Source organism: Hemitrygon akajei, chromosome 2, assembly GCF_048418815.1.
Source record: "Hemitrygon akajei chromosome 2, sHemAka1.3, whole genome shotgun sequence".
NCBI lineage: Eukaryota > Metazoa > Chordata > Chondrichthyes > Myliobatiformes > Dasyatidae > Hemitrygon > Hemitrygon akajei.
This window is the reverse complement of record NC_133125.1, coordinates 86,912,172-86,984,260: the sequence shown is the minus strand read 5'-3', so window position 1 is coordinate 86,984,260 and position 72,089 is coordinate 86,912,172.

Below are 72,089 nucleotides of genomic sequence, written 5' to 3'. Positions count from 1 at the left end.
TTCCTAAATGCCCGCCTAAAGGTCCCTTATGGGCTAAGTCAAGAATGTCGTCCCGATATACTTTCGGGACTACTATCTGATGTAGCACCGCCCAGTCCTCATCGGCCTGCACCGCAGGGGGTCTCCACTTCCTCATCAACACCCCCTCCTGGAGATAATAACCCTCTGGCTCTGCCTCCAGTTCAGTCTCGGAGAGAACCGACTCTCTCAAGGCTACCAGCTCCTCGTCACCATTCTGTTCCCGTACAAACTCTCTTCTGGCTAAGGACCGGTCTACCTCCTCCCGATTTCCCACTCGTTCCTCCCTACTCTCCGTTTTCCTTTCCTCGGACTCTCGTTGGTACAGAGTCGGTAAAAAAGTTTCGGCCAAATCAAAACTGGCCAGATTCCACCCTCTTTTAAAATTTCGGAACCTTTGTCTATACGCCTCAGGTACTAACTCGTAACCTCGGAGAATGGCCTCCTTTACTTGATCATAATTCCCGTCCCTTTCTGTGGGCAGCGCGGCATATACCCGCTGTGCTTTTCCTCGTAACACACTTTGTAACAACGCCACCCATTGCTCTCTGGGCCACTGCTGATTCCCTGCCACCTTTTCAAAGAGCAAGAAATAACTATCAACATCCGTCTCCTCGAACGGGGGGACCAACCTCAACGCCCGACTAATATCAAACCCCTCCTCTCTCTCTCCCCCTTGAGTTCTTCGCTCTTGCTTTTGCCTGTCCAGCTCCAATTCATGGTTCCTTTGTTTCTCTTTCTCTTCTGCTTCTAGCTGCTTTAGTTTGAACACCTGCTCTCTTTCCCTCTCGGCTCTCTCGGCTTCTCTTTCGGCTCTCTCGGCTTCTCTTGCCCTCTCGGCTCTCTCGGCTTCTCTTGCCCTCTCGGCTCTCTCGGCTTCTCTCGCCCTCTCGGCTCTCTCGGCTTCTCTCTCGGCTTCTTTTGCCCTCTCTGCTCTCTCGGCTCTCTCGGCTTCTTTTTCTGCAGCCTTCTGAGCTGCTTCTACTTCTAGCTGCTTTATTTTAAACTCATGTTCCAGCCTTGCTTTCTCCAACTCTGCCTGATTTGTCCCACTCACTAATCTCCTTTCGGGAATATTTTCCAAATCCTCAGCTGTAAACACCTTCTTCCCAACATAATGCTGTTGTATGACCCTTCGCACTTCCTGCTTTTTCATTGCTGGCTTCACCGCTGTGAGGTCTAATGCCTGTGCCAAACTTACTAAGTCTGATTTTGTAGCTTTCCATAGCGCCCCTACCGTCGGATTTCTCCTAAATTCCTGCACATCCATCTTTGCTGGTTTCTCGTCTGGCTACCTGCGTAACCAGATTTAAGTTTGGACTTACAGCCCGATTCACTGACCCTCCCGTTTGGTTTCAGATCCCGGACGAGCCCCCACTTGTTACGAAAACCCCGTAACCAGGTAACTTACCAGCAAAGATAGATGGATCAGCTGAGTCGGATGCTACTATTTTCAAACGTTTTATTCAACAAGGGCACAAACGTATGGTTAATACAAAACATTCAAATCGTCAAAACTCAATCTAAAACACCGGTGTAACCATAATCAATCAGAAATAAGCTCTACAGTTGTCTAGGGGGGTAATAATGAGTCCAACGGAAGTCTTAAGAGTCACTCAGAAGTTTGCAGGCTTTTTCCTTTATAATTTAGAAAAGATGCACACTTGCCCGTCGTCTTGGCAGAGCAAATCCTTGGAATCAGGGGAGCAGACTTCCCCGTTGTTATTTTAAAAGCAGTCTTTCGTTGGTTTTAGCCACAGATTCAAAGTCGGAATCTAGCGTACGTGGCTTCCTTCAAAATGGCGTCCCGCTCCCACGGGAATCGATCTCGTGTCTGCTGGGTGCATCTGAGGGTCCTCCCCTCAGACCCGCCTTTATACTTCTTCACGGGATCGCAGGTATCAATCAAGTTGCAGGTAATGCGATCTTTCTCTCAACCAGCCCACTTTGCCCGAGGGCTTTTCACGTGGTTTCCATGAGACGATAATCGAAGTCACCGTTATTCTGCTTCTTGAGAGAACGTGGTCTTCCGCACGTCTCTCTTTTGGGTCAGCTGACCCCCCCTTAACTAGAGTTCTTGCGATTTTCACAAAGGAGGGGGCCAACGGCATAACACTACTGAGTTTTGGATGAAAAATCGCGGGTGGAATTTGGTCCTTTTCCTGTACGACTACTCTTCAGTGGAGCAGGATGCCTTCAGCACATCAGAATCAGGTTTATTATTACTGACTTACAGTATGTCATGAAATTTGTTGTTTTGTGACAATAATAAAATGTAAGATATAAAAATATTACTAAATGATAATAATGAATAAATAAATAAATATTGTGAAAGACGAATAGCATGGCAGTGTTTAGAAATTCAGAAATCTGAGGGTAGAGGAAGAGAAGGTGTTCCTAAAATGTGGAGTTTGAGTCTTTAGACTTCTGTACCTCCTGTATAATGACAGTAACATGTCATGTCCTGGGTGCTGATGGTCTTTAATGATGGATGCTGCTTTCTTGAGGCTCCACTTTTGGAAGATGTCCTCGATGATGGAGAGGGTTGTGTCTGTGACGGAACTGGCAGAGTCTACAACCCTCTGCAGTCTCATTCCATCCTGCACTTTTGAGCCTCCATAACAGGTGGTGATGCAACAGTCAGAATGTTCTCCACTGTGTATCTATAGAAACTTGCTACTTGTTGCTGAGTGGCTCGGCGAGCTGGCCTGTTAGTTTGCAGATGTTTCGTTACCCAGCTAGACAACATCATCAGTGCAACTGTGAATGAAACGTTGGTGATCTACTTTGTTCATCTTTTACGTGATTAATCCGTGTGTGTGTGTGTGTGTGTGTGTGTGTGTGTGTGTGTGTGTGTGTGTGTGTGTGTGTGTGTGTGTGTGTGTGTGTGTGTGTGTGTGTGTGTGTGTGTGTGTACATGTACCATTTCTATTGGTTACCGATTATGTAATCCGCAATTGGTTCGCTAAAATTTGATTAGGTGGTAATTGTTGTCCGGGCTGTGTTTGTCATCAATTCGAATGGACCAATGTCACTATCCTAGGCCAAGCCCGCCAACGACTAGCCTGAGAATTCTTAGAGGCTTTGTTCTCCACCCAGAACTCTATCATCAAGCGCGACAAAATGAACCTATTTTACATCCCTCCTCACTGTCAAGTCGTCAGTACTGAACCAAGCACTGATGATGTTACCTAGCTGGGTAACAAAACATCTGCAAGCGAACGAGTCAGATCGGCAAGCCACTCAACAACATCCTCAACCTGAGCTGCAAATCTTTTCCAACACCTTAAATTTGCTACTCTTTGGCAACATGCCAAATCTCCTCATTTATCACATCCATGATATCCAAGCACAGATTCATAAATTTGAAAGATTTTAAATCAGAATTATAATCATCAGAATAAAAGTGGTATAGCAATGCTCTTCAAAGCTACTTCAACCAGATGCATTTGAAAATTGTCAGTGTAGGAAACTCACTGGATTTATGCTAGGGGACAAGAACACGATAATAACCTAGAGCCTTTTGCTAAAATAATGCTCAGTTCATACTCCATAATTAATGCACATATTGTCCAGCATGTCAAGTCAAGGAAGAGAATACATGTGATCTGCTAGTTAATTTATGTGGCTTCATCATAAACCTTGGGAGTTCAGCCTCATCCTTCTTGAAAGTTTTAAGGACTTGTTGAATTTGCAAATTAGAGCAAATGTGTAGCTGAAAGCTGTTGTCAATTGTTAATGGTGCCACCACTTTTAATGAAATAACAGGAAATGCAATGCCAATCAACATAGAAATGGAAGGATATAAGGTAATTGGACTCAGAGATCTATAGAATCACTTTATTAATTTCTGAATTTTAATTTGAATTGTTTAATTTTTTAACTATTCCTTTCTACCTTTATTATTTTCTTTTAAAGACTTTATTACCCTTTCTGTAACACAAGAAATTCGGCGGGAGGTAGAAATCCACGTTAACAGACAGAAAATGCTGGAGGAACTCAGCAGGGTTGGGTAGCATCCATAGAAATGAACAGTGAATATTCTGGACCAAGACACTGAATTCAACTTATTTCCCTCTCCTGACTTTGTTTCTTTCCTAATCTTTAAATTGTCCCTGATTTTGGAGGCAGAATATCAGCCCGAGTATTCTCCATGGTCCCAAATGTCTTCAAAAAATCTGGAGAATGTAATTTAGATATTTAAAAATAAATAATCTGTTGGAGCACTCAACAGTTTAGGCAGCATCTGTGGGGAAAATTGCACCAATGTGACCAATTAAAATTTTAACCTGTGTGTCATTGTAGGAAACTGATGTACCTGGAGGAAATCCACAGAGTCATTTAGAGAATGGTACAAAACTGAGGAGTGTGGTAGGACAAGGGGTCTGGGAATACTGATACACAATTCTATGGAAGTGTCATCAAAGGTAGATGGGTTTGTAAGGAGAACTTTTGGCACATTGGCCTTCATGAAGCAATGTACTGAGTACATGAGTTGGGATGTTATGTTGCATTGGTGAGGCCAAATTTGCAGTATTTTAGCAGTTCTGGTCACCTATCTACAGGAAAAATGTCAATAAGATTGAAAGACCACAGAGAAAATTTACCAAGATGAATCCAGGACTTGAAGACATGAGTAGTAGGGAAAGGTTAAATAGGTTAGGATTTCATTCCCTGGAGTGTATGTGAATGAGGGGTGATTTGATAGAGATTCAAGATTGTTTAAACAAATTTCCAGTACAAAAGTGTAAAGGAGCATGCAATAATTGCTACTCCAGATCCGATGCAGCACCAAAAAAAATCACAATTTTATATATATAAAAGATAGATGGATTGTGTGTCCATAACATGATGGTAGACAGGACTGCCTGTACATAAGGTGACTGGCAGAAAATGATAAAGTAATGGTTGTGTGGTGTTTAGAGCAGCGGGTTAGTGGGTGGAGGCATTAACAGCCTTACTGCTAAGGAAAAATAAGTGTTCTTGAGTCTGGTGGTCCAGGTGTAAATGCTGCCATAAGACATAGGAGCAGAATTAGGCCATTCAGCCCATCTAGTCTGCTCCACCATTCCATCACGGCTGATCCTGGATCACACTCAACCCCATACGCCTGCCTTCTCACCATAACCTTTGGTGCTCTGACAAATCAGGAAACTATCAGTTTTCGCTTTAAATATACTCACGGTCTTGGTCTTCACTGTAGTCTGTGGCAGAGCATTCCACAAATTCGCTACTCTTTGACAAAAAAAAAATCCTCCTTACCTCTGTTCTAAAGCGTTTCCCCTCAATTTTAAGGCTGTGCCCTCTAGTTCTGGATACCCCCACCACAGGAAACATTCTCTCCAAACCCACCCTAACTAGTCCTTTCAACATTTGGTAGGTTTCAATGAGATCACCTCACATTCTTTTAAATTTCAATGAGTACAGGCTCAAATTTGCCAAATGCTCCTCATATATTAACCCCTTCATTCCTGGAATCATCCTCGTATATCTCCTCTGGGCTCTCTCCTTTTTGAGCTATGGGGCCCAAAACTGTTGACAATACTCCAAATGCAGCCTGACTAGGGTCTGATAAAGCCAAAGCATTATCTCCTTGTTTTTGTATTCTATTCCTCTTGAAATAAATGCCAACATTGCATTTGCCTTCTTTATCACAGACTCAACCTATGAATTAACCTTCTGAGAGCATAGCAAGAGGACTCCTAAGTCCCTTTGCACCTCTGATTTTTGAATTTTCTCCCCATTTAGATAATTGTCCACACTATTGCTACACAGAAACATAGAAAACATACAACACAATACAGGCCCTTTGGCCCACAAAGCTATGCTGAACATTTCCTTACACTAGAACTACCTAAGCTTACCCATAGCCCTCTATTTTTCTAAGCTCCATGAAGCTATCCAGATGTCTCTTAAAAGACCCTATCTTTTCCTCCTCCGGCACCGCTGCCGGCTGCCCATTCCACACACTCACCACTCTCTGTATAAAATCTTACCCCTGACATCTCCTCTGTACCTACCTGCTCTGTTCCTTTTACCAAAATGCATTATCACACATCTCCCAACACTATATTCCATCTGCCACTTTTTTACCCATTCTTACAATTTATTTAAATCCTGTTGTAATCGCATTGTTTCCTCAGCACTACCTACCGCTTCAAGCTTTGCCAAAACACCATCAATTCCATTATCCAAATCATTGTCAAACAATGTGAAAAGTAGAGATCCAACTACTGACCCCTGAGTCGCTGGCATTTAATCAGAAAAGGCCCCCTTTATTCCCACTCACTACCTCCTGCCTGTCAGCTGTTCCACTAGCCATGCTGGTATCTTTCCTACGTAGCCTCCTCCCTGATGAGAGTGGGACAAAGAATCCATAGGCACTGTGGGTACCGCTCGGGCACTTTTCTGTATATAGACTATGCACGTCCTTGATGGCTGGCAGACTAGTGCCAGAAATATACTGGGCAGTTTGGATTATCTGTTGTAGAGATTTCCTGTCCACCACAGTGCAGTTTCCAGACCAAACAGTGATGCAGCATGTTATCATGCTGTCTGGTATACAAAATTATGAGTGCTCTGGGCAGGCTTTGTCCATCGAAGTCAGGTGAGGCGAAAGCAGGGTGAGACATATCGGAGGACTGTGAGAGTGTGGAACCAGCTGAAGTGGTGGATGCAGGACCATTTGCAGCATTCAAGAGAAGGATAAGAGAGACCTGGAGGTCTGGGCATGTGCTGCTAGGATTAGACTAGGCAGAAAACCTAGTCAGCCTGTAGATGGGCTAAATGGACTGTAGTATTCTGCATCCCTTTGACACAGTGATTTCAATGGGGATGGTTGGGTAAGTATTCAGGGACAAACACAAAGATAAATTTGCTCTTATATTTTATGTTATTCATTTTACTTCATGAAATTTTAATTAACCTTCATTTTTAACTGAACATAAAAACATATTTAAAAATTTTATAGTGATTACTTTAGTTTCAACAGATGTTCTTAATAAGACCATAAGATACAGAAGCAGAATTAGTCCATTTGGCCCATCGAGTCTGCTCCGCCACATCATCATGGCTAGTCCAATTTTCCACTCAGCCCCAATCTCCTGCCGTCTTCCCATATTTCTTCCTGCCCTGACCAATAAAGAATCAATCAACCTCTACCTTAAATGTACATAAAGATTTGGCCTCCTCAGCTGTGTGTGGCAAAGAATTCCACAGATTAACCACTCTCTGGCTTAAGGAATTCCTCCTCATCTCTGTTCTAAATGGACACCCCTCTATTCTGAGGCTGTGTCCTCTGGTCTTAGACATTCCCACCATAGGAAACATCCTCTCCACATCCACTCTATCCAGACCTTTCACAATTTGATAGGTTTCAATTTAGTCACTCCTCATTCTCCTGAATTCAACTGGTCCAGAGCCATCAGGCGTTCTTCATATGACAAGCCATTCAATCCTGGAATCATTTTCATGAACCTCTTCTGAACCCTCTCCAGTTTCAGCACATCATTTCTAAGGTAAGGGGCCCAAAGCCACTTACAATGTTCCAAGTGAGGCCTCACCAGAGCTTTATAAAGTCTCAACATTACATCCTTGCTTTTTTATTCTAGTCCTCTTGAAATGAATGCAAACATCACATTTGCCTTCCACACCACAGACTCAACCTGCAAATTAACCTTTAGGGAATCCTGCACAAGGATTCCCAGGTCCCTTTGTGCTTCAGGTTTTTGAATTTCCTCTCCATTTAGAAAATAGTCAATCCTTTCATTTCTACTACCAAAGTGTATTACCATACACTTCCTGATACTATATTCCATCTGCCCTTTCTCCTAATCTGTCAAAGTCCTTCTGTAGCCTCTCTACTTCCTCAAAATTACCTGCCCTTCCACCTATCTTCATATGGTCTGCAAACTTTGCAACAAAACCATCAATTCCATCATCCAAATCATTAACATATAATGTAAAAAGAACCGTGCCAACATAGACCCCCATGGAACACCACTAGTCACCTGCAGTCAACTAGAAAGGCTTCTTTTATTCCTATTTTTTGCCCCCTGCTAATCAGCCACTGTTTTATCCATACCAGAATCTTTGCTGTAATCCCATGGGCTCATCGCTCGCTAAGCAGCCTCATGTGTGGTATCTTGTCAAAGGCCTTCTGAAAATCCAAGTACACAACATCATCTGATTCTCCATTCTCTATCCTGCTTGTTATTTCTTCAAAGAATTCCAACAGATTTGGCAGGCAAGATCTTCCCTTGAGGAAACTGTGGTGAACTACATATACCTGTCTGGACACGCCCCCTGATGACTGCTCCTGTGGTTCCTCCCACAGACCCCTGTATAAAGGTGATGGAGGCCTGAGCCCGGCCTCTCAGTCTCCAGGATGTAGTATGGTGGTCACTCACTGCTTGTTCCTTCTTCCAGTCAATAAAAGCCGATACCTCACTTTTACGTCTCAGAGTGAGTTATTGATGGTGCATCAATTTTATTGACTGGAAGTTTTAAAACATTGAAAGCGTTTTACGTCCGGAAAGATTGGATTTGGACCCCCAAGACCCTGAAGCAGCTCTTGCCTTTGAACTCTGGCTTGCATGCTTCCAATCATACTTGGAGGAGGTTAGTGCAACTGAACCCGCTGTTATGCACTGAATTCTCCTCTCGAGGGTCACCCCGAAAGTTTATTCACTTATCAGGGACCTGTCGACCTACGAAGGGGCACTGGACGCCCTCAAAAGACAGTACCTGCGGCCGGTGAACGCCGTCTACGCAAGACATCGTTTAGCTACCCGACGACAGTGGCCTGGAGAATCGAGCGCCCAATTTCTCCGAGCCCTACAGACACTCGTCCGAACTTGTGATTGTAAAACACTCACGGCGGAACAGCATGCGGAGCTGCTAGTACGAGATGCCTTTGTGACAGGAATGAGGTCAGTGTACGTGCGCCAGCGGCTGCTGGAAAATGCCGATCTTACCTTACGCTTGGCGATCGAGACAGCCGACACGCTGGAGGCTGCTCTGCACAACGCTGACGCTGTCCAGTCGCGTGATCCCCCGCCGGTTCCGTGGACACCTCAGACCCCACTGCTGCCGGTTCCCGCGAGCGAATTCGCCAATGCCGCTGCCAGTCGCGATTCCATGAACTTCCCGAACCCGACCACGGCTGCGGCCAGGCGAAAGCCTGAGCTGTGTTATTTCTGCGGGCTCGAAAATCACCCCCGAAAACGTTGCCCGGCTCGAGAAGTGACCTGCTCCAGCTGCGGGAAGATGGGCCATTTCGCCAAGATCTGTAAGTCTAAACTACGAGTGGGGTTGGGCAGCGCGGCGTGTGAGACCTGGGGGCCGCCATCTTGCATGCACGGATGTGGGCGGCCATCTTTGTCGGCGTCAACATGCCCTGCCCCCGACCCATGTGAGTCCTGGGGGCCGCCATCTTGCATGCCCGGATGTGGGCGGCCATCTTTGTCGGCGTCAGCATGCCCCGCCCCCGACCCGCCGGTGTTTACCGGGCACCAAGCCGGCTCAACTCTGGCCACCGAAACCCTCGACCAAAACACCCCCCACCAGCTTGCAAGGTCAATGATGGACATCCTGATGGAGGGGCACAGGACTAGCTGCCTGTTTGACACGGGCAGCACTGAGAGTTTTATTCACCCGGACACAGTGCAACGCTGCGGACTCAAGACACGGCCGGTAAGTCAGAGGGTCACCTTGGCTTCTGGGTCGCATTTCACAGACATCCGGGTGGGTTGTGTAGCGACATTGGTGGTGCAGGGCACAGAATATCGGAACTTTGCGCTCCTGGTCATGCCTCGACTGTGCGCACCTGTGCTATTGGGCTCGACTTCCAGAGCCATCTCGAAAGTGTGACTATGGCATATGACGGGTCCCTCCCACCACTCACTGTCAGGAATCCTCAGTTTGGTGGGACTTCGCCATATACCCCGTTACTGCACACACACACACACTGAACCACACGTCCCGCCCAGCACCATGCCGACAGCTGCGCCACTGACACCACTTGCAGCCTCTCCACCCTCAAGATTCCTCCCCCACCGCTGTTTGCCAACCTGACCCCCGACTGTAAACCAGTGGCAACTAAAAGCAGGAGGTACAGCGTGGGGGACAGGGTCTTCATTCAGTCGGAGGTGCAGCGGCTGCTCGGGGAGGGGATCATCGAGCCAAGCACAAGCCCTTGGCGGTCCCAGGTGGTTGTTGTTCGGACTGGGCAGAAAAATAGGATGGTCGTGGACTATAGCCAGACCATCAATAGGTTCACGCAGCTTGACGCGTACTCCCTACCCCGCATCGCGGATATGGTCAACCAGATAGCTCAGTACAAGGTGTACTCGACAATAGATCTGAAATCCGCTTATCACCAGCTCCCCATCCGCCCAGAGGACCGCCCCTACACCACCTTCGAGGCGGGCGGCAGGCTCTATCACTTCCTGCACATCCCATTTGGTGTCACAAATGGTGTCTCGGTCTTCCAGAGGGAAATGGACCGGATGGTGGACCAGTGCCAACTGAAGGCCACATTTCCCTATCTGGATAACATCACCATCTGTGGTCACGACTGGTCGGATTACGACGCCAACCTCCAACGATTTTTCCAAGTGGCCGAAGCTCTGAACCTTACGTATAACAGGGACAAGTGTGTGTTCGGAACCACCCGGCTCGCTATCCTTGGGTATGTCGTGGAGAACGGGATCATTGGCCCTGATCCCGACCGTATGCGCCCTCTTCCCACCACTCTCAAAGCCCTCCGGCGGTGCCTGGGTTTTTTTCCTATTACGCCCAATGGGTCCCCCATTACGCAGACAAGGCCCGCCCCCTGGTCAAGTCTACCACTTTTCCCCTCTCTGCTGAGGCCTGCTCGGCCTTCAGCTGCATTAAAGGGGACATTATCAAAGCAACGATGCATGTGGTGGACGAGACCATTCCCTTCCAAGTAGAGAGTGACGCCTCCGATTTCGCGCTGGCTGCTACCCTCAATCAGGCAGGCAGGCCAGTAGCATTCTTTTCTCGTACCCTTCAAGGCTCTGAAATTTGGCACTCCGCGATGGAGAAAGAAGCCCAGGCCATAGTGGAAGCTATTAGGCATTGGAGGCACTATCTCACCGGCAAAAGGTTCACCTTGCTGACCGACCAGCGCTCGGTTGCGTTCATGTTCAGCAACCAACAGCAGGGCAAAATCAAAAATGATAAAATTTTGCGGTGGAGAATAGAACTCTCCACCTACAACTATGATATCCTGTACCGGCCTGGCAGACTCAATGAACCCTCTGATGCCCTATCCCGGGGAACGTGTGCTAATGCCCAGCTCGACCAGCTGTATGCCCTTCATGCCCATCTTTGCCATCCGGGGGTCACCCAATGTTACCATTTCGTGAAAGCCCGGAACCTGCCGTACTCCCTGGAGGACATCAGGACGATGGCCAGGGACTGCCAAATCTGCGCTGAGTGCAAACCGCACTTCTACCGTCCTGAAATGGCGCAACTTGTCAAGGCCACCCGCCCTTTTGAGCGACTGAGTGTTGACTTTAAGGGCCCCCTTCCCTCCACCGACCGCAATGTCTATTTTCTCAATATTATTGACGAGTACTCGCGGTTCCCCTTTGCCATTCCCTGCCCCAACACCACTACCACGTCCGTCATAAAAGCCCTGCGCCAGCTCTTCACTCTGTTCGGATATCCCTGCTACATCCACAGTGATAGAGGGTCCTCCTTTATGAGTGACGAGCTGTGCCGGTACCTGCTAGCTAGGGGCATTGCTACTAGTCGGACCACGAGTTATAATCCCCGGGGAAATGGACAGGTGGAGAGGGAGAATGCCACAGTGTGGAAGGCCACACTTTTAGCCCTTAAGTCAAAAGGGTTGCCGGTCTCTTGATGGCAGTAGGTCCTCCCTGAGGCACTGCACTCTATCCGCTCCCTGTTATGTACGTCCACCAATGCCACCCCTCACGAACGCCTACACGAACGCCTATTCTCTTTTCCCAGGAAGTCTGCCACTGGGACCACCCTACCAGTTTGGCTGACGTCCCCAGGGCCAGTGCTGCTCCGGAAACATGTGAGGAGTAATAAATACATGCGAATACCTTCTACATGCGAACTCCCAGTATGCCTACGTGGTCTTGCCTAATGGGCGGGAGGACACGGTCTCCGTCCGCGACCTGGCGCCCGCAGGAGCAGCAGAGCACTACCCTGAACACTCCATGGTAACTAAGAACCCTGTACCCGAGGTGACATGTGCACACCGAGCCCTACACAGTCTCCTCACGACACTCCTATACCGGGCGTCTCGTACGTGGATATACCAGGCGCCTCGCACACGCGTGAGGGATCACTGACGCCTATTGGGCTGACACCTCCAGTTAGGCCGGAACCAGCACAACCTCTGTCTTCGGTGCAATCACCACCTCCGGCATCTGTGCACTCACAGCTGGTGCTACGTAGATCGCAGCGACAGATTCGACCACCTGATAGACTTAACCTGTAAGTATACTTGTCAGGAACTTCGCCATATGGGGACTCTTTTTAAAACAAAGGGGGGGTGAATGTGGTGAACTACATATACCTGTCTTGACACACCCCCTGCTGACTGCTCCTGTGGCTCCTCCCACAGACGCCTGTATAAAGGTGATGGGGGTCTGAGCCCAGCCTCTCAGTCTCCAGGATGTAGTATAGTGGTCACTCACTGCTTGTTCCTTCTTCCAGTCAATAAAAACCGATACCTCGCTTTTACGTCTCAGAGTGAGTTATTGATGGTGCATCAGAAACCATGCTGACTACAGCCTATTTTAACATGTGCTTCCAAATACCCTGAAACCTTAACCTTAATAAACGACTCTCAACATCTTCCCAACCACTGAGCTCAGATTAACTGGCCTATAGTTTCCTTTCTTCTGCCTCTCTCCCTTCTTGAAGAGGGCAGTGACATTTGCAATTTCCAGTCTTCTGGAACCATCCAGAATACAGTATAATGATTCTTGAAAGGTCATTAATTATGCCTCCGCAATCTCTTCAGCCACCTCTTTCAGAAGCCTGGGGTGAACATCATCCAGTCTGATTCAGAATGAGAATCAGGTTTATTTATCTGATTCATATATTTGGCAGGGGATCAGTGCATATAACATGGTTGAGAATAAAAAAATAACTAATGCAAAAGAAGAATAGTGAAGTAGTGTTATTGGACTCATGGACCATTCAGAAATCTGATGGCAGAGATGAAGAAGCTGTCCCTTATACATTGAGTGAGCATCTTTTGCTCCTGTATCTCCTCCCTGATAATAATGATGAGAAGAAGCCATAATCCAGAGGGTGAGGTTCCTTACTGATGAATGCTGCCTTCTTGAGGCACTGCCATTTAAAGATAGCATTGGGGGAGAGGCTAGTGCCCATGCTGGATCTGACTGAGTCTACAACCCTCTGCAGCAGCCTTTAGTCCTGTGCCTCGGAGCCTCCACACCAAGTGATGGTGCAACCAGTCCGAATGCTCTTGAAAGAGCCTCTGGTAACAGACTTCACATGACCAATGGCCACTGGTGTGCTCTCTTCATGATCACATTGATATGTAGAGCCCAGGACAGACCCTCTGTCAGCTAAATTAATCAGCTACTATCGCTATGTTTAAAGGCAAGGCACTAAAGGATATGGACCTAATGATGGCAAACAAGTCTAGTCATAGAATCGTACAGCACAGAAAAAGAACCTTCAACCCATCTTTTCCATGCTGACCACGATTCCCTGCTAAGCCATTTTCATTTGCTCATGTTCGACCATATCATTTTAAACCATTCCTATCCACGTTCAGTCCAAGTACCTTTTAAGCCTACGTGTCACAACCACTTTTACTGGTAGCTTATTCCATAAACTGTCCATCCACCTGTTTGGGCTGCAAAGGTGGTGAGACACAGCAATGCTTTGCAGGCAGCAAGCAAAACTACTAACAATTCTACCAAACATACTTTTTCGGGACTATGATAACTGTAATCTGAGGCCTGTAATTTCCCACTGGGGGTTGTGCTTTTGAACCATCTGTATGACCTAGTGTTTCTGTGGTATCCTGAATTAGACTCTCAAGAATATGAGTACAGCTGTGGCAGTCATTGCTGGGGTGGACCCAGGGCCATATTGATACCTCGGGCAAGATCAAAGCAGTGGCGCTTACCCAAGAGTGGATAACAAAGCCAGATTTAAAAGGTTGTCACTGAGGGTGAGGGTAGAGGATGAACTGCTGTTCAGTTCACTCATCCAGGAGGCTTTTTTCAGTGCTGAACTGAATCTGTAACCATTAGGCTCCTGGACTGTCTGCAGCACTGAACTGACTCAGTGGCTCTAGACTTGCTCTGGGGGACTCTGCAGTTTATGCTCTGTGTGTAACCCTCAGGTTCAGCCAGTGGCGTTAGTCTAGGGAAGACAGTCTCTGGCCCCGCCAAAGGTGTGAAATCTGAGGTGCAAAACCTCCTGATTGTGTCAATGCTGTGTGTTCTGTTCCCCTATTCCAAGTCAGTACCACAAAACAACAGACATTACACCATGTGCAATTAAATGATTTAGCTTTATGATTCTTAATTTGACTAAAGGGTTAGTAAAGAAAAAACAAAATGAAAAGGGCCCATTTTCATGAAACAGTCTAACGTGCACGTTGCAGCTCATGGTTTCCTTCCGCTGGTCCTCCATCGATTTCCCCTGGACGTCATTGGCTCCCAGCTCCACTCCACGTCCACTCCGTCCTGCAGTCTATGACCTCTCCGTTCTGGCATCTTCTCTCTCCATCTTCCGCCAAACAAAAAAAAACCCAGATCACCTTGTTCTCCAGCACACAGCAAGAAATAAACCCTTCACTGGATGGTGCACATTCCAGAGCCCCTGTTAACTCTAGTCATAACTCAAACACTGCTGCTACAGGGAAACCGTTACATCAGCAGTGAAACCTTTCCCAGGCTGTTACATTGTTTGCCTGATTTTTCTTATTGTCTGCACAATTTTCTCTTTCTTTTTCTCACATTGGATCTATGATGTGTACAGATTTCTGTGAATTCTATTGTGTTTCTTCATTTTGTGGCTACCTGCAAGAAGACGAATCTCAAGGCTGTATATGGTATGCATACTTAGATAGTAAAAAGGACCTGTATCTATACAGTATGACTCTCTCACGTATATCCAGCTGAGTCACTTCAGTGTAAGATAGATCGCCATGCCATCCAGCTTATTGTTGTCTGTGGCTCCTGCTTCCTAGTTGCTGTGCTCCCGATGACAGCAGCTGGATGTGTTTTTACCTACTTCCATGCTGGACAAGAGCTGGAGGTTGTGATATAAATGCAAATGTTTCCTTTCGCTGGAGTGAGCCAGCTCTCTATTCACTGGAAGAATTTACTGCACTGACTTTGAACAGATGGTGTACAGACAAGATGCCATTGTGCAATATTTCTCCCTTTGCAGCAACTAGGGTCAGAATGATATTTCTGTAAATCATTTGGGAGTTTGAGCTGATGTTGGTGCCCATGGGAAGTAAAATGTCAGTGAGTAGTGAAAATCATTTCATTTATCCACCACTCGGATGCCTCAGATTGTGTTCCATGGGCTAATTCAGCACAATTAACAGTGTTGTTTGTTTATCGTGTGCTTGTGATTGACACTGGCTTTGTGAAATCCAGGGCAAGATCACGGTAAATAGGTCAAACCAAATACAGCTCTCAGCTGAAAGTCCAGTAAATTATAGTGAAGGTGCCTGATTGTGGTGGGGTGCAGGTAGTAGACATGCCTTAAGGTAGGTTGGAAGAAACAAATTGTTATGCATTCCTGTATATTTTAACCCTTAAGGGTTACTGTACTGAACGTAATGTGAAACGGCATTCTGGGGAGAAGACTTACAAGTAAAATAAACTGCATCATGTTTGTTCCTCATATCTCCGTCTCTTGTTTGTGTTATTAATGGCCTTCTGGCTTCCGTCTACCACAAACATAACAACTGGTGATGACGTGACAAGTCTTCATACACCTTTGGCAAGTTGGTTCCTTGAGGTTGCTACAGCCAGGAGTGTTAGCGGGAAGGAGCTGCCACTACCTATTAAATCCTCTAAATGGCGTGCGTATTAAATAGCCTCTGACAACTAAGTCCAGCTCCTGGCCTTCTCGCGTGGCTTAGCTACTAAACCTGGCAGGACCATTTCTACTGACAGGACAAAGGGTTGCAGAAAGGCACATTACCAGCGCCTTAAAAACAGTTACTTTGGGCAAATGGGACTTGTCAGCTCATGTAGGAACAGAAAATGTTGATGTAAAACCACTGCTGCCTTGCGGCTATAACCACTCACGGGGAAGGCTTCGGGAGTAAACCCCGAGTGAAAAATCAGAAGCTGGAGTCCCTAAGGTAGTCCTACGTTGAGTTCAATGCTGACCGGCAACTCCTATGATGACACTGGTGCCAATTCTATTGGTTTCTGCCATTCTTCAGCTGCTACACAGGCAACAGCTTGCTCTCTGTATTGTACTGCCCTGGCTTGCGTATCACATAGGCAACAGGGAAGCAACATCCATGGTCAACCTGGACCAATGGAGGACCTCCCTTTTCCTAAAATAGTGAGTGGGCAATGCTGGTGGTGTACCGCTGTGTAATGTGGGTGGGCAATGCTGGTGGTGTACCGCTGTGTAATGTGGGTGGGCAATGCTGGCGGTGTACCGCTGTGTAATGTGGGTGGGCAATGCTGGCGGTGTACCGCTGTGTAATGTGGGTGGGCAATGCTGGCGGTGTACTGCTGTGTAATGTGAGTGGGCAATGCTGGTGGTGGACCGCTGTGTAATGTGAGTGGGCAATGCTGGTGGTGTACCGCTGTGTAATGTGAGTGGGCAATGCTGGCGGTGGACCGCTGTGTAATGTGAGTGGGCAATGCTGGTGGTGTACCGCTGTGTAATGTGAGTGGGCAATGCTGGTGGTGTACCGCTGTGTAATGTGGGTGGGCAATGCTGGTGGTGTACCGCTGTATAATGTGAGTGGGCAATGCTGGTGGTGTACCGCTGTGTAATGTGGGTGGGCAATGCTGGTGGTGTACCGCTGTGTAATGTGGGTGGGCAATGCTGGTGGTGTACCGCTGTGTAATGTGAGTGGGCAATGCTGGTGGTGTACCGCTGTGTAATGTGAGTGGGCAATGCTGGTGGTGTACCGCTGTGTAATGTGGGTGGGCAATGCTGGTGGTGTACCGCTGTGTAATGTGAGTGGGCAATGCTGGTGGTGTACCGCTGTGTAATGTGGGTGGGCAATGCTGGTGGTGTACCGCTGTGTAATGTGAGTGGGCAATGCTGGTGGTGTACCGCTGTGTAATGTGGGTGGGCAATGCTGGCGGTGTACCGCTGTGTAATGTGGGTGGGCAATGCTGGCGGTGTACCGCTGTGTAATGTGGGTGGGCAATGCTGGCGGTGTACCGCTGTGTAATGTGGGTGGGCAATGCTGGCGGTGTACCGCTGTGTAATGTGGGTGGGCAATGCTGGTGGTGTACCGCTGTGTAATGTGGGTGGGCAATGCTGGTGGTGTACCGCTGTGTAATGTGGGTGGGCAATGCTGGCGGTGTACCGCTGTGTAATGTGGGTGGGCAATGCTGGTGGTGTACCGCTGTGTAATGTGAGTGGGCAATGCTGGTGGTGTACCGCTGTGTAATGTGAGTGGGCAATGCTGGTGGTGTACCGCTGTGTAATGTGGGTGGGCAATGCTGGTGGTGTACCGCTGTGTAATGTGAGTGGGCAATGCTGGTGGTGTACCGCTGTGTAATGTGGGTGGGCAATGCTGGTGGTGTACCGCTGTGTAATGTGAGTGGGCAATGCTGGCGGTGTACCGCTGTGTAATGTGAGTGGGCAATGCTGGTGGTGTACCGCTGTGTAATGTGAGTGGGCAATGCTGGTGGTGTACCGCTGTGTAATGTGGGCATGCAAAAAGAAAACGGCAGCAGGAAGCTTGGTGAGTGTAGAATCTGAGGGGAGAGGTCGAGTAAAACAAAACAGAGGGAAAGAGAGACTTGTTAATTTTTCTGGAACATGATTGTGTTTGAAAATGGCGACAGAATTTGGAAGTATGGGGCTGTACGACGCAACAATAGAACAATGCAACTTGTACAATGAAAGATTTGACTATTTTGCCCTGGCAAATCAAATTCCAGATGATACTTGTGTTCCATTGTTACGTGATCTACTCATATGTGATCTGTGTAGTGAGGCAATTCAGAAACATTTGTATACAAAAGACAGACCAACATCACAGAAGACAATTGGGATTAGTACACCTATGGAGATTGCAGCTAAAGAAGCACAACTGTTAAGCACATCATCCCAGGGTCTTAAGTTTCTACTGACTTTAAGAGTAAGACTCCTGTTGGCAATCAATGTTACCGTTGCGGCAAAAGAATACTGGCATAAAGATTTGGATTGTCGAAGCTGTGGCAAAGCAAACATATTGAACATGCCTGTGGAAGCAAAAAGACTCTCAACCAGAAACTTTGTAATATAGAAAAATGACTTTTGGAAAAGCAAAAAGAGACATATGAACAGGATGGAGCATATGAAATGAAAGATATCACATGCAGCTACTGCTGGTGGCCAGGACTGAACGCAGCCATCGAAAAGAAGGCCAATGCATGCTCACGTTGTCAACGACTGAGAAATGTTCTTAAATTTGCACTTTTGCATCCATGGGAATGGCCTGAGGAACCGTGGCAGAGGACTCACATAGACTTTGTAGGACATGTAGAAGGCCATATGATCTTGGCTGTAGTGGACACACACAACAAATGGCCCAGGGTTTCCATCATGCAAAACACTGCATCTGAAAAATGTAGTGAGGAGCTTCATTCCATCTTTAGCCATTTAGGGCTTTCTCAACAGCTTGTAAGTGACAATCACCTACAACTCCTGTCTGGAGTTCAAGGGATTTGTGGAAGCAAGCTGTGTTCAACACATCAAGTCAGCATTATTTCTTTCAGCTATTAATGGCCTTGCTAAACAATTTCTACAACAATGAAACAAGTCCTCAAATATTCAATGGGAAATGGATACCTCAGCGAGTGCCTTAGCATTTTCTTGCTGATGTATCACATCACACTGCATGCCACCATCAAAATGGCTCCAGCCACTGCACTGATGTAAAGAGAGCTTTCCACCTGGCTAGACCTGTTTAGACCCCCAAACACAAAACAGATTGTGCTAAATGGACAGAACCACCATGCAGAGAGACATGCCAAACCAAAGAACAGAAGGTTCACAGCAGGAGAGAGAGTACTTGCTCATAATTACATCACTGGAACGAAGTGAATACTGTGACCGTGATGGCACAAACTGGTCCTGTGTCGTACACAGTGGAAACTTGTAACCACAACATCTGGAGAAGGCACGTAGATCAGCTGTTGCCCACTTCTGAGGCTACTGGAAGCCAACACAAACTGACCAATGCAGATCCAGTTGTAAAAATGGGACAGGATTCTGAAACAGCGACTGCAGAACCTCCGCTAAGACCAAATGACACAGCCAGTGATCCACCACCCCCCATCACCTGTGCTTTCTGAGATGCCTTCTACTGACAATGCAGTACCCAAGCCAAGATCGATACATACACCGCCAAGAGATAAAATGAATTTGGCATCATCCCCAGGTTGTTGTTACCCTCACAGGAACGGACGGCCTCCAGACAGATTCAATCTCTAGTTTAGTTAATAAGCCTCAGCACATGGAGCAGAATAATCAACAGGGTTATGTCTGGGAATATAGACAGTCTACCCTCTTTCCCTAGTTTATAAATAAAAATGTTCTTTGTTGTTGGATGAGTCTGAAGATTATTCTATTGAATGTTAATAATTCAGCAGCTGGTCTGTGTTTGGAAAGGGGGAGAAACTTCTAAAAGAAGGCAGGAAGGGTTATGTTGGATCTCTGTTTAATTTCTGACTCTTTGGGCTCTTCCAGGAGTCAAAAATGGTGAGCAGTTTGAATTCCAAGTTTTTAGTTTACTTTAGAGTCCAAACAATAAGCAAACTAAATATAAAGCTGGGAAATGATGCCGAGAAGGGAATTAATGCTAAGATAAAGGAATAAAGATGGTGCTTCTGAAAACTCTATCACTTTTAGATAAGTTAAAAAAAATTATTTGATAGGCATGACTAAGTTAATAGGTTATGTAATTAAAACAATTATATTACATGGGTATTGTACTAATACTTAACCAATGAAAAATGAGAAAAGAGATAAACCTCTTACTATCTTTCCTTTTGGTTAGTCCTGACGAAGGGTCTCGGCCCGAAACATCACAGCGCTTCTCCCTATAGATGCTGCCTGGCCAGCTGTGTTCCACCAGCATTTTGTGTGTGTTGTTGTTTAAAGAGATAAACTGTTAGTTTAGCTGCTATACCACTTTCTGCCAGTGAAAGTGCAAATTTTCTTCAGCAAAGCACAAGTTTGTTAAAAAGTGCAAATTTTATAATACTTTATTAAAACTGTATTTTCCAACAGATATGTTATATATTCATGTATATTTTGACCATTGCAGGATACAGTCAGTCTTCCCTGTGTGCTACGTACTGAATGTAATTGAATTAGGCAGTCTGGGTAGATGATTTACAAGTAAATTAAACAGCTGCACGTTTGTCTCTCACATCTCCGTCTCTCATGTGTGTTATTTGCAGCCACCTGTCTTCCCAGTACCACAAAATAACACAAATGGAAAGGTCAAATCAGTTGTCCAGCTTGAGAGGTGTCAATAAGTCAGAGAGTCATAGAAAAAGACCCTCCAGCCAGTTAATTCACAACAACCATCAACCACACTAATCCTATCGTACATAAATCCAAATGCTCTCATCCCCACTTCTCTTCAGACTTGTGAGAATATTCCCAGGACACACAAGCGTCTGAGTTGTAGGGAGGGACTGAGCAGGGTAGGACATTATTCATAGAATTAAGAACATAGAACAGCACAGCCCTGGAAGAAGGTAATTTGGCCCATGATAAAAGAGGGAGAGAGAGGGAGAGAGGGAGAGAGGGAGAGAAAGAGAGAGAGAGAATCTGCGGAGGGCAAGTACATTTAAGATGTACATTTGGGTTCATTTAAGATAAAGGTTGATAGATTTGCGTTTGGTATAAGTTTGAGGGTTATGAGGAGAAGGTAGAGAAAGGGGTTGAAAATAAATCAGCCATGGTGGAGGAGACAATGTGTCAAATGCCCTAATTTTGCTCCTATATCTCTTCTTATGAAAAAGATAATGAGGTAGAGTTCATGGGTTCATAGACTATTCAGAAATCGAATGTCAGAAAGGAAGACATTCCCTGATCACAGTAATGAGAAAAGGTTATGTCCCACGCAGTAAAGGTCCTTAATAATGGATGCTGTCACCTCTGGGCCATTTGCTGTTGGAATGATTTCAATATTCTCCCCGCAGTTTGTGGGAAATTGATTCATTTGAATTCTTCCCTATTGGATCTCTTGGTAAGCATGTGTGCCTTTACGATAAACTTCTGTCACTGAGGGTAACTTGGAAAGGTTGATAACTGAGGGAAGGTTAATGAGGCATTAATAACGTTCACCAGCCACTTGCCACTGATTACCTACCTTCAGGATGCACTAAATAAAATAAGAAAGCAATAAATTTTTCTGAAATGCTGCATGCTGATCACGTTAAATGGTCAGGAAGGACTCACTATAATTGATCATGTCTTTTGCACTGATATTGGCTACTTTTGTGTCATCTATTTCCATGGTTCATCAAACTGCATGGTGTTATGTTGCTGCTGAAAGCATTAATGTTCTTACAAAATTGTTCTCTGCCTCAAAGCTTTCTTTCTTGGAACAGCAAAGGTCTAGTAGTCAATCTGTCTGTGTGATGTCCCGTTGTACACTCAGTGGCCACTTTTTTAGGTACAGCTGTATAGCTGCTTATTAATGTAATTATCTAATCAGCCAATCATGTGGCAGCAACTCAATGCATAAAAGCAGTGCAGACATGGTCAAGAGATTCAGTTGTTCAGAATGGGGAAGAAGTATTTGAACAGTGGCCAATTACCAATCAGAAGCATGACAAGACGTAGCTCACTCAGGTTCGCTATTATGAGTACAGAAAGCATTGATTCATGGCAGCTTGGCATTTGAACAGTGATCGGGATTGATTAACAATAAAAAATAAAAAATAAGGCAGGGGTAAAGTATTGGCCATTGTTGGAGTATCCTTTGTTGGAGTGGACAGTATTAGATTGGTCATTTCCGGCTTCAGCAAGGATAGGCAAAAAAGTCTGTAGGTAGATGTTTTTTTCCAGTTTCCTTATTGTTTCTGTCTTTATATTTGCAGAGTTAGAACTGTAGAGATCTTGTGGGATTTGGGAAGGCAGGGAGACCCCCAGTGTCCCTGACTACTTCACCTGCAACATGTGCAGCCACCTGAGCAGCAGCTAAGCAGTTAGCAGTCGGAGCTGGAACTGGATGAACTCCGGATCATTCGCGAGGCTGAAGGGGTGATAGTCAGGACATACAGAGAGGTAGTTATACCCAAGGTGCTGGACACAGGAAACTGGGTGGACAGTCAGGAAGGGGAAAGGGGTTAAAGAGACAGAGCAGAGTATCCCTGTGGTCATTCCCCTCAACAACAGGTATATCACTTTGGATACTGTTGGGGGGATGACACAGCAAAAGGAAGTCACAGAAGTTATGTTTCTGACACAGATGTGAGGGAAAAGAAGCGAGTCGTGGTGATCGAGGATTTGTTAGTTAGGGATACAGACAGGAGGTTCTGTGGGCGAGAATGAAATTTCCTGGGTGCCAGGGTCTGGGATATCTCAGACTGAGCCATCAGCATTCTTAAATAGGAGGGTGAAGGGCCAGAAGTTGTGGCCCATGTAGGTACCAATGACGTAGGTAGGTAGGAGGACTGACAAGGTTCTGCAAAGCGAGTTAAGAGAGTTAGGTGCTAAGTTAAATGAGAGGACCTCGAGGGTTATGATCTCAAGATTTCTACCCAGGCCACTTGGTAATGAGGCCAGAAATAAGAAGATAATACAGTTTAACACGTAGCTAAGGAGTTGGTGTAGGAGGGAGGAGATCAGATTGTTGGATCACTGGGTTCTCTTCCAGGGAAGGTGAGAGTTACAGAAGAGACAGTTAGACCTGAACTGGGGGGTGGGGGGGGGTTGCTAATATCCGAGTGGGATGGTTTCTAGTTCTACATGGGGGAGGGGGATAGAACATAGAATAGAATGTAAAACATAGAATAGTACAGCACATTACAGGCTCTTCGGCCCACAATGTTGTGCTGACCCTCAAACCCTGCCTCCTATATGACCCCCCCACCTTAAATTTCTCTATATACCTGTCTAGTAGTCTCTTAAACTTCACTAGTGTATCTGCCTCCACCACTGACTCAGGCAGTGCATTCCATGCACCAACCACTCTCTGAGTGAAAAACATAGGCATCTATTAGTCTCCCCTCTCCATGCCACCGATGTCGTCCAAGGGAAGGGCACTAGGACCCAAGCAGCTTGGCACCGGTGTCGCCGCAGAGCAATGTGTTGTTAAGTGTCTTGCTCAAGGACACAACACATTGCCTCAGTTGAGGCTCAAACCAGCGACCTTCAGATCACTAGACTGATGCCTTATCCACTAGGCCACGCGCCAACACAGTTAGGGCAAGTTTAAACTAGAGTTGCAGAGGTATGATAACCAGAGTGCCAGAACAGATAGTAGAGTCGTTGTGGAGACAAATGTTGTTTAGACCTCAGACAAAGTCCGGAATCAAAACGTTGAGCATGGTGCAACTAGTGCTTTGAACATTGTCTACTTCAATGCAAGAGGTATAATCAGAAAGGCAGATGAGCTCAGGGCATGGATCAACACATGGAATTACGATATTGTAGCTATTACAGTGATCAGGATGGACAGGACTGGGCAGCTCAGTATTCCGAGGTTCCTTTATTTTAGACATGACAGAGCAGGAGGGATTAAAGTGGGACTGGTGGTGTTACTAGTCAGGGAAAATGTCATGGCAGTTCTCCATCAGGACAGACTGGAGAACTTGTCTACTGAGGCTTTATGGGTGGATTTGAGGAATAAGAAAGCCATTACCAGTTTAATGGGACTATATTACAGACCACCCAACAGACCATGGGATGTAGAAAAACAACCTCATAGAGAGATTGCAAACCACTACCAGAAACATGAGGTTGTTATAGTCAGTGATTTTAACTTTCTATCTATTGACTGGGACTCCCAAACTGTAAAGGGACTAGATGGGAGAGAGTTTGTCAAATGTGTTCAGGGAAGTCTCCTTAATCAGTGCGCAGAAGACCCAATGAGAGAGTGTGTGATACTGGATCTCCTATTAGGGAAAGAAACAGGGCAGGTGGCAGAACTTTGTGTAGGGGAACACTTTGCATCTAGTGATCATTATGCCATTAGTTTCAATGTAATAACAGAAAAGGCTAGGTCTGGTCTGCAGGTTGAGATTTTAGAGAAAAAACAATTTTAATATCAAAAGGATCTGGCAAGTGTGGATTGGGACAGGTTGTTTTCTGGCAAAGGTGTACTTGGTAAGTGGGAGGCCTTCAAAAGAGAAATTTTGAGAGTACAAAGCTTGTATGTACCAGTCAGAATGAAAGGTAAAGATAACAAATCTAGGGAACCTTGGTTTTCAAGAGATATTGAGGCCCTGGTTAAGATAGAAAGGAGGTGCATAGCAGGTAAAGGCAGGTAGGAACAAATAAGGTGCTGATGGAGTATAAGAAATGCAAGAGAAAACTTAAGTAAGAAATCAGGAGGGCTAAAAGAAGGCATGAGGTTGTCCTAGCAGACAAGGTGAAGGAGAATTCTACAGATATGTTAAGAGCTAAAGAAACAAAGTTGATCCTTTGGAAGATCAGAATGGTCATCTATGTGTGGAGCCAAAAGAGATATGGGAGTTCTGAAATGGATTTTATTTGAATCTGTATTTACATGGGAGACAAACATGGAGTCTATAGAAGTGAGGGAAAGCAGTGGCAAAGTTATGGACCCAATACAGATTACAGAAGAGGAGATGATTGCTGTCTTGAGGCAAATCAGGATGGGTAAATCCCCAGGGCCTGACAACATGAACCCTTTGGGAGGCAAGTGCAGAAATTGCAGGGGCCCCAGCAGCGATCCTTAGTGACAGGTGAGGTACAGGGTGATTAGAGGTAACACAATGTTGTTCCACTGTTTAAAAAAAGCTCTAATCATAAACCAGGAAATTATAGGCTGGTGAGTCTGACATCAATTGTGGGAAAATTATTGGAAGGTATTCTAAAAGACCGTATATATAAGTATTTGGGTAGACATGGACTGATTGAGGATAGTCAGCATGGTTTTGTGCATGGTAGGTTGTGTCTAACCAATCTCATAGAGTTTGTTGTGAAGTTATCAGGAAAGTAGACAAAAGGATGATAATATGGTAAACTGGATCATCAAGTTTGTGGATGACATGAGAGTTTGGTAGTGTAATGGACAGTGAAGAAGACTATCAGAGCTTGCAGCAGTATCTGGACCACCTGGAAAAAATGGGCTGAAAATGGCAGATGGAATTTAATGCAGACAAGAGTGAGGTGCTGCTCTTCACTAGGACTAACTAGGGAAGATCTTACACAATGAGTGGTAGGATACTGTGGAGTGTGGTAGAACAGAGGGATTTGGGAATATAGGTAGATCAGGTTGGAAAGAAAGTTTTTGGCACATTGGCCTTCATAAATCAATGTATTGAGTACAGGAGATAGGATGTTATGTTGCAGTTGTATAAGACTTTGGTGAGACCTAATTTGGAGCATGATGTGCAGTGTTGGTCATCTACCAACAGGAAGGATGGAAATAAGGTTTGAAAGAGTACAGAGAAAATTTACAAAAATGTTGCCGGGACTGGAGGACATGAGTCATAAGTAAAGGTTGAATAGGTTAGGACTTCATTTCTTGGAATGTGGAATGTTGAGAGGAGATTTGATAGAGGTATACAAAATTATGAGAGGTATCGCTAGGGTAAAAGCAAGCAGGTTTTTTCCACTGAGGTTGAGTGGAACTACAACTAGAGATCATAGGTTAAAGGTGAAAAGTTTAAAGGGAACATGAGGGGAAACTTCTTTCAGAGAGTCATGGGAATGTGGAACAAACTTCCAGTGCAAGTGGTGCATATGAGCTCAATTTCAAATGTTAAGAGACTTTTGGATAGGTACATAGATGTCTTGGGTATGGAGGGCTATGGTCTCGGTGCAGGTCGATGGGAGTAGGCATTTTAAATGGTTTGGCACAGACTAGATGGGCCAAAGGGCCTGCTTCTGTGTTGTACTTTTCTGTGACTCTATGATTTAAGTGACTTTGACCGTGAAATGATTGTTGGTGCCAGAGGGGGCATTTGAGTATCTCAGAAACTGCCAATCGCCTGTGGTTTTCACACTCAACAGTCTCTAAAGTTTACGGGGAATAGTGCGAAAGACATCCAGAGTGCACAGTTTTGTGAGCAAGAACATTTGGTAATGAGAGAGGTCAGAAGAGAGTAGCCAGATTCATTCAAGCTGATAGGAAGGCAACAGTAACACAAGCAACCAGACCATACAACAGTAGTGTGCAGAGGAGCATCTCTGAAAACACAACATGTTGAACCCTGAAGTTGATGAGCTACAGCAGCAGAAGACCATGAACATGCACTCAGTGGCCAGGGTATTAGAAACAGGAGGTATTTGATGCACTAAGTGTATCACCATTGTGGGCCCAATGTGCTTTAAGGAACATAAAACCTAGAACTCTACAGGCCCAGCAGCCCACAGGTTGTAACAAACCTTTTAACCTACTAAGGTCAATCCAACCCTCCATTTCTATCATCTGGGTGTCTATCTTAGAGTTCTTTAAATGTCACTAATGTATAAGCTTCTACCTCCACCGACTCCATACACCCTCCACTCTGTGTAAAAAAAACTTATCTCTATTTTCTCCCGAAACTTTCCTCTGATCACCTTAAAATTATGCCCTCTCATACTAGCCATTTCCTCTCTGAGAAGAAGATTATGACTGCCCACTCAATCTCTGCCTCTTAGTATCTTGTACACCTCTATCAAGTCACCTCTCATCCTCCTTCACTGCAAAGAGAAAAGCTCTAACTCACTCAACCTATCTTTGTCCAGGCAGCATCCTAGTAAACCTCCAATGCACCATCTCCAAAGGACTTTAATTATTCAACAAATGTTTACTAAAACTGCTCTACTCATTTTAAAATCTGAAACAGAGGTACAACATTTCATGCTATGCACATTGTGTATTTTTTTTTTCATGAAGAACATGAAACTATTGTAAAATCTGATCCGTTACATAAGATATAAATCTTGCTGAAAAGTGCTGGAAATTTAAATGCTGCTTAATTCATCAGTCACTACAAGCCTGACCGGACTGTAATGTAATGACACAGAAAAAGAATTAGCATCAACGAGCTTAAATGTACACATGAGATTAACTGCAAATATCTTCAGCCAAATAGACCAAACGCCCATGAAATTAAGTGATGTTTCTAGCACAAGTATTGATGCTGCTTCACTGATTGCCCTTTGGGCTTCTCAGTGCCACTACCTGCCTATTAGTATTCCCCCTTCCCTCTTTCGGTCTCATGGCTTACACTGAGCCAAGCTCTCGCAAGACTGCATGAACTCCTGAGACCACATCACGGACATGGAGTCTCACATTAAGGAGCTAGAGTAGGGTTGACAGCAAGGGATACATGATTAATTTCCTCCATGAAACACAAATCGCACATTGCCGAGAGACTTCATAATTGCATTGCTACATCCATCAGTACATGAGAAATGTATATTAAAAGGATCTGACTGGTTTCACTCAATCTGTCTAAACATCATCACACTGAATAAAACACAAACTCCAATCATAAACCAGAATAGAGAACAAAAGATGAATCTGCAAAGAATAAAGGGAGAATTCTTCAGTATAGACTCCATTATGACAAGACAGATTTGTCTGAAATAGAAAAGCCTAATGCGAGAAGCACTCAGCAGGTTATGCAACAGATGGAGTTCTGTGTGAGAGAGTGAAGTCTCATTAATATTTAAGGTCAATGCTTTTCTTCAGAAATAGCTGAAATGTTACATTACGGCAGAAGATATAGAGGCTAGGGTAGGCTTGGATTGGCTCAACATTCAATGAGACCACGGCTAATTTTATTCCCCAGCAACAAGCAAAAAGATGGAGGAACTCAACTGGTCAGGCAGCATCTGTGGAGGGAAAACCCAAGACGTCAGCAATCCATTTTCCTCCACAAATGCTGCCTGAACCTTCAGTTTCTTGCTTGTTGCTCCAGATTCCAGCATCTTCAGTCTCTTCTATCTTCATACTTTTATGCCTCACGTATTTCCCCTTCTGATTGACTTATCACTTGAGTTCAGAGGGAGAACACCCCCACACACACAAAATTCAGGAGGAAGTCAGCCGAATGGCCTCGTTCTACTGCTAGGGTTTATTGTCTTATAGTCTTCCTTACCAAATAATGACAACTTCCAATGGCACATATTCAGATTGAGCGGACTGTGGTAGCTTTTTGTTAAAGTGTGGTTAGGGTGAACACACATTCATACCCAGAACTTTGCATGTTCAGTGGTTGGTGGGGAGTGTCTGTGAGTGAGAGATAGAATGGGAATAAGAACTTTATGGCAAATTATTGCTGATGCGTTTGTAGGCAGTCGAGGAGAGAGCAAAGAGCTAACCAGAAGAAATGGAAACCAGAGAAGAGTCTTTGTCAGTACGAAGCTAAGGGAATATGTAGAATGGGCTTATGTTGACACTTAAATGTTGTGTTAGAACCAGTGTGGGACACAGCTGCAGTAATTTTCCACATGAGTAACACTCGCAAAATGCTGGAGGAACTCAGCTGGTTGGGCAGCATCTATGGAGGGGAATAAACTGTCAATTTTTTAGGCTGAAAAACTTCATCAGGATTTTCTGCATAAGACAATTTTACATCGCCGTTTCCCTCTACTGTTCCTAATACTAATTGGCACAGGCAATTTTTTAAAATACTGCATTCCAGGTACAGTCCTGCAAAAATTGAAACTCTGATAACTGTCGACAAGGTGGCTAAAGTCATTACAGGAACCAGAAAGATTTTGAAAGTATGAAACAGGTTTGTATATTATATGACTTTAGCCATATAATAAGCAATAAAATCAAAGCTTTGCCTCAAAAGTTTACAAAGAAATGTACAAAAATATGCCTCATGGCATGAAATATTAACTCTGGAAATTCCTTCATGAAGAAATATAATTAACAGGCAAAGTCATTGTCCAGTGCAGTTTGTCATGTGCTGCAAATAATTTAATCTAATTAGCAATACCCTTCAATAAATTTCATTTAGAATTGTCAGATAGCCATAGAGTAACACAGCATGGAATTGAGTGCTTTGGTTCAACTCATCCATTCCAACCATGGTGCCCACCTGAGGCCCCCTATTGGTCAGGGTCAACCAGGGATGTTGCATCCTAGCTGTCATATGTAAGCCTGTAGGCCACCCAGCGCAGTACGATCTGGAGGGCAAGCTGTCGCCCATGCAGCCGATGAATCCAAAGGAACACCAGACACTGATGCAATTTGGCACCAGTGGCATCGCAGAAGTTCATAGTTTGTGTTGAACTCAACATACGACTGCCTCAGTGACTCCAAATCTGGATTTACCCTTGGAGTTTACTGCTGAAGCCTTCTCTATGAGTGGCCGTAGCCGCAAGGCAGCGGAGGTCTGAGATTAGAGTTTTCCTTCTCCTAAATGAGCTGCCAGCCACAGTTGATGAAGCCCATCTGTCCAGTGCAACTGGTTTTGTGGCACCAGGAACCTGCCTTTGACTCTTCTCCAGTCAGTAGAAATGAGTCTGCTGGGATGAGTAGCTAAGACACACGTGAAGGCCAGGAGCTGGACCTGGTTGTCAGAGGCTATTTGAGATGCACGGCATCAGGAGTATTTAAAAGGTAGTGGGAGATTGTCCCCACTACACCTCCCAGCTATGACAACCTTTAGGAACCAAGGTGCATTAAGGTATCAACCAAACAGTGCGTGGGGTCAACAAACTAGCTTTGCTTGATGCAGTTTCTTCACCTTAAAGACAAAATTTCTTGTAGCTCTAATCATCATTTGTGCACCGCCATGAAATAAATGTTAGATGGAGCTGAATTCTGTAGTCTGTGGGCAGAATGGATAAGACTATGTGTTTGATTGGTCCTTTGAGCTCAAAGCTCAAAGCTCAAAGTACAGTGATGGTACCATAATATCAAGTTCAAGTTTAATTGTCATCCAACCATACACATGAATACAAGCAAACAAAACAGCGTTCCTCTGGGGCCAAGGTGCAAAACTTACACACAGAACATGATTAGTACATATAATTATAATAGCAGAAAAAGATAGTTACAAAAAATATTTTTAACTAATAATTTAGCCAAAGTCCCTGGGTCTCATGGCCTGTTGATTGATGGGATATTGTCTGGGAGCCATGTTCCTGCAAGGACAAGCCTGCAGCAGTTCCTCATGTCGTGCAGTGCAGCTGCAGACGAGCACAATCCAGTTTGTCTTCTTGAAAATGAACTCTGGAGGGCAGCACCAATGAGAGGGCACCTTCTCTCGTAACTCAACACAGAATCCAGCGACACATAACTAGCTCTGGTGTCTCCTTCCACGGCGGCCACAATAGGTGACCACTGGATTAAATATCTGGGGACCCGGGTTAAAAATCCAGACCACTTACATACAGTATATCCACATCCCACTATGGCAGGTTGTAAATTACAATTCAGTCTATTAAATAGTTTTGCTTTCCTCAATGACTAAATTCATATTTTTCCTATTTTCTGATGGCATACTCTGCCTATTGAGTCTGTGCTGGCTCACAAAGGAATTCCACTCTTCCACTAGACTTTCCCATGCCCAGTTCTCCCTATATTCAAAAGATAAATATTAACATCTACACCTCCTTGCTACTCCCTCCCCAATGTGTTTGGACAAAGTACGTGGGCAGAAAAGATTTTGAAAGATATAGGCTGAGATGAGCATCTTGGATGGCATGGATGAGATGGGCTGAAGGACCTTTCTCCATGCTGTATAGCTTACTGAATCTATGAAAGAGCCCAGACCAGAGAAGTTAACAGATCCTCTTACTACAGATGCTGCCTGACCTGCTGAGTTTTCCTAGCATTTACTGTTCTTTGTTTACTTCAGATTTCCATCATGTGCCATATTTGTTTTGATTTGCTGTTGGAATTTTGCCTTTTAAAAGATGGTTGTGGTGGTTGAAGGTCAATCATCTCATCCTCAGGACATCACTGTAGGAGTTCCTCAGGGAAGTGTCCCAGAACCAACCATCTTCAGCTGCTTCATCAATGACCTTTCTTCTGTCATAAGGTCAGAAGTGGGGATGTTCACAGATGACTGCACAATGTTCTGCACCATTCCTGACTCCTCAGATCGTGAAGCGGTTCACACCCAAATGCAGCAGGACCTCAGGCTGACAAGTAGCAGGTAACATTCGAGCCACACAAGTGCCAGGCAATGACCGTCTCCAACAAAAGAGGCTCTAACCATTGTCCCTTGACATTCAGTGGTATCACCATCACTGAATCCCCTACTATCAATGTTCTGGGGGTTACCATTGACAGGAAACTAAAACTGGCCTAGCCATATAAACATCATGGCTACCAGAGCAGGACAAAGGCTAGGAATCCTGTAGCATGTAGCTCACCTCTTGGCTCCCCAAAGCCTGTCCACCATCTACAAGGCTCAGGTCAGGAGTGTAATGGAATACTCGCCACTCACCTGGATGAGTGCAGCTCCATCAACACTCGAGAAGCCTGACACCATCCAGTACAAGGCAGCCCACTTGATTGGTACCCCATCCACAAGCATCCAATCCTCCACCATCAATGAACAGTTGCAGCAGTGTGTGTTATCTAGAAAACCCACTGCAACAACACACCGAAGTTCCTGAGGCAGCACCTTCCAGACCCACAACCATTACCATCGAGAGAGACGAGAACAGCAGATACCTGGGAACACCACCACTTAGAAATCCCCTTCCAAGTCACTCACCATCCTGATTTGGAAACATATCACTGTTCCTTCATTATCACTGGGTCAAAATCATGGAATTCCCTCCCTAACAACACTGTGGGTATACCTACACCTCAGGGACTGCAGCGGTTCAAGAAGGCTGCTCATCACCACCTTCTCAAGGGCAACTAGGGATGGGTAATAAATGCTGGCTTAGCTGGTGACGTCCACATCCTGTAGATGAATAAATAAATAAAACTGACAGACAAGGCAAGGACATACACTTACAGTGTTTATTTTCCCAGTCATTACGCTAAGTATAATTATTACAGTGCTCATTTGAAATTTTTGGGCAAGGAAGGAAGAATAAATATATTTATATTTTTATGGTTGTGTTATCTCAAAGTGTCCTGTTTTCAAAGTGGGTTTGCAGGCAAATTCAACAACCTGTTAAAAGAACAGTAAGATTTCCCAGGCACCAAATGATAGTAATGGTCAGTTGAACTGATGGCTTTAGGCAATGGGTTTCTCTATTGGACAATTTGCAGCTCTCAGAACAGACTACTCTTTCCAGCTAGCCCAAAGCCCTTCCTTTTTGTTTGACTGAAAATGCTGGAGTAGTAGAAGATGGAACATAGAAGACGAGAGCACAGCAACAGCTCATACGATGCTGCGCCAAACTACTTATGCTAGCATTTATCAATCTACCTATGAGATACAGACTGGAACAGGCCCTTCTGGACCAATGAGTCGAAATGCCCAGCAACAACCCCCTCACCCCCGCCCAGCCCCATTTATCACTAGCCTAATCACAGGAAGATTTACAATGACCAATTAACCCACTAACCCATATGCCTTTGGGCTGTTTGAGGAAATGGGGGTATCCAGAGGAAACCCACGTGGTCACGGGGAGAGTGTACAAACTCCTTGCAGAGGGCACTGGAGTTGAACTCCGAACTCCAGAACAAACCAAACTGTAATATTGTTGTGCCTATCGCTAATTAAATGCCTAATCTCTGCTGTCAGACAAAGTCTATGTACCTCCATTCTCTGCCTCATAAACACATTTGTCATATTTACCTCAGTGACAACCCCGGCAGCACATTCCACACACTCTCTGTGTAAATTTATGAACTTCCTTTCAGCTCTCCCCTCAGCCGCCAACACTCCTAGTGTACACAAGACTTTAGAGAAGGTCGTGTGGAGTGGGCTGCTCTGGAAGATGAGAACTCAATAGATCCAGGGTAAGCTTGTCAAACACATACAAGATTGCCTTGGAGGAGATGAGACAGACACACAATCACGTTACAGCACCAGCAATCACTCTCTCTAAGGTTTGTATGTTCTCCTCATGACTGTATGGATTTCCTCTGTGTGTTCCAGTTTTCTACCACTTTCCAGAGACATACCGGTTCGGTTTAGTGAGCTATGGGCATGCTATGTTGTGCCGGAAGCCTGGCGACACGCGTGGGCTGCCCTGCACAATCTTTGTTGAATTGATTTGATGCAAATGACGCATTTCGCTGTATGTTTGTAACAAGGTAAATAAATTTATGCTATAAATAGAAATGACTATGCTCTCGTAGCCATTACAGTTGTAAGTGGGAATTAAATGTTGTAGAGTACTTGTATTTTTAAAGAAGGTTTGACAAAGGGAGGTGGAATTTGCACTGATTTTAAAGAATATCTGCAACAGAGAGGAAACAGCTCAGCTCAGAAATGGATGAATCTAACCTTAACAAGGGACAGGAAACGTTGTTGGGCATTCTCACTCAGCTTCCAAACAGTAGCAGAAATGTAGGGCAAAGCACAATCAGAATCAGAATCAGGTTTATTATCACTGCTACATTGTGAAATTTTGTTGTTTTGTGGCAGCAGTACAGTGCAATACATAAAAATATAAGTTACAATAAAAATATAAATAACAAGTAAGTATTGCAAAAAGAGAACAAAAAGTGAGGTAGTATTCACAGGTTTATGGTTCATTCATAAATCTGATAGTGGAGGGGACGAAGTTGTTCCTGAAAAGTTGAATGTGTGTCATCTCCTCCTTGATGTTTGCAATGTCTTGAGTATGGGGGTCTTTAATGATGGATGCTGCCTTTTTGTGGCATCACTTTTTGAAGGTGTCGCCAGGGACGGGGAGGTTAGTGTTCATGATGGAGCTGGCTGAGGTTACGACCCTCTGCAGCTTTTTCCAATCCTGTGCAGTGGCCCCTCCATACAAGACAGTGATGCAACCGGTTAGAGTGCTCTCCACGGTACATCTGTAGAAATTTGAAAGTGTCTTTGGTGACATACAAAATCTCCTAAAACTCCTAATGACGTACAGCCTCTGGGGTGCCTTCTTCATAATTACATCAATATGTTGGGTCCTGGATAGATCTTCAAAAATGTTGCCACCCAGGAAACATGTGATATATGTAGCAGAGTCAAAGCAATAAGCCGCTGGGGCCAGGTAAAAGGGTGGATGGAACCTTTCACAGGGAACTAATCAAACCAAATTAACAGTGAGGAGGAATCTAATAAATGTACAAGACTTTTTTTTCAAGATGAACAGGTGTAGGAACCAGAGAGGGAACATGTCATTTTAGATTAAGCATGTGTAGTAAGAAAAGATTAAGTGATAATCTTGACAGTTGAAGAGTCTTTTGGAAACAATGATAGAATTTTATGGAGTGACTGACTTAGTCCAAATTGAAATCAGGATCTTAGAAATCCAAAGGTATGAAGTGTGAATTGGTTATGCTACTGTAGGGACACTAAATTAAAACATACTGAGTAAAATACACTTAGTGGCTACTTTATTAGGCACACTGGTACGTACACCTGCTCATTAATGCAAATATCTAATCAACCAATTCTCTGACAGCAACCCAAGGCATAAAAGCATGCAGACGTGGTCCAGAGGTTCAGCTGTTGTTCAGACCAAACATCAGAATGGGGGAGAAATGTGATCTAAGTGTAATCTTTGACTGTAGAATGATTGTTGGTGCTAGATGGGGCGGTCTGAGTATCTTAGAAATAATTGATTGGTGGAGTAGACTTGATGGACTGAATAGCCTGATTCCACTTCTATATCTTGCAGCCTTATGGCCTAACTCATCCGCTTTACTCATGTTGATCTATCTGATTAATTTGTTCTTGTAAGGGTTAGTTGATCTGAATGTTATAGGTTAATTGATTTTACTTATACACTCAGTGGCCACTTTATTAGGTACACCTATGCACACCTCATTATGTAAATATCTAATCAGCAAAACATGTGCCAGCAGCTTTTTTTTCATGTCATTGGGCCTTATCATTAACTGAGGGGTCCATGGACCTCAGGTTGGGAACCCCTGACTCTAGAGGTTCAACTGTTGTTCAGGCCAAACATCAGAATGGGAACAAGTGTAATTCTAGTGACTTTGACCATGGAATAATTGTTGGTGCCAGATGGGGTGGTTTGAGTATTTCGTAAACTGCAGATCAGCTGTGATTTTCACACACAACAGTCTCTAGAGTTAGTAGAGAATGACATGAGAAACAAAAAAGTGGGAGGTCAGAGGAGAAAAGCCAGACTGCTACAGGCTGAAGGAGGGTGACAGTTACTCAAAGAACCACGTGTTACAACAGTGACGTGTAGAAGAGCATCTCTGAATACGCAACATATTGAATCTTGAAGTGGATGGGCTGCATTAGAAGAAGACCACAAACATGGACTCCGTGTCCACTTCACTCAGTCCAGGAGGTATCTAATAAAGTGGTCACTGAGTGTATATTGCAGTATTGATAACCTCCAGACTTTTTTTCTATTAAGCAGCGAAGCATAGGTAAGTAGTTAATATAACACTATTATAGCTCAGGGTGTCAGAGTTCAGAATTCAGTCTCAGCATCCTCTGTAAGGAGTTTCTACGTACTCCCCATAGATTGATTGGGCTTTCTCCTAGTCCTCCAGTTTCCTTCCATGGTCCATAGATGTACTGGGTAGGTTAATTGGTTGTTGCAAATTGTCCCCGATTAGGCTTGGCTTAAATCGGGAGAGTCGCTAGTCAGCGAGTCTTGAAGAGCTGAAAGGGGCTATTCCGCACTGTCTCTCTAAATAAAAGGAACTTTAAACAACTTCACGTGACATTTAACTAATGAGCCAATCCTGACATTAAAGGCACTTTCAGAGTTGTCATTCCAATAAACCTGACTGAAACGCAAGCTAGTACTTACCAATTCAGAGAGGCTCCACTGAGGACACACAGGGGAGTGAAAAGCAGATAGCTCAGCAAAGCAAACACTAGAACAGACCTGCAGTTCTTTAATAATAATGAGGAGGACAGAAGGAGTTTTCAAGAGACTTACAGATAGGTTATGTAATTAGGTTTGGTGGTTAAGTCACTGAATTAGCGATCCAGAGCACTTGGCTAACTATCTGGAGAACTGACTTCAAATCGCACAATACAGATGTGGAATTTACAAATCGGAAATTTTAACAAAAACTACTCAGTAGCATTAATGACTACAAAACCACCAAATTATTACAAGAAGCTAATGACTGATACAGTTTATTTATTTCATTTACAGATGCAAGGTGGAACAGGCCCTTCAGGGCTGAGTGGCATTGTCCAGCAACCCACCTATTTCACCATAAACTAATGACCAATTCATCTACAAACCACTACATCCTAGGAATGTGGGAGGAAACCTGAGCAGCTGGAGGAAAGCCATGCACTCATGTGAACAACAAACAACTCCCTTACAGATGACACCAGAATTGGACTCCAGACTCTGATGCCCTGAGCTGTAATACCATTGTGTGAGCCACGATGCTACTGTAGTGCCCATGTTCAGGGAATGGAAAGTGCTGTTGTTTATCCTATCTGCTCTTAAGTGACCTCAGAAGAACAAATTTAATTGATAAAAAGTAGTGGTGTCACCAGCCATTAATGAAAACAACATATTTTACTGTATGTTTCAATGTACACCTAATAAATGAATCTGAATCTACCCAATGTGATATTGTACTCTGGAATAATGAATGATTCCATGGACATTATGTACATTTCTGCATCTCAAGATAAGTGCTAAGCGATACAAAGGAAAGAAAGGGAAATAGCCAAAGTTTCAGGGATTTAGGATTCTCAAATTATGACATTGCTAATGAAGTGCAATTATGATTGTGTAAGTAGGTGAGGTTTAAACTAGAGTTGCAGGGGGATGGGAACCAGAGTGCCAGAACAGATAGTAGAGAGGTTGTGGAGACAGATGTTGTTAAAACCACAGACAAAGTCAGGAATCAAAAGGTTGAACGTGATGTGACTAGAGTCCTGAGCTGCGTATACAGTGTGTATAAGAAGTATTCACCCTCTTTGGAAGTTTTCATGATTTATTGTTTTACAACATTGAATCACAGTCAATTTAATTTAACTTTTTTGTCTCTGATCAATAGGAAAAGACTCTTTTGTGTCAGAGTGAAAACAGATCTCTACAAAGTGATCCTGGAGCTTAGGAGAACAGTGGCGCCTAATGGCAACTCCTTTGCTTGCATCTTCGGAGACAGTTCTATTTCCATCTTTAATATCTCTATTTTTCCCTTTCAGGGTTCTTTTGAAGACCCTGACCTGGAGTTACACACTGACTTCAGTTCTTTGCTGGAATGGGACCTGCTCTCGGGGTCTCATGACTGTCGCTATTCGATGTGCCAAGGACATGGCCTAGAAGACTAATCACATTCAGGATTCCGGGATTCTGTGGCTCTGGAAGCAGGCAGACTAGAGGTTAGTGCTTTCGCAGGAAATCGGTGTGTCGTGGGAGACGGAAGATTGAAAGCAGCAAGCTGGCTGCTGGCTGTGTGCCCAGCGACCCGAGTTCTTTGGGCACAGAGCTCAGAAAAAGTGATGTAACACACTTTTAACATCGTAAATCAACGAGTTGTTTCTTACATCTCCCCTTTTGATGTGTACCGGAGATACCTCTTTATTCCTTATTAGGGAGAGAGAGAGAGAGACTGTAGCATGTCGAATTACCATGTGAACGAGTAGTCTTTGGGGTACTGCAAGTCTGTATCTTTATTGATGCTTAGCTGCGCACTTGAGTGCTCGGTGGGAGGGTATCGTTGCTATGCTACTGCTTATGTATGGGAGGGGTGAGGTGGGCGGGGCTTTGGGGTTCTAATGATTGTCATTCATTCTTTGGGACACTCCTCTATTTTCGTGGAGGTTTACAAAGAGAAAGAGTTTCAGGATGTATATTGTATACATTTCTCTGACGTTACAGCAACCTACTTGTTTCATGATCCCCTTTCCTGCCAAATTAATGTAATATTATGGATTTAAACTTCCCAGCTAACATCTTGGGGATCGAACTTGCTGAATCCATGGCCCAGTAACTTAACCATTGCATCAACATACCAAATCTAGCATAGCAGTGAGGTAAAGCCAGATTTGTTTGTTTGTTAGTGATATTCATTTAAAAGACTTTTCCAGTACGAACATGCATTCCTCTGCTGTGTGTGTGAGGCATTGAGGGCATCTGAATTTTTTTTTCACACAAGTAGTTAATTGGATTGCATTTACTGAAAGAACATTCCTAGACAAAACCAAGATGGTTGAGTAATTTCCCTGCCAATCAAGCATGATGATCTAACTGATCTAAGTGTGAAGGGTTGACTTTATGGACATGAACTGTACAAATGTAAATATCCTCGACTCACTACAGGTTGTTGGATAAGTATTTCTACCTTTGTTGGTAGAAACTTGTTTCATTTCCATCTGTTCTACACTCAATGGACACTTCATGTATGGGGGTAGCTAATCAAGCAGTGTATGTTTGTGGTTTTCTGCTGCTGTAGCCTATTCACTTGTGTTATATATTCAGAGATGCTCTTCTGCACAACACTGTTGTGACACATGGTTATTTAAGTTCCTGTCACTTTCCTGTTAGCTTGAGCCTGTTCTGCCAGTCTCCTCTAACCACTCTCATCAACAAGACATGTTCGTCCACAGAACTGCTCATTTGGATGTTTATTTTTGCTTCTTGTACCATTCTCTTTAAAATCTATAGGCTGCTATGTATGAAAATCCCGGGAGATGAGCAGTTTCTGAGATACTCAAACCACCCTGTCTGGCACCAACAATCACTCCACAGTCAAATCACTTGGATCACATTTCTTTCTCATTCTTATGTTTGCTCTGAACAATAACTGAACCTCTTGACCATGTCTGCATGCTTTGATGGACTGAGTTGCTGCCACATGATTAGCTGATTAGATGTTTACACTAACAAGCAGGTGTACAGGTGTACTTAATAAAGTGACTAGAGGGTTGTTGTGTTCTTTACATGTACTGTGGGTTACTAAAAACAAGCCATATTCTAGAAGAACGTAACTAGAACTTTTATTTGACAGCAAACAGCAACCACGTTTTTCACTATACAAGCTTCTCAATCATTCTGTCAGTTCTGCGCATGCTCCAAGTTCTGTCACGTGACACATGATATCAGCACATCTTCCTTTCCTTAAAAAGAAAAACAATTAGCAACATTGATCAAAACAAATGCATAATTTAAGATGTCTCTATCAGTCTCTCTGGGGGTTTACGAACATGAGTAGACCTTCTAAGTGTTTCACACTGTTCTTGTGTTTCATTGTTACTTTCATGTTTTGTCTGGTGTGCATCAGTTAACTGAAACTCTGAAGTTGGCTCTTTCTTGAGGTCTTTGCAATTTCTTCTTAACACTGCTCCTTCTTCTGTTTGGACCATGTATGATCTGGGTTGTACTTCTCCAAGTACTGTAGCTCTCTGTGTCCATGTGTTCATTTTGTCTTGTATCCTCACTTCATCTCCTTGGTGCAGTTCAGGTAACGGATGAGAACGTCTATCAAAGCATGTTTTCTGCTTTGCTTTGTGTTCATCTTTCCATCTTTTCACTTGTTCACCTCCCTCTGCTCTCAGAATGCTCTCATCTGTTGTCAGATTGGATCTCAAATGGCATCCCATCAAGAGCTGAGCAGGTGAATATCCATATTCAAGTGGAGTACTGTGACAGGCTAACAAAGCTTTATAAAAATCACCTCCACAATCTTTTGCTTTGTAATCAGTTTCTTGATAATTCCTACTGACTTCTCAACTAATCCATTGGACTGAGGGGAAAATGGACTTGATGTTGTATGAACAAAGCCCCATTCCTGAGCAAAATGTCTTATACATTCACCATTGAATTGTGGACCATTGTCTGTGAAAACTTCATCAGGTATACCATGTCTGGAAAAAACTGATTCCATGCAAGTAATTACATTCTCTGCCGTTGTTCTGCCCAAACCACACACTTCAGGATATAAGGAGTATCCTTATTATTAATAGATAATCTTTGTTGTCAGTTACAAACAGATCAGCGCCTCTCTGAGGACTAGGATGTGTATGCAGTGGCTCCTTAGGGTTGCTAGGTTGATATTTAAAGCATATTCGACAAGAAGACACAAATTCTGCAATTTCTTGATACATCCTGGGCCAAAACTTCCCACGCCCTTCTCTTACACTTTTCAATACCCAGGTGGCCTTCATGAATTTTCCCAAGCATTTCTTTTTGGAGACTTTTAGGAATCACAATTCTGCTACCTTTGTACAATATCCCATCCACAACAGAAAGTTCTGATCTGTGGTTCCAATATTCTTGTACTTCTGAGGTACAGTAATTCTTATTATTTGTCCATCCATCCATCACCACTTTTATTACCTAACTGAGAATTTTGTCCTTCTCTGTCTCAAGACGCAGCAGTTCCAACTTTTCGGGAGCAACAGGTACATATGATCATATCAACAAATGCCTGAACACCAACAGCGTCCCTGTGATTGTCTTTTGTTGTTGGATCCACAGCTCTGGAAAGTGCGCCAGCCGTGTACATGAATTTTCCAGATGTGTATGACATGTTCAACGCATATCTTTGCAATTCGATCATCATTCGCTGAATTCGCAAAGGACAGACACTTAAAGGTTTGTGAAACAATGCAATCAGAGGCTTAAGATCGGTTTCAACATCAATAGATTGCCCTGACACAAACTGCTGAAATCTCTCACAAGCAAACATAATGCTGAGCAATTCTTTTTCAATTTGGGCATACCTTGTTACTGGATCCGATAATGAACGAGATGCATATGCCACTGGTAGCCATTCCTTATCATGTTTTTGGAGTAATACTGCCCCTAAGCCTGCCTGAGATGCATCACATGAGATTTTGACGGGTCTCTCAGCATCACAGAATTTCAACACAGGTTTTTTGAAGAGCACTTTCTTGAGATTTTGCCATGCCTTCTCCTGTTCATGACTTCAGCTCCATTCGTTTTTCTTTTCTGTTAGCTGCCTCAATGGGGCAACCTGGGTATGAATTTTCCCAATGTAGTTGATCATTCCCATAAACCTTTGAATATCCTTTTTACGCTGCAGTCTTGTCATGTTCTCAATAGCAGAAACCTTCAATGGATCAGGCCGCACACCCTCTTTGGTGATGATATCACCCACAAAGGGAAGTTTAGTCTCTCCTAGCTGACATTTGTCTTTATTCAACTTCAGGTTTGCCTTGCGTGTTGCCTCAAAGACTTTTCTGAATCTGGTGTCATGCTCTTGTTTAGATGGTCCTCAGACAATAATATCGTCCATGGAAGTATCTACGCCCTCAACGTGCTTGATGCACCATCAATAACTCTCGGAGATGGGAGGTGAACGATAGGCTTTTATTAGCAGCAAAAGAGACCACGACATCTTGGAGACTGAGGGAGGAGCCACAGGAGCAGTCAGCAGAGGGGCGTGTCCAGACAGGTATACATAGTTTACCACAGTGCTCATATAGCATGTGAGTAGTTTTATTGTACACATCAGGAGCTGATGCAATTCCAAATGGAAGCCTAAGAAAATGGTATCTGGCAAAAGAAGTGTTAAAGGTACACAACTTTGAACTCGGTTCATCTAGTTTAAGTTGCCAGAATCTAGAGGATGCATCTAATTTACCAAAGTACTTTGCATTAGCAAACTGTGACATAATTTCTTCATGAGTAGGCAATTTAAAATGCTCTCTTTTAATAGCTTGATTCAAGGCTCTTGGATCTAAGCAAATCCTCAGTTTTCCATTTTTCTTACCAACAATAACAAGCAAATTGACCCATTCAGTCGGTTCATCAATTTTTGTATGACTCCTAACTGTTCCATTCTGTCAAGCTCTGTTTTCAGTTGATGACATAATGCAAAAGGCACTTTTCTGCATGGATGTATTATGGGTGGCACTGTGTTGTCAATTTTAATCGTGTGCTCTCCTGGAAGACAAACAAGCCCTTTGAACAAGTCCTCATACTCTTTCATCAACTCATTGTATTCTGACTCTGAGTCACTGTCCAGGACTAACTCTCTTTTCACCAAATTCAGTCTCTCATAGGCAGATAAACCCAGTATTGACTGTACATTCCTTGGCACCACCACAAATGAAAGCGTGTGCACCATATTTTTGTGTGATACTTTTGTCACACATGTTCCTTTAACTGGAATGTCTGCACCTGAATACCCAGTCATTTTTATATTTGTCTGATGTAACTTTGGTCTTGGCTTTAATACATTAAACTCAGATTCTGCAAGAACATTTACTTGTGCTCCAGTATCCAGTTTAAACAGAATAATGTTTTGGTTCACTTGCAATGGAATAGTACAGTCAATCTTACCTTGTTTTCACAAAGCACATCGATATAAAACTCCTCTCGTTCATTTTCAAGCACTGTATATACATGTTTTATTTTGTTTCTGCTTCTGCAACACTGTGAAAAATGATTGCTCTTACCACAGCTGTTGCACACCTTCCAATATGCTGGACACATTTTAGGTTGGTGCTGCCGCCCACAGCGATCACAAAGGTTTTTTTTTCAGATGACGTCTTGCTCTCCATCGGTTTCATTGTTCCTTAAATATTTTTTCTAATATGTTCATGCTTTACAGCGTCCACGCTGCCATTCTCGATAAAGAGCTCTTTAGCCTGTGACATCACAATCTCCAAAGCTTTGCAGAGTGCCACAGCTTTTTCCAAATTCAAATCTTGTTCTAAGTCTTTCTCTCAAACCATTATCCAGAATGCCACAAACAATCCAGTATTTAATGAGAGAGCCTGTAAGCTCTGCAAACTCTCATCTTTTACTGTGATTTCTCAATTCCATAACAAATTGATGAATCACTTGACCAGCTTTCTGCTTGCATGTAAAGAATTTGTACCATTCATACGTCACATTATGCTTCAGGATACAAAATGCATCAAACTTATCGATTATCACTTTTAAGTTCAAATTATCTCCATTCTCAAAAGTAAAATGGTTATGTACCTCAAATGTGTCATCACCAATCACGTGGAGTAGAATCGCAGCTCTCATTTTTTCTGATTTATTTTCTGCTCCCATTGCCGATACATTTCAAAATGCTGTTTAAATCTTTTCCAGTTTTCAGCTACGTTCCCAGTTAGCTGAAGTGTTTTCGGATGTTGCAAAACTTCCATTCTTAAAGCTGTAAGCAAACAACGAAAAAGTTTGAGCTTTTTTTTGATTATCTTCGCTTCTCCCGTGTTAGCGAAATGAATTATTCTTCCAGGTTGACTTCTGACACCATGTTGTGTCCTTTATATGTACCATGGGTTACTAAGAATAAACCATATTCTGGAAGAACATAACTAGAACTTGTATTTAACAGCAAACAGCAACCACGTTTTTCACTATACAAGCTTCTCCATCATTCTGTCAGTTCTGCGCATGCTCTGAACTCTGTCACGTGACACATGATATCACCACAAGGGTAGTTAATGATATAGTAAAATAGTGGTAATTATTATCTAAAGACCTTGTAGACATGAATTCTGAACCAGAATCAGGTTTATTATCACTGTTTCATATGAGATGATTTTTAATGTGGCAGCAGCACATTGCAAAGTCATCAAATTAACATAAATTACTAAACAAGTAAGCAATGTAAAATAAAAAGAACTAATGAAGCAATGTGCATGAGTTCATGCACCATTCAGATATCTGATGAAGGGGCTTGGGGAAGAAGCCGTTCCTAAAATATTGTGTGTGTGTCTTCAGGCTCTGCTAACTCTGCCCGATTGATACTAATGAAAAGCAGGCATCTGCTTAATGATGGATGACGCCTTCTTGGGACACCGGCTCGATGGTTGTGATCATGATGGAGCTGGCTAGCTGCCTCGGGAAGGAGGTATCCATCACTCAGGATCATCAAATTCCATTTTAACAACTGGAAACTATAAATTCAAGAAATTAAATAAAATCTGAATTAAAAAGTTGTCTCAGTAATAGTGACATTGAATTGATTGGATTATTACAGAAATGTTTATGATTAACTAAATAAAAATCAAAACAGAAGAATTATAGATGATGGAAATCTTAAATAAAAACATGCTGAAATAAAATGCTGAAAAGAAATCTCAGCAGGTCGTGCAGATGACGAAGGATCTTTGTCTGGTAAAAAAAAATTATTTTCCCCTTTCTCTATGTCCCACTCTGACCTTATACTTCACACCTGCCTATTACTTCCCCCTGGGTCCCTTCCTCCTTCCCTTTCCACCATGGTCCACTCTCCCCTCCCATCAGTTTCTTTCTTCTCCAGTCCTTGACCTTTCCCACCCACTTGTCTTCATCTATCATCTTCTAGCTAGCCCCTTTCCCTTCCCCTCAACATTTTATTCTGGCATCTTCCCCCTTTTTTCCAGTCCTGAAGAAAGGTCTTGGCCCAAGATATTGATTGTTTATTCATTTCCATAGATGCTGACTGACCTGCTGAGCCCCTCCACAATTCTGTGGGTGTTGCTCTTGATTTCCAGCATCTGCAGACTTTCTTGTGTTTGTCTTCGACATGAAGTAGTTAACATGATGCTAGCAATTTTCCAGAGGTACTAACAAAATCAAGGACCCGTCCCTCCATTGTCATTTTGTGGCAATGTCAAGACTTTTAATGCAGGTCAGTTTGCTGCACCGCGTCAGTTCACCCAGACCAGTCTTCACAAGCTATCAGCAGATGGCTGAAAGACTCAACGAGAGCTTGGACAAAACTTGGGATGTTTTCTCTGGAGACGTGGAGGCAGAATGGAGATTTGGATAGGGGCTTATAACATTTGAAAGGCATACAGAGTAGACAGACAATATTTTTTCCCCAGGGTTGAAATATCTAATATCAGAGAGCATAAATTTAAGGTGAGAGAGGGGAATTTCAAAGTGGATGTGAGAGGGAAATTTTTACATGGAGAGTGGTGGGTACCTAGAACATGCTGCCTGGGGTGGTGGTCGAAGCAGATACAATTGGGGCTTTTAAGAGGTATTTAGATAGACACATGAGTGTGAGGAAAATGGAAGTGGACATTGTGTAGGCAAAAGAGATTAGCTTAGTTCACCATTTGATTACTAATTTAACTGGTTTGGCACAACGTTGTGGGCTGAAGGACCTGTTCCTGTGTTTTACCGTTCTATGTTTCATGTTCTGTAAAACTACAATACAAGATCTGAAAGGAGAAACAAAGAATGGGTAATTCCCCAGGGTCCTGAGTGCAGATGAAGCAGAAACAAGGACCCATATTTCATTTGACATAATCTGAATCGAATATCATTCTTCCAACATTTCACCCTCCCCCTTCTCCAAGCAGTGGAGTAGTCTCAACTTTGATTACATATTAATTAGCTGAACAGTTTTATTAGAGCTACTGCTATGGCTAATAATTCATAGCAGTTTATGAGATGTTCTAATTAGGATGCGCATGAATACACTTGGCCTTCTGTTGCTGGGTCATGATATTTCTCCCAGCATGCCCTGGGTGCAGTCTTGGGCTGGCTGTACTTACATAATGGCTTTAGTAGCTGGTGAAGCCCAAGCTACAAGTTCACTGGCTGTTAAAACTGTCCCATTTATTAAAATTTTGTCAATATACCAACTAATCCCCTCCATCGCCACACTCCTCTGTCTGGCAGAACTGGTTCTCATCCTCCAAAATGTTTCAGTTGGCTCCTCCCACTTTCTCCAAACTCGAGTGGTAAGCAAGGGCACTTGCATAGGCCCCAGCTATGCATGCCTCTTTGTTGGTTACGTGGAACAGTCTATGTTCAAAGCTTTCTCCAGTTATAACTCTCCATCACTTCCAATGACAACTGCCTTGGAGCTGCTTCCTGCACCCATGCTGAGCTTGTCAATTTTATTGACTTTGCCTCTATCTTCCACCCTGCCCTTAAATTCACTTGGTCCACCTCTGACATTTCCCTCCCCTTTCTCAAGCTCTTTTTCTCCATTTCTGGAGACAAACCGTCAACCGACATCTTTTATAAACTTACTCATTCCCACGGTTACCTCGACCACACCTCCCCACCCTATCTCCTGTAAAAATGCTATTCCCTTTTCCCAGTTTCTTTCCCAGTGCTCCATCTGTTCCCAGGATGTGTCTTTTCATTTCAGAAGATCAGAGGTATCCTCCTTTTTTAAAGAATGGGGTTTCTCTCCCTCCACTATTGATGCTGCCTTCACCTGCATCTCCTCATTTTCTCATATGTCCACGTTCACTCTATCTTCCCACCACCTTAACAGTGATAGAGTCCCTCTTGTCCTCACCTACCATGCCATGAACCTCTGCATCCAACACATCACCCTCTGAAACTTCCACCATCTTCAAAGGGATCCTACCACTAAACATACCTATACACTGTTTTCCACAGGGATCGCTCCCTCTATAATTCCCTCATCTATTCATCCCTCTCCACTAATTTCTGTCCCTAGGTGCTACACCTGCCCATACACCCCCTCCCTCACCTCCAATCAGGACTCCAGCCAGTCCTTCCAGGTGAGGCGACACTTCACCTGGGCTCATCTATTGTGTCCGGAGATCTCGATGTAGAGATGGCCACATTGGTGAGACCCATTATAAATAGGAGGACGGCTTGGCTAAGCACCTCCACACCATCTGCCACAAGCACGACTTCCCTGTGACCAAACATTTTAATTCACATTCCCATTCCCGTTCTGACATGTCAATCCTTGGCCTCCTCTTCTGCCCAGATGAGCCCACCCTAAGGGTGGAGGTGAGATACATTATATTCCATCAAACCTGATGGCATGAATATCAATTTCTTCTTCCAGTAGACAAATTCCTACCCCCCCATTTCCTTCTCTGATCTTTTACCTCTTCTCACCTACCTATTACTTCCCCCTAGGTCCCCTTCTCCTCCCCTTTCTCTTATGGCCCCCACTCTCATCTCCTTTTAGATCCCTACTTCTCCAGTCCTTGGACTTCCCCACCCACCCAGCCTCACCTTGTCACCCTCCAGCTAGACTCCTACCCCTTCCTCCCACCTTTATATTCTGGTATCTTCCCCCTTCCTTCTCAGTCTCGAAGAAGAGTCTTGGCCTGAAACATCAACTGTTTATTCATTTCCACAGGTGCTGCCTGACCTGCTGAGTTTCTCCAGCATTTTGTGGTTGGCAACCGGGAATAGTCCGGTGGCAGCGTGGAGAGAGAGCGGACAGCCAGGAAAGACTGGCACCAGGGCTGTCGGGATTGGCAGTCCAGGCACCAGCTCAGAAGAGCACCCATTTCTTGGAGCTTCTAGTTTACATGGAGAAACATACCCTCGGGGTCTTCCGAGAGGGAGGGAGAATGATGGACCCAACTGGACGGATACAGGGAACGACGACGATCAAGAGCTAGGATAAGAGGCTCTAAGTGTCCAATGTGTTGGTGTGGGAGAGCATTTTCCAGCATTAAAGGTTTACGAGTCCACCAAGCAAAGTTGAAGTGCTTCCCCAATCCATTTCCATCCATCCCAGTGGATGAAGATGAAATTACTTCACCAAGCACAGAAGATGTGGTCTTTTCAACCACTGATACACAAGCCACAGTGATTCGCTCTGGACAGAGTCATCATACTCCAGGTCAGATGAGAGATAACCAGGTCAGGTTGCAGACCACAGTACCCAGGTAGATCCTTCGCCTGATGGCGGTGGTGAGGTGGTAGAGAAGAAGAGGAAGGTCAAGTGGCCAGCAATGGCAGATGAGAAGGCTTGGCGTGTGTTTGATGAGGATATCAGTATGATGCTGGAGAACACTCTCAGGGGAACATCAAAGAGAAAGTTGGAAGTGATGGGCGATATGATTTATAATGTTGGCAAGTACAGGTTTGGTTTTAGTTGAGTTGAAGAAAGCAAAGCTTACACAGACACCAAGCAGGCACCAGAAGGAGATTAGTAGGTTGAGGAGAGAGCTTAGATCTTTGAGACAGAGGTGGAAGGTAGCAACAAGTGAGGGTGACAAGCCAGGGCTTGCTGATTTCTGAGTGCATTTTCGACTAAAGTTAGCATCACTCTGTCGTGCAGAGTCACAACATAAAAAGAGAAAGAAGAGAGAGAAGGCAAGAAAGGCGTTCTTTGAGAACCCTCACCAGTTCACAAAGAAATTGTTTGAACAAAATAAGAGCAGGCAGCTTAACATCTCTCACCAATAACTTGGGGATCACCTGGCAAGCAGGTGAACAGCGGGAGGCTCCTTTGCCTGACATTTCTGGGCTTGTGAAGCCTACTGAGCCAGGAGTGAAGTTCGATCTGTCAGAACCCCAACTGGCAGAAGCCGAGCAGTTCATCAAAAAGACAAGGTCAGGTTCAGTGACAGGACCTAATGGAGTGCCGTATAAGATGTTCAAGAAGTGTGAAGAGCTGAGGAAATACTTGTGGAGATTGTTAAAGGTGGTGTGGAGACAAGGTGTTGTTCCTTTGTCATGGAGTGAGGCTGAAGGAGTACACATCCCGAAGGAAGAGATTTCTATTACATTGAATCAGTTCCGACCAATTTCACTCCTGAATGTAGAGGGGAAGATTATGTTTGGCATTCTAACAGAAAGAATATCTTCATTTTTGATAGAGAATGGATTGGTAAATACATCTGTGCAGAAGGCAGGAATATCAGACTTCCTGGAATGCCTTGAACATACTAGTATGATATGGCATACCATCCAGGAGTCAAAAAGGTTGGGAAGAAATCTGGCTGTAGTTTGGCTTGATCTTGCAAATGTGTATGGTTCCATTCCCCATACCTTGATTGAGTTTGCGATGGAATTCCTGTGGATTCCTGCTAAGGTGAGGAACTTCATTATGCAGTACTACAACGATTTCTGGATGAGATTTTCCACTCAGCAGCTTACAACTAGGTGGCTGAGCTTGGATGTTGGTATCCCAATGGGATTTGCGATTTCACCCATCCTTTTTGTGTTATCCATGGAGGTCATTGTGAGGGCTGCAGAATCAGTGGGACCAGGTGTCGCACTTGATGGCAGAGGGGAGTTACCACCAATACAAACGTTCGTGGACGATCTCACCCTTTTGGGTCCTAGCACTGAGGCAGTGGAAAGTGTACTATCTAGACTCGAGGAGCCAATGGATTGGGGAAGAATGAAGTTCAAGACCAAGAAGTCAAGGGGTCTTGTTCTTAGGAGAGGAAAGCTGGTTGACTTTCATTTCATCCTTTGTGCAGAGGAGATTCCATCCATTCAGGACCAACCAGTTAAGAGCCTCGGGCGATGGTACACAGAGGAGCTGAGAGACACCAAGAGGGTTCAAGAGACAGGAGAACAGATCAGCAGAGGTCTGATGTCTGTTGACAAATGTGGCTTGCCTGGCAAGTTGAAGTTGTGGTGCTTGCAGTACGGACTGATGCCACGGATAATGTGGCCACTAACTGTCTATGAAGTGGCAATGTCCCATGTTGAGGCAATGGAACGGAAGATCAACAAGTATGTGAAGATGTGGCTTGGAGTACCGAGCAGCCTCACTAATATTGCAATCCACAGTAACCAGACAAAGCTTACCATCCCAGTGCAATCCCTTGTTGAAAAAGTCAAGGTAGCCAAGGTAGGATCATTCTTGATGCTTTGAGACTCAAAAGACCCTGTCATCAAGAACATCCAGCCGGATGTGAGATCAGGCAGGAAGTGGTCAGCCCGGGCAGCAGTGGATGAGGCAGAGTCTAGATTGAAGCACAAGGAGACTGTTGGGGCTACCCAGCTAGGCCGCCAGGGACTTGGATGGACAACCCACAAGTGGTGGTCATCTTCTACAGGTAAGGAGCATCGTGAGCTTGTAACACATGAAATACGAGAAGTAGAAGAGGAGAAGAGGTTAGCTAAAGCAGCTGGCCTGACCAAACAAGGGGCTTGGACCTGGTGGGAAAGTGTTGAACAACAATATCTATCTTGGAATGTCCTGTGGCAGATGGAACCGCTCCGCATTTCTTTTCTATATAGAGCAGTGTACGACCTGCTCCCAACACTTGCCAACCTCAGCACCTGGTATGAAGATAAGACAGACAGGTGTGCTGCTTGTGGCGAGAAGGGAACACTTCAGCATATTTTGAGTGCATGCAGAGTCAATCTTTCCAGTGGCATGTACACTTGGAGACATAACAACGTTCTCAGAGTTGTAACAGAAGCGGTTGAGCAGACAGTACCGCAGCACAACATATCTCATGCCCCATGCTGCACAGAGCATCACATATCATTTGTGAAAGAAGGCTCCAAGTCAAGGGTGTACAGCACAGGCCCACGATCAAGCATACTTTCTTCAGCCAATGATTAGTGTGTCAAGGCCAACCTGGATGGGAAAGACAGTTTCCCGGAGCAAATAGTTTTCACCACATTGCGTCCAGATATAATCGCATGGTCTGAAACCAATAGATAAGTGGTTATTGGTGAACTCACAGTCCCCTGGGAAGACAACATCGATGAAGCCCATGAGTGCAAGTTAACCAAGTATGCAGAATTAAGATCAGAGTGCAGAGACAGAGGGTGGAAGGTCTCATGCTATCCATTCGAAGTAGGTTGCCGTGGCTTTATTGCGTTCACTTTCCAGAAGTGGCTGCGTGACCTTGGCTTTACTAGAAGAGAGATCAAGTCAACCAGCAGGGCTGTAGCTGAGGCAACAGAGGCAGGATCATCATGGGTGTGGACCAAGTAGGTCCAGAGGGGCAGATAGTTGGACAGTGTATCCATCTTTTGTAAACCCATCAGTAGTTGTATACACACCTGAAGAGTAGACTATCTGCTGGATGGAAGCGACCAACAACTCTGATAGAAGCAGATGCTACGTTTTTAAGCTCACCAGTGGGAGGCGGTGCTTTAGCACTGCTGGCCCACCACCTCGAGGGAGTCTTGATCATAAGTGGGCTGAAACTCCTGAAGACAGGTGGCAGATCAACTGATGATCCCACTGATGATAGCACAGGACAGTTAACATCTTAGTCCACGTGTATTTTCAATTTAATTCTGTGTTGCTTTGGTATTATGATTCAAATTCTCCCGGGACGACAAAAAGAATCAAAACAACGTGAAAAAACTACAATTTTTTTCTTTACAAGACGAGCATATAAATGCTTAGAAGGAACTATTTTTAAATAACTTGATTAAACAAAGAAAGTTTCTCACAGCTGCCAGTTTCTCTGCTTTAGAGAACAGAGACATTAAAAGCACAGGAACAGGCCCTACGGCCCACCCTTTCTGCACTGACCATGATGCCTATTCAAACTGACCCTTTCTGATATACATGGTCTGTGTCCCTCCTTTTTCCTTCATCTGCCCATCAAAATGCCTCTTAAACATTGCTACCATATCTGCTTCTACCACCCTCCCTAGCAGCACGTGCCTGGCATCTGCCTCTCTCTGTGTACTGAAACATCCTTTGTAAATCTCTTTTAAACTTTCCTCTGCTCATCTGAAAGCTCTAGTATCTGTCATTTCTACACTGTAGAGAGAAATCTAATCTATGTTTCTCATAATTTTATATACCTCCGCCATGTTGCCCCTCAGCCTCTAACATTCCAGAGAAAACAATACACATTTGTCCAACCTCAGCTTGTAGCTAATACTCTCCATTCAGGACAATGTCCTGGCGGAACTCTTCAGTACCTTTTCCAAACTTCCGTGCCCTTCTGGTAATGTGACAACCAGACTGTACACAACACTGTGAATGAGACCTAACTGCAGTTTTATACAACTGAAATGTGACTTCCGAAATTTTATATACCAGGCCATGTCCAGTGAAGGCAAACACTTGAATTCTTTACTTGAACAGATCCCCAGCAGCACCTCTGGGACAGTTGTACTCAACACTGGAGCCCCTCAAATTGTGTCCTCTGCCCCTACTTTACTCCCTGCACACGCACAGCTCTGTTCCATTTCTGCTGTAACTCCATCATCAAGTTCACAGATGACACCACCATTGAGAGCCAGATCTCAAACAACAATGACTCAGGAAGGAGATAGAGAGATTTGTTGCATGCGGCCAAGTCAAGAAGCTTTCCTTCAATGTCAGCAAAACACAAGAGTTGCTTATTGACTTCTGGATGCTGGGCAGAATTCCTTCCTCTGTATGTATTCATGGTCTTGAGGTGGAATTAGCTGAGAGCTTCATGCTCCTAAATATACCAGTAGTTTGTCCTAGTTCAATGGTACAATCAAGGATGCATACCAGGAGACTAAGGAAATTCACTGGTCCCAAATGACCCTCGCTATTTTTTACTAATACACCACTGGGAGCACCCTAAATGGAAAATGCTCTGCCAAAGATCTTAAGAAACTGCAGAGTTGTGAACACAGCCCACTATCTCCCAGAAACCTGCCTCCTCTCCACTGACTCTCTACACTTCCTGAAGTCTTGTGGAGCCATCTAACACATCCAAAGACCCATCCCATTCCAGAGTTCTCTCTTCTCTCTCTCCCATTAGGCAGAAGGTACAATAACCTGAAAGCACCTACCACCCGGTTAATGGAGAATTTTTATCCTGCTGATATAATACTCTTGAATGGATAGCATAGTATGATAGAGCTGTCCTCATGATCTCTCAATCTACGTCACTGGTGTCCTTGCATCTTACTTTGCCAATTTGCATTCTGCTAACTGTGTTTCCCCTTTTACTACATTGGTGTGCTTATGCTTTGAATGATCTGTCTGGACAGCTTGTAAAACGAAGTTCTTCACTACTTCCAATAATAAACGAATATGAGAGTGACTTGACAGAGGTGTACAAGATCTACAGATCAAGTGGATAATCAGAAACTTCTTCCCAGAGCAGAATAGGCAATACAAGGGAGTGTAGTTTTAAAATGATTGGAAGAAGGTATAGGGCAGATGTCAGAGGTAAGTTCTTTACACAGAGAGTGGAAAGTGCATGAAACATCCTGCCAGGAGTGGTGGTAGAGATAAGTTCATTAGGGAATTTGAGAAACTCTATGGGAATTTGAAAGCCTATGAATGATAGAAAAAAAACAGTTTGTTATTTAAAAAGGAGAGGTTAAATTGAACTTTGAGTAGGTTAAAAGATCTGTACTGTGCTGTAATGTTCTAAGTTCTATGTTCTAATATTAACACCAAGTGTAACCCTGTGCAGGTTCAGTTGGCAGATTTCCCACCCTGGGAGTTGAAAGCTGTAAAACTTGGTCCCACCCTATTGGAGTCAAGAGAATGTCTACCAATGATGTGCAGGGACAATGACAGCAAAGGTGGCAGCTCAGAAGATTAACACAAGAGATTCTGCAGTTGCTGGAAAGCCAGAGTAACACATGTGAAATGCTGGAGGAATTCAGCAGGTTAGGCAGCACCTATGGAAAAAAATAAACAGTTAATGGTTCAGGCTAAGGCACTTCATTAGGACTGGAAAGGAAGGGGGAACAAAGCAGACGAAGGTGGTGGAAGGGGAAGGAGTAGACACTTCCAGCTGATACCAGGTTAGGGGAAGGTGAGTGGCTCAGGGAGGGAGATGATGTGAGGAACTGGGATGTGATAGGTGGAAGAGGTAAAGGACTGAAGAAGAAAAATCTGATAAGAGAGGACAGTGGATAATAGGAGAAAGGCTCCAAAGGGCAGGTGAGGAGGAGAGAAGGAGTAAGAGGGGAACCAGAATGGGGAGTGATAAAAGAGAGAAGGGAAAATTACTGGAAGCATTGGAAATTGATGCTCATGCTTTCAGGTTGGAGGCTACCCAGACAGAATATGAGTTGTTGGTCCCCCATCCTGTGGGTCGCCTCATCATAACCAGAGAGGAGGTCATGGACTGGGAATGAAAAGTAGAATTGAAATGGGTGGCCACCGGGAAACCCTGCCTTTTGAGGCGGACATAGCAAAGATGCTTGACTAAGCTGCTCACAATCTCAAGAAAATATATTGTAGTTCAGAAGGTGCTGCTGGTGGATTAAATGAACTCCATTGTTGAACACGGGGATCTTTGCAGAGAAACGTGGCTAAATCCTGGCATCATCACTGCCGTCAACACAAAACAGCCCACTCCTCAAGTTTATAATTTCCCTAGATAGTGAGCTACATTGAAATTCACATTGGTCCACCTAGTGGCAAGTTAAGCTGAGATTTCTCATGATTCTTTGTTAGCATATGGAAGAAAATTGTGGTAATAATTGGTGGAAATGATTATACTAAAGCTGTAGTGCTTCCATATGCTCCTCTTTAACCATGGAAATTAAAGTTTGAAGCTATCATTTAGGCACATTAGACACAGCATGGTTAATAAAATGCAATCATGGACATTATTAATGACTTCAAAACAAAAATGGTGAATTTAAAGGTACAGTAAATATATTGTAGGCCATTGTGAAGGAATAAGAAAGTGGTTTGTGATAGAATAATCAGATTAACCACTACAAAATGCCAGAATTACGACTGAGCCTTGTATACCTAAATTTTTTTGCATAAAATTCAGGTTTGTGCAAACTTGATAAGTTAAGTTCAGGAAAATTCCATTATTACTCTGCTGCTGGGAAAGGAGCTATGTTAATGGACAAAAATTATTTTTGGAATTAACATTAAAATAAGATTGATGATGTTGTACCTAAATTCTATTGGGTAAGGCTCTGGAAAATCTGCACTTCTTCCTTGAAAGATCAGCAGATGACTGTTGAAAAATGAAACTGGATAGGTAGTTATAGGGGACAAAGAAATGGTGGACAAACTTTATGAGTCTTCGCTGTGGAAGACACCAGCAGTATACCAGAAATACAAGAGTGTCAGGGGGCAGAAGCGAGTGTACTTGCTAATAGTTGGGGGGAAGGTGCTTGGGAAGCTGAAAGCTCTGAAGGTGGATAACTCACTGTACTATTCCTGAGGGTTCTGAAAGAGGTGGCTGAAGAGATTGTGGAGGCATTAGTAATGATCTTTCAAGAATCACAAGATTCTGGAATGGTTCTGGAGGATTGGGAAATTACAAATATCACTCCACTTTCTAAGAAGGGAGGGAGGCAGAAGAAGGAAAATTATAGTCCAATTTGCCTGATCTCAGTAGTTGGGAAGATGTTGGAGTTTATTGTTAAGGATGAGGTTTCAGGTTACTTGGGGGCACATGGTTTCCTTAGGAGAAATCTTACCTGACAGATCTGTTGGAATACTTTGACGAAATAACAGGCAGAACAGACAAAGGAGAGACAGTGGGTGTTATTTACTTAGATTTTCAGAAGGCCTTTGACAACATGCCATACATGAAGCTGCTTAACAAGTTAAGAGCCAACGGTATTACAGGAAAAATACTAACAATATGGAAGATTGGCTGCCTGGCAGATGCAAAGAAACAAAAGCTGTTCCACATGGGTCAGTGTTGGGACCACTTCTTTTTGCAGCTACTCTCTGGCAGGAGGCACAGAGGCCTAAAGTCCCACACCACCAGGTTCAAGAATCGTTACTTCTCTTCCAGCGTTGAGTTCTGAACCAACTGGCACAACTCTATACACTAGTATAACAAACCCATGACCACTTTGATCAATGTGCAATGATTGTCCTCATCACTTTGCAGAGTACAATCCAGATGTAAGGTCCGTAATGTCCTGAAACGTTGACTGTTTATTCCCCTCCACAGATGCTGCCTGGCCTGCTGAGTTCCTTCTACATTTTGTGTATTGCTCTGAATTTCCAGCTTCTGCAGGATCTTCTGTTCTTCCAATAATGGACTTCGTGCTTTTGTTCTAATTGTGTTCTTTCTTGAAACAATTGTGTATAATTTATGTTTAATTATGTTTTTCATGTGAATATTGTGCCTGTGATTCTGTTGCAGGTAAGTTTTTTCATTGCACCTGTGCAGACATGTACCTGTGCCATGACAATAAATTTAATTTTGACTTCAACTCAGGAGGTGACAATTCCTGATTTTAACCCGCTCAGATATGCAGACTCCCACCCAAAGTAGGAGAGCTCTCCTCTCTTGTGAAACAAACATCATCATCATCATCATAAGGATGAAAGAGGAAGACAAGGAGAAATATCTATTAAGAAGAGTTGTTAGGAAATAAAATCTTTTATCTGGAGTAGAGCTGGCAGAGAAAGCTTAATAATATTGATAGGGTCATCCTGATGGGCTAACCTATAACATTACTGCTGGGCGCAGAGTCATGTGTTAGAGAATAAGAATTAGATTACTCTTTTGAAGTTAGTTCTTCATATAATTTGTATCTTTTATTTATTAAATTTCAATGCAGCATGAAGTAGTTTTCTGATCAAAAGCATTTATAATTCTTTCAGATGACAAATGTAACACGGCTATTGCAACTATTAACATAACTGTTGCTACAAACTTTTTGTTTAATATTATGCTTAGCTGAAGGGGAAGAGAATAACTACACTCAAAAGTTGAGTCTCGTAATGTAAAGTAACACGCACATACACACATTTTCATGTTGTATGGGAGACTGCTAGGCGCACAGTAAGTGCTCTGTTTCACAGTTGCAGAGACCCGTGTTTGATCCTTGTCTTTTGACAATGTCTTTGTCATATCCATATTTCTTTCAATATCACATATTCATGCAAATATTAATCGGTTTAGGGAACGACGTGGGAAAAGAATCAATGTGCAGTTAATGGGCATGAGGGAGAGAATAAGTTGTTGGGGAATTATACTCTATCTCCCTCACACTCTGACCGAACTGCCTGTTTCTCCCTGCAGTTTCCCATTGTTGTCCAATGTAAGATTGCAGAATAGCACCTCAACAATGTCTAGCCATGTGGTAACTAATGGAACAATACTGAATTTAACAATTGCCTTTCTCTGTTTATATGAAAATTAGCTCATTCTGTTGTAGATTATCCACCTCTCCGATATAAAATTACAGCAGTGTATTATTGTGATATGCACCAAGGCATAATGAAAAACTTTGTTTCTCAGTCAGTTCTGTACATTACAACAGTGCATTGAGGGAAAAGCAAAAACAGGATGCAAAATGAAGTGCTATAGTTACAGAGAAATGCCGTGTAAGGTGCAAGGCTTTAACTGGGTAGATTGTGAGATCAAGAACACATTTATTGTACAAGGGGATTGTTCAATGGTCTTACAACAGTTCCTGTTCTCTCCCGCAATTCACAGCTTTTATGTGCCCCTTACTTTGATTTTTGTCTCTTGAACGTGTGATGTTAATTCATCAAACAAATGACTTTAACTGAATTGTCTTCTCACTGACACCAATTTTCTCAGTATTTTTTTTTAAATTTGCACCATCCAGAGTGTCCTGTCTGGCTGCATCATTGTGTGGTACGGAAGCTGCAAGGCATTGAACAGCCAGAAGATAGAAAAAAACTGCCAGGAGGATCACTGGGGTCTCCCTTCCCTCTATTTGTGACATTTACCAGAAGCACTGTAGACAAAGAGACTGAAGCATTATTGAAGGTCCCTATTTCCTATCCCACTGCCACCAGGAAGGAGGTACAGAAGCATCAGGACTAGCACGGCCAGACTGGGTAACAGGCTTTGAGACGAATGAATACCCTGCCACCACTGAGGTCTCGTCACTGGGACAGCGAGCTGCTCACTGTTTACCCGTGCTGTGCACTACTGACATTTTGAAATATACTTTACCAACTTACTTGTGGTAATACTCTCACCTTCACTACTGAGCAGATGAGAAAGGCTCTGGGGAAACTCAGACACGGCAAAGCATTGGAACCGGATGCTGTGAACCCCAGGGTCCTGAAGGAGTGTGCTGAGCAGCTGTGTGGAGTTCTCCAGCACATTTTCAATCTCAGCCTAGGAAGCATTCTGACTGTGTGGAAAACATCATGTGTGGTCCCAGTACCCAAGGAGAGCCAACCAAAAGTCTTGAATGACTATCATCCAGTGGCCTTGACCTCACACTTCGTTAAGACCCTAGAGAGGGTGGCCCTGATTCTCCTCTGACATCTGGTCAGATCTGCCCTCGATCCCCTGCAGTTTGCCTACGAGGAGTACATTGGAGTTGACGTTGCTGTTGTCTGCCTGCTGAACAAAGCCTACTCCCATTTGGATAAGCAGGGCAGCACTGTGAGGGTCATGTTTCTTTATTTCTCAAGTGCCTTCAATACCATACAACCCTCATTGCTGGGGGTAAAGCTCCATTCTGTGCAGGTTGGCACTTCTATTGTATGCTGGATAATGGACTACCTGACTGGCAGACCACAGTTTGTGTTGCTTCAAAGCTGTGTGTCAGGCATGGATATGAGCAGCACTGGGGCCTCGGGGATCTGTATTGGCTCCTTTCCTGTTTACCCTGTATACCTCAGACTTTAGATACAATACGGAGTTATGTCATCTGTAGAAGGTCTCAGATGACTCATCAATAATTAGGTTTATAAAGGGAGGATGGGAGGATGAATACAGGGCCCTGGTGAAGGACTTTGTCAAATGGTGCAAGCTGAATCATCTGCACCTCAACATCAATAAAACAAAGGAGATGGGATGGACTTTGGGAAACTAAGCCTGCACTGCTCCCTGTTACTATTGACGGTGAGGACGTGGATGTGGTGAGGACCTGGGGATGTACATGGATGACAGACATGTGTGGAGCACCAACACAGAGGCTGTGTACAAGAACGGCCAGAATTACTTCTACTTCCTGAGGAAACTGAGGTCCTTTGGAGTATGCTGGCCTTGCCTTCACATGTTCTACCAGTCTGTTGTTACTAGTATAATCTTCTATCCAGCAGTGTTCTGGGGCAATGGCATCAACTTGAGTAATGCTAGCAGGCTCAAATAAACTGATTAGAAAGGTTGGCTCTGTTATAGGAGTCAAACTGGAATCAGTGGAGGCTGTGGTAGAACAAAGGACTCTACCGAAAATCCTGGCAATTCTGAACAATGTTTTTCACCATCTGCCACCTTGGCTGAACAGAGGAACACTTTTAATAATAGACTACATCAACTGTGCTGCTCCAAAGAGTGGTCTATGAGGTCATTCTTACCCTTGGCCATTAGGCTCTATAATGAGTCAACCTACAGTCAAGGAAGTTAGACTGTCTGTGGTAACTTACTTTTAATTCTTTCTTCCTTCTCTTCTAATATTTTATATCTGTGCACTTGTAATGCTACCGAGGCACTGTAGTTTCCTTTGGGGTCAATAAAGCATCTATCTATCTATTTTGTTTTATGTGCTGTGTATGACATATGCTTTGTGGATACACCATGGTCCTGAGGAATGTTATTGTGTTTGGTTATATGTTCAGTCAGAGGATAATAAACTTGAACTTAAATCAACAAAATAAATTATACAAAATTATACAAGAAAGAAAATTATAACAAAATGATACATGTCAATTGGAGTGTAAAGCAATCATAGTGATAAGGGTTGTACAAAGAACCAAATGGTTGAAGGGATGGAGCTGTTCTTGAACCTGGTGTTGTTGGGCTTCAGGCTCCTGTACCTCCTGTCTGTTGGATGCTACGAGAAGATGGTGTCACCCAGGTGGAAGGCATCCTTGATGAGAGATGTTGCCTTCTTGTCCAGTCACCACTGATGGTGCTGAGGGCAGCAGTTAGTTCAAGGTCAGGAGATTCAGATTCAGTGACTGGTGAAAGATATGTGGCAACTTATTCACCCAGAGAGTGGTTGTGACTGTGATCTGGAATTCACTACCTGGAGGTTAATCAAAACTTTCAAGAGGGTAAAAACAGAGATTGACAGTTTCTTGATTTGTAAAGGGCTTAAAGGTTATTGTGGGAAAAGGAGAGAACAGGGTTCAGAATCATATTTAATATCACTGGCATATGTCATGAAGTTTGTTGTTCTGTGGCAGCAGTATATTGCAATATATAATAATAAAAACTATGAATTACAATGAGAAGTATATATAAAAATAATTTTAAAAGTAGTGTAGAAAGAGAGGGAATAAAAATAGTGAGGTAATGTTCATGGGTTCATGGTCTATGGACCATTCAGAAATATGATGGTGGAGGGGAGGAAGCTGTTCCTAAAATGTTGAGTGTGTGTCTTCAGGATCCTGAACCTCCTGTACCTACTTCTTGATGGTAGCAATGAAAAGAGGGCATGTTCTGACTGATAGGGGTTCCTTTGGACTAATGGATGCCACCTTTTTGAGGCATCGCCTTTTGAAGGTATCCTTGATGCTGGGGAGGCTAGAGCCCATGATGTAGCTGAGTTTACAACTTTCTGCAGCTTTTTCTGATCCTGTGCAGTGGCCCCTCCATATCAGATTGTGTTAGTTTTCTAAGGCACATCTGTAGAAATTTGCAAGTGTCTTTGGTGACACACCAATTCTCCTCTGATGCCTAATGAAATATAAACACTGTCATGCCTTCTTTGTAATTGCATCAACATGTTGGGCCAGGAAAGACCCTGAAAGATGTTGGCACATCAGATGTTGACCCAGCACCCAGCTGCTCTCTTTTCTGCTTCTGAACCCTTGAAGAGGACTGATGTGTGTGCCCTTGACTTCCCCTTCCTGGAGTCCACATTCAATCCCTTGGTCTTACAGACATTGAGTGGAGGTTTCTTGCTACAACTCCACTGAACCTCTTTCACTTCTGTTTGCCTCCTCATTATTATCTGAAATTCTGCCAACAATAGTTGAGTCGCTGGCAAATTTATAGAAGGCGATTGAGCCATGCCTAGCAACCCAGCTGAGTTGTAGACAGAATAGAACAGTGTGCTAAGCATGCATACTTGAAGAGCACCAGTGTTGATTGTCAGGAGGAGATGTTATTTCTGATGAACACAGTCTATGGTCTCCTGGTGAAGAAGTCAAGGATCCAGGTTCACACAGTGAGAGAGAGGACCATGTTGGGGGCTTGCTGATTAGAACAGAGAGTGTGATTTTGTTGAATACTGAGCTGTAGTCAATAAACAGAAGCCTAATGTAGCTATTACTATAGTCCAGGTGATTCAAGGCCCAGTGGAGAGCCAATAGACCTGTTGTGCCATAGGCAAATTGCAGCAGGTCCAGGTCCTTGCTTAGGCAGGAGTTGATTCTAGCCATGACCAACCTCTCAAAGCAATTTATCACCGTAGATGTGAATCTTTGAGGCAGTTCCCCCTGCTCTTCTTGGGCACTGGTACAATTGTCACCCTTTTGAAGCACAGAGGAATCTGTAGCAGTGAGAGATTGAAGATGTCCTTGAACACTCCCACCAGTAGGGTTGCACAGGTTTTCAGAGCCCTACCAGGTAAAGTATCTATGCCAGACATTTTGTCAGAGTTCAAAGATCAAAGTACAAAGTTTGTACATATATGTCACCATATACAACCCTGAGGTTCAATTTTTTGCAGGCATATTCAGTAAATACAATAACCGTAATGTAATCAATGAAAGATGAACAACCAACCAAAAGAAAACAAAAATAATAACTAAATAAATTAGATAAATTAGATAGATAGATTAGATAGATATTGAGAAACTGAGATGAACAGTCCTTGAAACTAAATCCATAGGCTGTGGGAACAGCTCAGTGATAGGGCGAGTGAAGTTGAATGAAGTTATCCCTACTTGTTGAGGAGCCTGATGGTTGAGGGGGAATAGATGTTCCTGACCTGGTGGTGAAAGTCCTGAGGCTCCTGCACATACTTCCTGATGGCAGTAATGAGAAATGAGCATGACCTGGGTGGTGGGGGTCGCTGATGATGGATGCTGCTTTCCTGCAATGGCGCCCCATGTAGTTGTGCTCAATGATAGGGAGGGCTTTAGCTGTTATTGACTGGGCGATACCCAGTACTTTTTCTAGAATTTTCCATTTAAGGGTATTAGTGTTTCCATACCAGGCTGTAATGCAACTATTCAATATTCTCTCCACCATACATCTATAGAAATATTAGAGGTCATGCCAAATCTTCGCAAACTTCTAAGTAAGTAGAGGTGCTGCTGTGCTTCCTTCATAATTGCACTTATGTGCTGGGCCCAGGACACATCCTTTGAAATGATAACACAGAGGATTTTAAAGTTGCTCCCCTCTCCACCTTTGATCCCCTGATAAGAACTGGCTGATGGACTTCTGGTTTCCTCATCCTTTAATAAATAATCAGCTCCTTGGTCTTGCTGATAATGAGTGAGAGGTTGTCGTTGTGGCACCACTCAGCCAGATTTTCAATCTCCTATATGCTGATTCGTCACCGCCTTAGATTTGGCCAATGACACCTTCGATTCAAGAAATGAGGATTCACCATCTTGAAAGATGTTCTGACATTGGCCTCCAAGACAGAGATCACAGGGTCACCAGATGCTGCAGAGAATTGTACAGGTGTAGTTTTATACTCCCTTTCAAAACATGCTTGAAATACGTTGAGCTCATCTGGGAATGAGGCATCACAGCTACTCATGATATGGGATTTTGTTTTTCATGAAGTAATGGCCTGCAAACCCTGCCAGAGCTGGCGTGCATCTGATTCTGTCTCTAACCTCAATCAGAACTGTTTCATCACCCTTTAAATAGCATCCCATAAGTCATCCCTGGACCTCTTGTATTGCACTGGATCAATGCTCTTCAATGTCATAGATCCACAAACTACAAATCTCCTGCTTCACCTATGACTTTTGGTTTGGGTACGTCCAGTATGTTCTCAAAGGTACACACTCATGCACACAGATCTTGGTGAAGCCAATGACAACTGTGGCATATTCATTCATAAGCAGATAAATTTAGAGCCTGGATCAATATTTGGAGCTATGATGTTGCAGCCATTACGGAGACTTGGATGGCTCAGGGGCAGGAATGGTTACTTTGAGCGAGAGGTTTTAGATGTTTCAGAAAGGACAGGGAGGGAGGCAAAAGAGATGGGGGTGTGGCATTGCTGATCAGAGATAGTGTCACAGCTGCAGAAAAGGAGGAAGTTATGGAGGGGTTGTCTATGGAGTCTCTGTGGGTGGAAGTTAGGAACAGGAAGGGGTCAATAACTCTACTGGGTATTTTTTATAGACCACCCAATAGAAACAGGGAAATTAAGGATCATATAGGGAGACAGATTCTGGAAAGGTGTAATAATAACAGGGTTGTTGTGATGGCAGATTTTAATTTCCCAAATATCAATTGGCATGTCCCTAGAGTGAGGGGTTTAGATGGGGTGGAGTTTGTTATGTGTGTTCAGGAAGGTTTCTTGACACAATATGTAGATAATTCTACAAGAGGAGAGGTTGTACTTGATCTGGTAGTGGAATATGAACCTGGTCAGGTGTCAGATCTCTCAGTGGGGGAGCATTTTGGAGATAGTGATCATAATTCTATCTCCTTTACCATAGCATTGGAGAGGGATAGGAACAGACAAGTTAGGAAAGCGTTTAATTGGAGCAAGGGGAAATATGAGGCTATCAGGCAGGAACTTGGAAGCATAAATTAGGAACAGATGTTCTCAGGAAAGTGTATGGAAGAAATGTGGCAAGTGTTCGGGGATATTTGCGTGGAGTTTTGCATAGGTATGTTCCAATGAGACAGGGAAAGGATGGTAGGGTACAAAAACTGTGGTGTACAAAGGCTGTTTTAAATCTAGTCAAAAAGAAAAGAAAAGCTTACGAAAGGTTCAAAAAACTAGTGTAATGATAGAGATCTAGAAGATCATAAGGCTAGCAGGAAGGAGGTTAAGAAAGAAATTAGGAGAGCCAGAAGGGGTCTTGAGAAGGCCTTGGTGGGCAGGATTAAGGAAAACCCCAAGGCATTCTACAAGTATGTGAAGAGCAAGAGGATAAGACGTGAGAGAATAGGACCAATGAAGTGTGACAGTGGTAAAGTGTGTATGGAACCAGAGGAGATAGCGGAGGTACTTAATGAGTACTTTGCTTCAGTATTCACTACGGCAAAGGACCTTGGCGATCGTAGCAATGATTAACAGTGGACTGAAAAGCTTGAACATGTAGATATTAAGAAAGAGGATGTGCTGGAGCTTTTGGAAAGGCATCAAGTTGGATAAGACACCAGGACCGGACAAGATATAGCCTAGGCTACTGTGGGAGGTGAGGGAAGAGATTGCTGAGCCTCTTGCGATGATCTTTGTATGAGAAAATCTTTGTTTTTATCTTTGTTTAGATGAGAAGATGGTGGTGCGACGGCAGCGCGTGGCCACTCCAGGAATGAATATCTGTTATCTGTTAGTGGGGGCCGTGAGAAGCACGGAGGAACATCTGGTGAAACTTCTGACATGCCTGTTTCACTGCCGTAGTTACTGTGCAATCAAGAAATCTCCGGAGGGGAAGGCCCCGAATCCTTGGCTTTGCCTGTTGCTTGGCGGCCGGGGCCGAGGTCGAAGTGCTCGGCAGAGATGGTGTTCGGTGCTCAGCGTCGGAGGGCTGGTCGGAGGCTCGAAGTTTTTCTGACAAGCTCAGAGTTGGCTGTGGTTGGATGCTTCCAGAGGCTGCATCGGGAAGTTTTGTGGCGCTGGAGGTTCATGGCAGGAAGAGTTTTTCTTCCTTTTACCGTCTACATGAGATGATGGGCTATCAAGGACTTTGAGACTTTCTTTTACCGTGCCCATGGTCTGCCCTTATCAAATTACGGCATTGATTTGCACTGTTGTAACTATATGTTATAATTATGTGGTTTTTGTAAGTTAGTCTTGGCCTGTCTTGTGTTTCTGTGATATCATACCGGAGGAACATTGCATCATTTTTTAATGCATGCATTACTAAATGACAATAAATGAGGACTGAGTGTCCTCACAATCTATCTATCTATCTATCTATCTATCTATCTATCTATCTATCTATCTATCTATCTATCTATCTATCTATCTATCTATCTATCTATCTATCAATGGGATGGGAGAGGTTCTGGAGGATTGGAGGGTTGCAGATGTTGTTCCCTTATTCAAGAAAGGGAGTAGGGACAGCCCAGGAAATTATAGACCAGTGAGGCTTACTTTAGTGGTTGATAAGTTGATAGAGAAGATCCTGAGAGGCAAGATTTATGAACATTTGGAGAGGCAAAAGATGATTAGGAATAGTCAGCATGGCTTTGTCAAGGGCAGGTTGTGCCTTACGAGCCTGATTGAATGTTTTGTGGATGTAACTAAACACGTTGATGAAGGTAGAACAGCAGATGTAGTATATGTGGATTTCAGCAAGGCATTTGACAAGGTACCCCATGCCAGGCTTATTGAGAAAGTAAGGAGGCATGGGATCCAAAGAGAAATTGCTTTGTGGATCCAGAACTGGCTTGCCCACAGAAGGCAAAGTGGTTGTAGATTGGTCATATTCTGCATGAAGGTTGTTGACCAGTGGTGTGCCTCAGGGATCTGTTCTGAGACCCCTGCTCTTCATGATTTTTATAAGTGACCTGGATGAGGAAGTGGGGGGATGGGTTAGTAAATTTGCTGATGATATAAAGGTTGGGGGTGGTTGTGGATAGTGTGGAGGGCTGTCAAAGGTTACAGCAGGACATTGATAGGATGCAAAACTGGGCTGAGAAGTGGCAGATAGAGTTCAACCCAGATAAGTATGAAGTGGTTCATTTTGGTAGGTCAAATATGATGGCAGAATATAGTATTAATGGTAGGACTCTTGTCAGTGTGGAGGATCAGAGGGATCTTGTGGTCTGAGTCCATAGGACACTCAAAGCTGCTGTGCAGGTTGACTCTGTGTTTAAGAAAGCATATGGTCCATTGGCCTTCATCTATCATGGGAATGAGTTTAGGAGCTGAGAGGTAATGTTGCAGCTATATAGGAACCTGGTCAGACCCCACTTGGAGTACTGTGCTTAGTTCTGGTCACCTCATTATAGGAAGGATGAGGAAACCATAGAAAGGATGCAGAGGAGGTTTGCAAGGATGTTGCCTGGATTGGGGAGCATGTCTTACAAAAATAGGTTGAGTGAACTCGGCCTTTTTTCCTTGGAACGACAGAGGATGAGAGGTGACCTGATAGGGGTGTATAAGATGATGAGAGGCATTGATCATGTGGATAGTCAGAGGCTTTTCCCCAGGGCTGAAATGGCTAGCAGGAGAGGGCACAGTTTTAAGGTGCTGGAAGTAGGTACAGAGGAGATGTCCGGGTTAAGTTTCTTTACACAGAGAGTGGTAAGTGCGTGGAATGGGCTGCCGGTGATAGATATGGCAGTGGAGGCAGATATGATAGGGTCTTTTAAGAGACTCCTGGATAGATAAATGGAGCTTAGAAAAATAGAGGATTATGGGTAACCCTAGGTAATTTCTAAGGTGAGGACATGTTCAGCACAGCTTTGTGGACCGAAGGGCCTGTATTGTGCTGTAGGTTTTCTATGTTTCTATTCATAGATTAATACTTGAATATTGTTCAGTCTACAGACTCAAAGCAGTCCTGTAAGGGCTCCTCCGCCTCCCTTGACCATACATTTTTGGTCCTCACCACTGGTGCTGTGGTCTTTAGTCTCTGCCTATCTCTGCCTATATCCATACAGGAGAGTACATAGCAGTCCCTGATGTCCCTCTGGTACAACAACCTGCTCTTGGGTCTCCAGTTTTACTTTCCAGAGACTGTACATTCCCCAGCAGGATTGTCGAGAGCAGAAGTTTAAGGCCTCAGCACTTCAGGCATATCCTTAGACCGGGGTGGAATCCTCAAGTGTTTCCTGAAGGGGCAATGCACTCCAGACCCAAGTATGCCATCTGAGGTTCATTGATTTGGAGTACCTTCTTTAAACAATGTTACTTACTGAGCACACATGGCTGTGATTGGATTTCAGCTGCAGTATTCCATAATGGGAATATTTGATGATTTCCATAGGAGGTGCACACAAAGAGTTGCTATTTAATGAAGCCATCTGAAAGATAATCAGCCCTGATTGAATGGTAGGGCAGACTCAATGGGCTAAATTAATGGTCGCCAACTGGTCGATCTTTGAGACTTTCCCAGTAGATCCCAAAAAAAAGAAAAATAAATACACAAATACATTATGCCTGATAAACCTTTTGATGCAAATATGTAGTAACTTCTGCTTTGAAAAAGGACCACTCGACAACTTCATGCCCAAAAGGAACAACTTTATCTAGGACGGTAAAACGATACTCGCATACAGAGGTTTTCACTAATGCGCACCAGGCAGAAAAGACAGAAAGGAAAACCACGCAACCCTGGAAACAATCTCTCTTTACAAACCGTTTCCGTAGCGGGAGTATTGCTATATCACCATGATCCTATTTGGTATTAACTTACCTTTATAATGCTCACAGTACAACACTTCTCCCCCTTTAATTGCCAACATTCCCCAAATGTACAAGAAATGGGAAACAAAAACAGTGGTGTCATTAGCTTGCACACCCCTGAAACTTATACTAGTGTCTCAGTAACAGTTTACCAATACCAGCAAAGTAGAGGAGCTGAAATCGGGGTTGAAGGCTCAGAGGACGTGGATCAACAAGTGCTAAAGGACTTGTCACTCTGTGAATATTTTTCATGACAGTTCGATGAATCCCTGGATGTAATGCAAACAGCTCAGCTTGTTCTATTTGTCAGAATGGCTTTCCAGGATTTTACAACAAAGGAGGACTTCCTCACTCTTTTGCACTTAAAGGAGAGAACGAGAGGTGAGGATATTTACAATGAGTTTTTTAAAAATGTCCGTGAAAATGACATCCTCGTTCATAAACTGGTGGCAATTACTACTGATGGGGCCCCAGCAATGTGTGGTGTGCGCATTGGTTTTATAGCACTGTGCCGTACTGACCCTGATTTTCCCGACTTCCTGGATTATCACTGTGTGATTCATCAGCAGGCCTTGGCTGGAAAGGTCATGGATTTTTCTCATATAATGATACTGGTGGTCAAAATGATAAACTTGATTCGAGCAAGCGTTTCAGCACTGCTTATTCAAGGTGTTATTGGATGAGCTCAATGCTGCTGTGGCCTGTTTGATATGTTAGTTACAGTGTTTCCTTGGCTGAATTAATTTGAAAGATTGACAAAAGCGTTTTATTTAATTAAAATACAATTAGCCCAAATAAAAGCCTCAAGTTGGAAGTACAATCTGAGCTGCTTTTTCTCTAAACGATTTAATAGGTCGATCTTGCCTTTCACTAAGGCCGAACCAGGGGATCTTGGGCTTAAAAAGGTTGGTGACCACTAGCCTAAACGGTTTAATTCTGCTCTTACAGAATCATTGGGGAAATAACTGTAGGGCTGAAGAAGTGGGGGGAGGGGATTGGAAATAACTAGTTTACAGTGTGCCAGCACAAAGGGAGAGGGCTGAATGGTCTCTCTCTGTTCCACAACCATTTGATAGTTCTGTGAATGGAACAGTCTCACACACAGTGGAGAAGTACCTCCTGAACATTTATAAACTGCCAATTCAGACCTGGACTGGAAGGTTTAAATGATAAGGAGAAACTGGATATATGGGGACTGATTTGACTCAGCAGGCCAGGCAGCATCTATAGAGGGAAATGAACAGTTGAAGTTTCAGGCCATGACCCTTCAGGACCAAAACGTTGACTACTCTATTTCCCTTCTATTTCCCTCTTGTGTCCCTGGAATTGTTTTCACTTAAACAAAGAAGGTGGAGGGATGAACTCAGCAAATAAAATCACCAAAAATGTAGATAAGATAACATATACAAAATGCTGGAGGAACTCAGGGGGTTAGCCAGCATCTGTGGAGAGGAATAAACAGTCAATATTTTGGGCTGAGACCTTTCAACAGCAATGTAGATAAGGTGAAGGGTGCTGATGAAGGATATCGGCCCAAAACATTAACTGTTGATTTCCCTCCATAGATGCTGCCTGACCTGTTCAATTCCTCCAGCATTTGTGCATGGTGCTCAGGTGAACAGTCACAGTCTTTTTCCCAGGGGAGTGTAAAACTAGAGTGTGTGGGTCTGGGGAACTGAGGGCAAAGTTTTTCACACTGAGAGTGAAAGATATTTGGAATGAGCTGCCAGACGAAATGGTTGAGACAAGTAAAATTACAATGCTTAAGTGACATGGGACAGATCCATGGATAGGAAATATTTAGAGGAATATGGGCTAAAAACAGGCAAATGTGAATAGCAACACATACAAAATGCTAGTGGAATGCAGCAGGCCAGACAGCAGATGCCATTATCTGTACTTCTTCCTATAGATGCTGGCTGGCCTGCTGCGTTCCACCAGCATTTTGTGTGTGTTGCTTGAATTTCCAGCATCTGCAGATTTCCTCGTGTAAATGTGACTAGCTCAGGTCAGCATGTACAAATTGGGCTGAAGGGCCTGTTCACATGCTGTTTATCTCTATGACTCTAAGATGTTGCTGACTGCATTGATACCATCATTTACACCCAGTTCACTGTGGCATTCAAATCATAAATATTCATTGTCCAATCTCACACTTCCATTAACACAGATACTGCAATATCATACAGCTCTTAATTTACATAGTCCAATCTCATTAACACAAACATTAATGTGTCATCCTGCCTTTTGGAAGGACACTCCAAATGAAACTGTCATTAACACATACAATTCAAAGCCTGCATTGGCAGCAACACTACAGCAGTCCAATCTCACAATCCTTTCAGGCAGACATTGCCGCAGAGGCAGTGATTTACTTAGTCTCCTCCTATCTCCCCTCATCTAAACACGACCTCTCTCACCTTCAATCCCTATCCCTGAAATCTTTCCTCTATCAGTGCCCCCCGAACTTCTCACCCTCAGTCAGTTCCCCCCCCCACTCTAAACTTGAGTTCCCCTCCTTTATGTACTAAGCAGTGGCATGGAATCACTTTACAGTGCCAGCAATCACCAGTCGGGGTTTGATTCCTGCCACTGTCCGTAAAGAAGTTTGTATGTTTTCTTTGTGACTGTGTTGGTTTCCTCTGGGTTCTCCAGTTTCCTTCCACAATCCAAAAGACCTATGGGCGATGTTAGTAACTTGTGGGCATGCCATGTTGGTGCCTGAAGCATGGTGACATTTGTAGACTTTGCACAGTACACATCGGACCGTGTTGCCCATTGCTCCCAGTGCATACTTGGATTGTGTTGGTTATGTTTTGATCTACCTGTGACATCAATAAGGTACAAGAGATTGTCTTGACCAGTTTTATTGTGATTGCAAGATCCTGTCAGACTGTATCATACTGGTATCATATTGGTATCATACTGTACTGTGCAGAAGTCTTAGGCACTATATTTAGTTAGGATGCCTAAGACTTTTGCAAGGTACTGAAGCAATTTTATGTATTGCATTGTACTGCAGCCAGTACAACAAAAAACAAATTTCATGATGTATGTGAGTGATGATAAACCTAATTCTAGTATGGGTCTCTGTTCTGGAATATGTGTGGGAAAGGGGCAGGAAGAATGGAATCATGTTTGGGACAAGGTGAAGAGAAGGGGTAGGGACCAGGATGCACCAGAGATACATTCTGTAATGAGCAATAAACCGATTATTTAGAATCAAATGACCTGCCTGGTGTCTTCAGGCTGGGTGTGTCTGCAGCCACGCCAACCCCTGTTCTTGGTACTCCTTCTCTGCCACCTGTCCCTGACACCTCCCATGGCACTTCACCCTTGCCATCCCTTTGGTCCTGCAAGGTTTACACACTCACTCTCTGCTCCACGTTGGCAAATACAGTATTGTGTAAATGTCCAAGGCACCCTAGCTATATTGCCTCGGTTGTCCCACTGAGAAGGCCCACAGGCCTCACAATCACCTTTGGCCGCCGCCAGAGAAGGAGATGCCAGAGTTGGCTGTGTGCTGCTGAATTTCATACTGGGTTGAGGACTGGCCCCTCCCATCAGTGCTGCTCTCCAGTATTTGCTCAGTGCTCCCCTCTTGTGTTCACTCGGCTGAAGAACAAGCTGGACCAGGACAACTCAGGGACTTGGGCTATATATTTTTCTCTTTGTGACTGTATTTTTTTTGAAATCATAATCATATGTGTTATTTATGTTATGTGCTGTGTGCAGTGTGCCATTGGTAATGTTTTATCACCTTGGCCCCAGAGGAACGTTGTTTTGATTAGCTATATTCATGGATGGTTGAATGATAATTATACTTGAACTTGAAAATTGACATAAAGCTAATCTAATAAACAAATACCAGCTCCATTCCCTTTGGATCAGAAGAAATAAGAGGAAAAAACAACCTGCTGGAGGAACTCAGCAGGTCAGGCAGTATCTGTGGAGTGAAATGGATGGTCGACATTTCAGCTCAAGACCCTTCACCTGGACTGAGAGTAGACGTGAGGTCAGGGAAGGGCTGCAGAAGAAGTTGGCAAGCTGGATCCAGCTGAGGGAGAGAAGAGAAGTAATAGGGGTTGGGAGGTGATAGGTGGAGGCAATAAAGGGCATCAGGTGATGGAATCTGACAAGAAAGGAAGGTGGAGCATGGAACCGAAGAAAGGTGGGAACAGTGGGAGGAAGCGATCCAGTAGATGGAGTGTCTGTGGGTGATGGACTGATGGAGAAGGTGGAGGATGGGGAAGACTCTGCGTGATAATGGTTTTGAGAGTGGAAGGGATGAGTGTGTGTAGGAGAACTTTGGTAGATCAGAAGGAGAAATGAGAAATTTTTCAGCCTAGGACACTTCCACTCCAGAGCTAAAGTCACCCTGACTTAGTGACTGAGATGCAGCACGGAGACAATACACGTTCACGTGAGTGTTAGGGAGCTTGCCTCCAAGTCAGCGTTACCTCAATTATTGGGGTTTACAAGAGAATATGTTTCCACTTAACATCCACAAAGCAGATGTCTCTATTGATCTGCCCTTGTTCTTCACACAGCCCCTGGCAAGGCCCCGGAAAGACAAGTGACTGTGGATGCCACAACCTGTAAAACAAAAAAGATAAACAGACCAGGTCATTCACATTGACTCCTGAACC